Source organism: Papaver somniferum, unplaced genomic scaffold (assembly GCF_003573695.1).
Source record: "Papaver somniferum cultivar HN1 unplaced genomic scaffold, ASM357369v1 unplaced-scaffold_132, whole genome shotgun sequence".
NCBI lineage: Eukaryota > Viridiplantae > Streptophyta > Magnoliopsida > Ranunculales > Papaveraceae > Papaver > Papaver somniferum.
The window spans coordinates 6,923,367-6,995,455 of NW_020622381.1; the positions used below are offsets into that span (position 1 = coordinate 6,923,367).

Consider the following 72,089-nt stretch of genomic DNA (forward strand, 5'->3'; position numbering starts at 1 on the left):
ATTAAGTTCAATTCCTATGAGCATTAAGTTTTGGAAATAGGCTAATCAATGCAATTGTCATACATTGCGCATGACAACTCGGACAATGATCAAACTCTACATATGATGACGAGAGTGTATCACTACAAACCATAATCATATCATGCTACTTGTATTCGGGATTATCGCTTGATGAAAAACCCTAAAATAGCTATGGAAAAGGATGCAAGTTCAATTAATTGGTCACTTAACTAAACAAACACCTGAATCCTATCAAATTACATCAATCATGTGATTATTAAAAATAGTAGAGATTTGAACGATAATCAAGAGAGAAAACCAATGCATTAATCAATCACAAGTTTTAGAAATAGGACTACATCCTTAACCAATAATGAATAAATTATCTACTCATAGCTATGGAGTTCATCCTAATCAATAATCAAATGAAGAAGATGAAAAATAAATATGAAAGCAAACCCTAGTTGCGTAAAAAAAAGCGGCTTTCTCCTTAGCTCCAAGAATAATACGTCACCCTAAAAGTTGTAGAAGTCTTCTCTTTTATAGCTCCTCTTGTTCCAAAATTAGGTTTAGTCTTCAAAGTCCATTAGATGAAAATCCACGTGGCCCAAAAGTGAGAAAAACCCATACAGAAACTTTGCCAAATCGCCACCGGAAATGGCCGGAAGTTGGCCGAAAAAATTGCCGGAAAACTATCTCAGGTGACCGGCAAAGTCCGCCCGGTCACCGGTCAAATCTCAGGTCAACTGAGTTAACTCGGGTCAAGCACCGAGTCAAACTGAGTCAGCTGAGTCAAGTCAGAGTCAGCTATCCAGATAAGCTAACTGTGCTGACTCGGTTGAGTTTCCATGGCATAAGCCGTTTGCACTGGCCATGACTAATGTTGCGCCATCATTGCTTCCTTGGGCCAATTCTGTTCCAGCCAACACAATTCTTCATTGCAACTCAACACTAGCTGGAATGTAACATTGAACTGCAGCTTCAATTCAGCTGCAATATCCATGGCCAACAACTACCACCATAATCTGCAACCACCACACTTTTTTCTCTCATACACTGGAAGCAAACAACACCCTGCAATCTTCTCAGCAACAACTGCATCTGTAATTCCAAATCAGCTTCATAATCTCCGCTAACATCTGCGCAAGTCATTTCAGACCCATTATCACTGCAACATGAATTACCTAGCATCATCTCCATAAACCATGCTCAACTGCAATCCTAGCATTCATCTAATTCCAACCCAGCAACACACAACAACATCACCATCTCCAACTGTGCTTCATAACCATTCACTACCATCATTTCTTGAGTCTTGCAACATCTGTAACTGCACTCTTCCTTGAAGTTCACACCTACACTTCACAACTGCGACTCCATCTCATTCAGTCTACCTGCAATCACTTAACTCAGCTGCAAGCAGCTAAACCACCAACAAAGCTTCATCACTTCAATCACTGTGAACTGCAATCACCAGCAACATGCTTCCCGTTCCTGCAAGCCTGTGACCCCATGAAACTCAACAGCAGTAACCAATTAAGCCACCGCCAGTTCGATCTCTGAATGCACCTATTTTTGTTACATGGAAACACTCATCTGCAGTTTCGCAGTTTCAGTTCTCATCAAGAACCAACATCAAATCCACCACAAGTAAGCATATCCAGCTCTCATGGCCACCTGCAATTTCACTTCCACCAACACAACAATCCATCAGCAACACAGACTCCTTGTAAACATCCACCAGATTTGACCCTTGTAATCTCAGCATATTCTGCAACACAGCCATTGTTGCACCTGCAACACCCCATACAGCATCACTATCATCTTAGGCCATAGATACAACTGAAGCAGCAACCTATTCAAGCACCAACAACTCCATTCCTTGTCAACCACTCTGCAGCTTCAATCCTACGCATACATCTGAAGATAACTCATTCTCTCCATTTGAGCTGTAACTGCAACAACAAACTCATTTGGTTCAACTACACACTTCATGCAGCAACAACAACATCTGCAACATCTCCATTTCGATCTCAAATTCCCATTCAATCAAACCCTAATTCATCTCAAAAACACATTGGTGGACCCGGGAAAGCGTATAAAATTGAAGTGAAATGAAAACGGGCCTACAGTAATACCGCAAGTGCACGGTCGTCAGTTGTAGCTCGTGCAAGTACGGGTCGATCCACAGAGACTGGGTGTGTTTGGGAGTTTCTAGCTATTTGGGCTCTAAATTTGCTATTGGGCTTCTAATTGTGCTTTGGGCTTAGTGGGTTTGTTTGTAATGGTGAAGTGCTTTAGGCCTTGGGCCTTTGAATGATGTTGGAATGAACTGTGAACTTGGCTTTGGATTCAGTCAAGGATCTGGGCCTTTGGAAATGTAATGAATTTGGGTTCAAGTGAACTGAACTGAGCCTTGAACTCAGTTGGCTTGTAAACCAAACAGTGGCTGGATTTGGGCTTTTGGGCTTTGTTCCTGGGATTAGCTTTTGACCTGAGAGTAACTAGGCCTTTGGAGTTAACTGTGGACTGAACTGGGCTTGTGCTGTGAGCCAAGCTCAGTTGCAGCAGCAGTGGTGGCTGGCACAACAGGAGCAGGTGCACAGCAAGGGAAAGGAAAGAAAGCAGCAATGGTGACAGTGCAAGCCAAGTAATAACAAAACAGAGATAGTTGCAAACCAAGGCTACAAGCCAAGGGCAGGAGTGTGGAGATAAGCTGACAATGAAGTAAAAAAAGGAAAAAAAAAAAAGCAAAGCCAAGGCAATGGCTTTAGGCATTCATCTAGAGTGGGAAGAGAACCAGCTTGCTCACAGTCACTAGTGAGCACTAGTTTCTCCCCACTGCTCAATCAACTCAATGCTCTAAGGCTCTAACCTAGCATTGACACACAACAGTAAACTAATCCTAACATTTGAGAAGCTAACAGTTGACAAAACAAGAGATTCAAAACAGTGACAAAACAGGAAACAAAACCAAAGAAACCAAGGCTGTGAGCCAAGGGCAGGGAGGAGAAGAAGTAACAAAACAGTTAAGTTGCAAGTGACTGTGAAAACAAAATGTGGGTTAAGCTAAGGCTTTGAACCCACCTTGTGTCCTAGCTAAACAATGCAATTCTAGATTTGAAAACTTAGGCATCCAACTAGAATGGGAAGAAAATCAGCTTGCTCACTGATTTGCCCCCACAGGCATATCAGAGCACCAACTACTTCCCATTACTCAAGCAAAACAGGCCTTCCTAGCAATTCATCATTCATTAGTGCACTAAGGTTTCATCTGAGCCTCAGCAGTGACTCATAACATAATTAACACTACAATGGAACTAAACATGATCAAGTTTTAAACAGGAAATTAAACTAACTAACATGTGAGAAACAAAAATTGAAAGATGGAATTAAACAGCAAGAACAAACATGAACAGAAATTGAAGAACCCTAAATATTAAATTGAAAATTAAAACTAAAATTAAACAGTGATTAACCCAAATTTGGGGGTATCTCGGCTAACCAAGAACACCCTTTAACATCCTACATCACTTCCCTTTTATAGCTTACAACAAAATACAAAACCCTAATTCGAAACCCTAATTTTTTGGGGAAAATCAAATTCGACATACCCATGTGTGAATTCTGCTCGACCCATGCCCTGTTGATGTTCTACTGCTCCTCCTCTAGCTCTTGTTGCGCTGTTGGCCTAGCCCTAGATTTCTGTGAACCCTAGCTTCTCTCACTGTCGAGTTTGCAGCATCAGGACTCGATGCTACAGACGAGAAAGGGAGAGACAAGGGTGGTGATTGACTCCTGAGTTTGTCGGGGGAAGGTGGTAGTGGTGGTGTTCGAGGTGGAGATGGAAGAGATGGTGGTGATGGATTTGCAGAGCTCTGCAAATTTTTGGGAAGAAGGGGAAAAACTCGATGGAAATGGGATTAGGGTCTGTTTTTTTGGGGTGTAGGTGTTCGGTTGCTAGGGTGTGAAACAGGTGCAGCGGAGTTTGATGATCTGCGACAAGGAGCGATGGATGGGAAGATGGTAGGTGGATCCAACGGCGATACGGAGGTAAGCGTGGAGCGACCGTCGGATGAAGGGATGTAGCAAAACGGACGACCCAAGATGGAGATGGGCGTTGCGATGTAAAGCGGGGGCTTCGGAGTTTGATGTGCGATGATGGAGCGACCGTAGGATGCTGAAATGCTTCGATCTGACGGCTGAAATCCGAGACGGGCTTGGATAGTGGAAATGTGTTTGAGTAAGGGTTTTGGGCCTTGGGTATGCCAAGCCCATATCTTCTTTAAGGACAATTCTTCTTCTTCAAGCCCACTTCTAGCCTTTTGGTCTTGTGCACAACATTCTTCGCGGCTTCCTTGTGTAATTCCTCCCGGCTTTTCACTACTTTTCTGCTCTTTTCCGCTCTGCTATTCATCCAAACTTTATTTATTACCTAAAAATGCAAAATTAAGTAAGAAAAATATTTATTCTTGAAAACAATGAAAATACAGAATATGGGATAAAATGTAGAATTAATGCACAAAAGATGAGTTAAATGCCAAGAAAAATATATAGAAATATGCACTTTTTAGCACTCATGAAATACCCCCAAACCTGAATTTTACTTGTCCTCAAGTAAAACAAAACTAAGGAAATCCTACCTATACCACTGTCGCTGGTCTCTCGAATGCATTTAGCGTATGCACTAAGCCTTTTAAACCACTAAGTGTCCCTAGTGGACGAGTTGAAGTCTCGTGAAGGTTTGCTTAGAACGTACCTACAAAGTTCTAGGTCAAAATATAAGCTCAGATTCCATCAAATGTGACATGTGCAAGTCAGTTAAGCTCACAGCAAAATGGAGATGTCAATCTAGCTATCGAAGGCACAATCCTAGCACTGATAACAAATAAGGACATGTGATAAGAGTGTAAAGTGTATCTACACATGTGTAAAGAAAGATCGGATGTTATGACTACTAATCACCAAGAGATAGTTTCTCAGGCTAAGAACCAAGGTCGAAATCTAGCTAGCTGTCCGGACTTTACGAGAATTGTGAATGAGTTGGAGGTATTTCACAATTACTCGCGTTGTACATCAATGGCATACACCCTTCCTTGCTTATTACAATGAAACAACAAAATGACTCTTTACATGACTCTTATTTACATTGACTACTCTCTTTTATTTTTGGAACAAGAGAAGATGGAATTGATAAATACTTGATTGATTTTTTCATTTTTTTTTTCATTCTTTTTTTTTTTTTTTTTTTGATGATTTTTTTTTCTGAATATATACATCATTTTTTTTTTTTTTTATTTTTTTTTTTTAAAAGGAAACACTTTTGATACATATACAAAAGGAAACAAAATTACATGACACTTTGCAAGAGGTAGCCCTTTTTGATGCACCCAGTTAAATTCGATGGTTGTCTTTCTTAATGTAACCTCCACCTTCTATCCCAACCAACCAAAGAACAAGCTAGTCAAGTTTCGTTCAGTATTCTAAAGTGATTGGCAATCGTGACTTCCTATCAAACACCTTGAAGATCGAGGCCATACATGTATTGGTAGATCGTGCGCGTGCAAATTTCTTATCACTATGTGAATTGTGCTAGAATCAGGGTGCCTAAATATCTAGACTAAGACTCCTAATAATTACATATTTGCACAAGAGTCAACATTTCAAGGTAAATGAGCTCCATTTTTATGTTTTTTTTTTTTTCAATTTTTAATTTTTTTTTTTTTTTTTTTTTCATTTTTTTTTTTTTCAAAAAGAAGGAGTTCTTGTTTTCAATTATGGCATATTATCAAAGTATCTACTTTTCACCCCCAAACCTAAACTAAACATTGTCCTCAATGTTTCAAAATATGAACAAAATTATAATACAACATATGAAGAGGATCATGTTGAGTAGAGAAAAAGGAAAGAGAATACCCGATTTCGGCGAAAGCAATATTAGAACTCCGTTATTCAAGGCAAGAATCCAACATATGTCAGCCGAGATCATATTGGATTAGCAAAATATACAAAAGGAACAAAAGGTTTTAAGAAATTTTATCTACTGGATTATATACAAAAATTCACCATACACTAACAATCTAAAGAGTTGAGGATCAACCCAAAAGACAAAGTGTAGAGGTTTCAACAGCTTCACACAATAATAATATGGTAGGCATGCAAGTGAAGCTGTGAAACAAAATGAGCTACCCCCAAACCTGGATTTTACAGAAGATATAATTTTGAAAACAAAATCGCGCAGTTTCGGGGGTTCATCATGCACAAGGTCTAACTCAAAGTGAACTGTGCTAGGGACGGGCAAACATGCTAATTCCAACTGTGGTTCCTCAAATGTATTATACTTAGAAGCAAAATAGTCCAAGAGGACTTGGGAAGCACACAGTTCCAAACCTAGATTAGGGACTCTCAGAAAAGTCGGTTTGACAATATGGGTACAAACCAAATCTAGGTTGGGTGGAAGGCCATCAGATTGTGACTTATGTAGGACGATAGGCACATCATTACTAATCACATCAACATCTCCTAAGTCTTCTACAAGTGTCATAACATGCTCACAATCATCAAACAAATTGGCAAGATCACAATCAGAGTCATCAACATCATCAACAAATTTATTCTCATGCATCGGCAAATCAGGAGAAATATCACAATGTGACCTAGGTAGAGAATCAGACACATCAAATATATTTTCATGCATATTAGTGTCTACAGAAGATTCAACTATTCCTATGTCATGCTCATCTTCACAGAATAATTGTACGAATCCCATGTCAATATCAAAATCATATGAATTACAATGAGTATTAGAAAGAACAACATGCATGAAGGTCGAGGGCGAGAAGCCATATGTTTTTGAACCAACAGGTTCCACAATATTTTCATGTTCTTCTAACATATCATCATAATCATCATAATCATCATCATGGTAGCATGCATATTGGTCCTCATTAACAGTGGTGGTGTCATAGTCGATTCATGTTCCTCTAAATTAGGTTCATATTCACATTATTTACATGATGGGACTAGACACTTCATTAGGGACAACATACATCTCCTCATGAATTTCCTCCTTTGTAGGTGAAGCAAAATCTGATCTATATATGCATGAATTCGTGATGTAGATCTATCATAGTCTTGCTTGCAGAGTCTTAAAGATTCTGTGGTGGAGTCTAAATTCATGGGAGTACCAAATTCTTCATGTTCAAATTGTGGTGAATGGTACATGTGTGCATGGTCATTAGGGTTTACAAAATATTGATCGCAACCCTCAAAGGATTGATTATGGTCCCAATGACTACCATTCTCACAATTTATGGGCATTTCATACCTTGGATTTTCTCTAGATTGCCTAAAATTATGCAAAATATGACAATTCTCACAGGGGGTCTAAACTACCACATGCGGGACATGCATAGATTTCAGGTTGCCTAAGAAAATTAGATGTGACAGATTCCTCATGTGATTGCATTCTAAAGCTGTGATTCGAGCTTCTATTTGATCCATAAGTGACGATTGTGTGAGTGAGGCTCTAGCAGAATGTTCATTTTCACGTTGCGATGAATGCATGTATGAATAGTCATTAGGGTTCATGTATTGCGGCTCGGGACTTTGAAAATGTCCATAATAATTCCTATGACTATTGACATCATGGTCCGTGGAAGGTTCATAACGTGAAGTTTGTCCATATGCAAGTTCTCTAAGGGATTTGTTGTACTCCCCAACTGTAGAAAAAGATCTATTCATGATTGGCTCAAAACCTAAGTAAAGAATGTACAAAGCTCAGAATTTGGTTTTTAAAGGGTTTGGATTTTTGGGAAAAATTTGGTTTTGGTGGGAGACATTTTTTGGTTTTTTAGAATTTGGGAGCAAGTTTGGTTTTAATGGGTTAAAGAAGAAAAAATTTGGTTGTTAAAATGGGAGCAAGTAAAATTTGGTTTTTTTTTTTTTTTTTTTAAAAAGAAAATAAAATTTGGTTTTTGAATGGGAGCAAGCCCACTGTTGGTTTTGTGTTTGCTTTGGCTCAACTGGTTTGAAAACGTTTGGTGAAACTGAGTCCAAAATCCCGGCCTAGAATTTGGGTACTCGGCCCACTAACGAGTTAACCTAGCGTGATCGGTTACAAGCTCAGCTGGGTTTAAAAACCCAGAATACAAAATACCAGTCCAAATTAAACAAGCTCACAAAAATTAAAAACAAGCCCACAAATTAAACAAACAAGCCCACAAAAATTAATTACAAACCCAACAGAAAATAAAAAGCCCAAAAATTGACTTTAATATTACAAGCCCACAATTCGGGTTCTCTTAAATGGGTTACCTTTTAAGCACAGCCCAGCTGCTCTGATATTGTTGCAAAAACCCAGTTGGGCTTTGGTTCTTTTCCTTGGTGGCGTCCCAGCAGAGGAAAAACTAGTTCAGAACAGCAGGTCCAACAGCAAATGAAGTGAAGCAGATGCAGATGCAAATGCTATGCAGTGAAATGCAAAAATAGCTAATAAAACTACTAGAGAAACAAAGCACCAATCCCCGGCAGCGGCGCCAAAAACTTGGTGGACCCGGGAAAGCGTATAAAATTGAAGTGAAATGAAAACAGGCCTACAGTAATACCGCAAGTGCACGGTCGTCAGTTGTAGATCGTGCAAGTACGGGTCGATCCACAGAGACTGGGTGTGTTTGGGAGTTTCTAGCTATTTGGGCTCTAAATTTGCTATTGGGCTTCTAATTGTGCTTTGGGCTTAGTGGGTTTGTTTGTAATGGTGAAGTGCTTTAGGCCTTGGGCCTTTTAATGATGTTGGAATGAACTGTGAACTTGGCTTTGGATTCAGTCAAGGATCTGGGCCTTTGGAAATGTAATGAATTTGGGTTCAAGTGAACTGAACTGAGCCTTGAACTCAGTTGGCTTGTAAACCAAACAGTGGCTGGATTTGGGCTTTTGGGCTTTGTTCCTGGGCTTAGCTTTTGACCTGAGAGTAACTAGGCCTTTGGAGTTAACTGTGGACTGAACTGGGCTTGTGATGTGAGCCAAGCTCAGTTGCAGCAGCAGCAGTGGAAACCAGGTTGCAGCAGCAGTGGTGGCTGGCACAGCAGGAGCAGGTGCACAGCAAGGGAAAGGAAAGAAAGCAACAATGGTGACAGTGCAAGTCAAGTAATAACAAAACAGAGATAGTTGCAAACCAAGGCTACAAGCCAAGGGCAGGAGTGTGGAGATAAGCTGACAATGAAGGAAAAAAAGGAAAAAAAAAAAGCAAAGCCAAGGCAATGGCTTTAGGCATTCATCTAGAGTGGGAAGAGAACCAGCTTGCTCACAGTCACTAGTGAGCACTAGTTTCTCCCCACTGCTCAATCAACTCAATGCTCTAAGGCTCTAACCTAGCATTGACACACAACAGTAAACTAATCCTAACATTTGAGAAGCTAACAGTTGACAAAACAAGAGATTCAAAACAGTGACAAAACAGGAAACAAAACCAAAGAAACCAAGGCTGTGAGCCAAGGGCAGGGAGGAGAAGAAGTAACAAAACAATTAAGTTGCAAGTGACTGTGAAAACAAAATGTGGGTTAAGCTAAGGCTTTGAATCCACCTTGTGTCCTAGCTAAACAATGCAATTCTAGATTTGAAAACTTAGGCATCCAACTAGAATGGGAAGAAAATCAGCTTGCTCACTGATTTGCCCCCACAGGCATATCAGAGCACCAACTACTTCTCATTACTCAAGCAAAACAGGCCTTCCTAGCAATTCATCATTCATTAGTGCACTAAGGTTTCATCTGAGCCTCAGCAGTGACTCAGAACATAATTAACACTACAATGGAACTAAACATGATCAAGTTATAAACAGGAAATTAAACTAACTAACATGTGAGAAACAAAAATTGAAAGATGGAATTAAACAGCAAGAACAAACATGAACAGAAATTGAAGAACCCTAAATATTAAATTGAAAATTAAAACTAAAATTAAACAGTGATTAACCCAATTAGGGGGTGTCTCGGCTAACCAAGAACAAAATTTAACATCCTACATCACTTCCCTTTTATAGCTTACAACAAAATACAAAACCCTAATTCGAAACCCTAATTTTTTGGGGAAAATCAAATTCGACATACCCATGTGTGAATTCTGCTCGACCCATGCCCTGTTGATGTTCTACTGCTCCTCCTCTAGCTCTTGTTGCGTTGTTGGCCTAGCCCTAGACTTCTGTGAACCCTAGCTTCTCTCACTGTCGAGTTTGCAGCATCAGGACTCGATGCTACAGACGAGAAAGGGAGAGACAAGGGTGGTGATTGACTCCTGAGTTTGTCGGGGGAAGGTGGTAGTGGTGGTGTTCGAGGTGGAGATGGAAGAGATGGTGGTGATGGATTTGCAGAGCTCTGCAAATTTTTGGGAAGAAGGGGAAGAACTCGATGGAAATGGGATTAGGGTCTGTTTGTTTGGGGTGTAGGTGTTCGGTTGCTAGGGTGTGAAACAGGTGCAGCGGAGTTTGATGATCTGCGACAAGGAGCGATGGATGGGAAGATGGTAGGTGGATCCAACGGCGATACGGAGGTAAGCGTGGAGCGACCGTCGGATGAAGGGATGTAGCAAAACGGACGACCCAAGATGGAGATGGGCGTTGCGATGTAAAGCGGGGGCTTCGGAGTTTGATGTGCGATGATGGAGCGACCGTAGGATGCTGAAATGCTTCGATCTGACGGCTGAAATCCGAGACGGGCTTGGATAGTGGAAATGTGTTTGAGTAAGGGTTTTGGGCCTTGGGTATGCCAAGCCCATATATTCTTTAAGGAGAATTCTTCTTCTTCAAGCCCACTTCTAGCCTTTTGGTCTTGTGCACAACATTCTTCGCGGCTTCCTTGTGTAATTCCTCCCGGCTTTTCACTACTTTTCTGCTCTTTTCCGCTCTGCTATTCATCCAAACTTTATTTATTACCTAAAAATGCAAAATTAAGTAAGAAAAATATTTATTCTTGAAAACAATGAAAATACAGAATATGGGATAAAATGTAGAATTAATGCACAAAAGATGAGTTAAATGCCAAGAAAAAATATATAGAAATATGCACTTTTTAGCACTCATCACACATCAACAGACTCCATCAAATTGCCACCAAAATTGAGTTCATCTCAAACCCTGACTTCATTTCTTCTCTCAGTTCTTCACAATCATTATCTCGACCAATTCTAGTAAACCCATATCAATTCTGCCATCAAATCCTTTTTCTCAGATTCAATTCTTCGATCTCCTTCTATTATTTCATTTCAAAATCACCACAGAAACCCTAGTTTATAGATCAGAAGTATCTCTGTCTCTCTAGTTTCCGTTCATCTTCATCATCGATTTCTCCTCTCAATCTCTGAAACTCTCTTCCTCTCCATTAACACCTGAACTACTCTCGAAATTCAGCCGCCACTGTTTCTCTCGAATTGGAAACTGATAATGATTGAGAATTCATTTTCTCTGAATTCCAGGGCTTGTGTAGGAGTAGAAAAAGACACAGGAACCCACATGGATACGGGCCACCTGATGGAAGCCCATTGGCTCTCCTTTGAACCAAAGCTAGCAGCCCCTTATCGTTGACTTGACTCCGCATAGCACTTGCCGTTGAAATCTTTCGCCCTCCTTGCTCCAAATGAATGCTTTCGCCCAACAACAGCCACCTTTTATTTCTCAAGTTTACTTTTTCTCTTCAATGTCTCTTCATCACTAAAGCTGTCATGCTTTTCAGACAGAATTCGCATCACTAAAGCCGACATACTTTTCAGACAGAGATGAAGAAATAAAAGCAACTAATGCAAAATAATCTGCCTCCAACAACATTTGCACATTTTCGCCTTTTAAGCAACGTTTCCTCTTCTTTTGTTCTAAATGACTCCGAAGTACCTAAATACTCAAAAACAAACATAAGATACATAATTTACAAGAAAACTTAGCAAAGAAAGCATAAATAATAGATAAATATATAGGTGTTTTAGACACCTATCAAATTCCACCACACTTAGACTTTGCTAGTCCTCGAGCAAACAAAACAAATTCTAAAACGTAAATACAACTCTGTTTCGCTGAGGATACGATTACTCTTAGCATGAATAACAGGCCTTTGAACCCCTTGGTGTCCCTAATGGACGAGTTATAGTCTCGTGAAGGTTTACAAGAGGTCTACCTACAAAATCTTTTCTTCCAAATTCCAACTACCTGTGAAAAGTCTATAAGTGACACTAAACATTTTGTACTTAGCATACTATCAATGATCACAAGAGGAAGTACCTACTTTCAAATCCAATTCATAAATTAGTAGTAAAGCTTTATCAGAAATTTAACACAACCACAATACTCGGAATCGAATCAACCACAATCACATGAAAAGATTAAGAAGATGGATATAGAAAGTAGACGGTGGCGAACTGTTGACTAAGGTGAACAGTGTTTCCCATATCTGTCTGAAGGTCACTGCCAAAACAAACCTAAAAATCCTATTGGATTGAGCTACTGGTCTGAATTCTAATATCAACACAGCTGGCATATACAAGGGAACCAGAGGTCAACAAACTTAATTCTAGATCAATTCACTGGCATATACAAGGGAACCAGCGATCGATTTTATTCAACACAATAATAATATTTATTTTCTTTTCTTTTCCTTTTTTTTTTTGACATCATGATTGGATCTTGTGGATCCAAGCGCATGTTTCTTGTCAGCAGATTACATGATAGTTCCCTTGGATCCTGCATTCCACGCTTGCTTAGGCGACGGAGACAGGGAGAACACACACATATTGCTTTATCCAAGTGTCATATTTATTCCTTTTGGTCAATTGGTCGGTCTTTTTTTTTTTTCGTAGTAACTCAATCACACTATTTCATCCTAGCAGTGATAACAATTCGATGTTCGTGCCCCACCAATTCACTTAGAGAAACAATAGATAAATATGGAAAAATAAAAATAGAACGTGATATGGTGACGACTCCGAGATATGGTGACAACTAACATATTATGTATTCTTATATTTTGTTCGTTTTCATATGAATAGACTCTACTAATGGGTTCCTCAACTCCTACAACCACGATGTTTCCATTAGTGTAAGGCACAAGTTGCTAGACTTTGGAGTTTATCATCTTTTTTTTTCTTTTCTATATATATATATAATTTTTTTTCTAACTTTTTTCACTAAAGGCATCAAATCAACTAACTATACAAATATATAAATGCTCCCCCACACTTAAACTTTACACTGTCCTCAATGTAAACTAAGTCATTCAAAGTAAAGTTCAAGGTGGGAACTTCCGCAAATGATATGCAAAAACAAAGATAAAATGCTTAAAAATAAAAAGATAAAGATACAAAACCGGTGGGTTGCCTCCCACTTAGCGCTTGGTTTAAAGTCGTCAGCCCGACTTGCAACTCCAATCACTTCTCCAGAGGGAGTACTTCCACAAGGTTAACTCCTTCCACAACTTCCGAAGAGAAGTTCTCATAATATGGTTTCAGCCGGTGCCCATTCACTTTAAGCTCATTTCCTGTAGCTAAACTACGAATTTCCACTGCACCATGAGAAAACACATTAGTCACAAAAAGGTCAAATCCAACGTGACCTTAATTTACCCGGAAATAATTGCAAACCAGAATTAAACAAAAGCACTTTCTGCGCAATGCAAAATTGTTTCTTTGTAATCATACTATCATGAAATGCTTTAGTCTTTTCCTTGTAAATCCGTGAACTTTCGAATGCATCATTGCGAATCTCCTCTAACTCTTGGAGTTGCAACTTCCTTTGCCTTGCAGCACCATCCAACTCCATATTGCATTGCTTAATATCCCAAAATGCCTTATGCTCAATTTCTACGGGTAAGTGACAAGGTTTACCATACACAAGCCTAAAGGGAGACATCCTGATAGGTGTCTTGTATGCGGTTCTATACGCCCACAAAGCATCATTAAGTCGCATGATCCAATCTTTCCTTGTTGGATTCACCGTCTTCTCAAGAATGGATTTCACCTCCCGGTTGGAAACCTCGGCTTGTCCATTTGTTTGTGGATGGTAGGGTGTTGCAATCCTATGCGACACATTGTACTTCCTTAACAAGTTTTGCAAGAACCTGTTTTTGAAGTGTGAGCCTCCATCGCTAATTATAGATTTTGGAATTCCAAACCTTGCAAATATATTCGCTTGCACAAAATCTGAAACAACTTTAGAATCATTAGTTGGGGTGGCCTTAGCTTCTACCTATTTCGATACATAATCCACAACAAGCATGATATAATAATTCCCATTAGAATTAAAAAAGGGGCCCATAAAATCAATTACCCATACATCAAAAACCTCAACAAATTCAATAATAGTTTGTGGCATTTGATTTCGAGCACCTATATTGCCTGTTATTTGGCACCTATCACATGTGATAAAAAATGCATGTGCATCCTTAAATAAAGTTGGCCAATAGAAACCACATTCTAGTACCTTGAGAATGGTTCTCTTGCTCCCAAAGTGTCTTCCACAAGCATGTGAGTGGAAAAAAGACAAGATAGAATTAAATTCTGATTCGGGAACGCACCTTCTTATTACTTGGTCACTATAATGTTTCCATAAGTATGGATCATCCCATATGTATTGGTTTCCTAACTTCTTAAGTTTTTCCCTCTCAGCACGAGACAAGTTCTTTGGGATTTGTTTAGATACTAAGTAATTAACAATATCAGCGTACCATGGTTCTCCAAAGGCAATTGATAATAGTTGCTCATCCGGGAAACTTTCACACAATGGGATAGCTTCCTTGTCCACAACAAGACGGCTCAAGTGATCCGCAACGGTGTTCTCAATTCCTTTCTTGTCTTTAATCTCTATATCAAATTCTTGCAAGAGCAAAATCCATCGTATGAGCCTCGGTTTCGCCTTTTTCTTTGTAAGCAAGTACCTAAGTGTTGCATGATCATAAAAGACAACAACTTTTGTACCGATTAGATAAGAGCGAAACTTTTCTAAAGCAAAAACAATAGCTAATAACTCCTTTTCAGTGGTTGTGTAGTTTTGTTGGGCTTCATTGAGTGTCCTAGAAGCATAATAAATGGCATGAGGTATCTTCCCCACACGCTGCCCAAGCACCGCACCAACCGCATAATCACTTGCATCACACATGAGCTCAAAAAGCTTGCTCCAATCCGGTGGTTTAATGATAGGGGTTGAAATCAAAAGTTCTTTCAAACGATTAAATGTCACCACACACTTATCATCAAAGTTAAAAACCACATCTTGTTGCAATAAATTGCAAAGTGGTGATGCTATCTTGAAAAATTCCTTGATGAGTCTACGATAAAAACCTGCATGACCAAGAAAAGAGCATATCTCCCTCACAGTAGTAGGAGGGTTTAGAGCACGAATAAGGTTTATCTTAGATTTATTGACTTCCAAGCCTTTAGAAGATATTATATGACCTAAAACTATGCCATGAGTTACCATGAAATGGCACTTCTCCCAAGCCTTTAGAAAAACCCATGTAGAAACTTTGCCAAATCGCCCCCGGAAATGGCCGGAAGTTGACCGAAAAAATTGTCGGAAAACTATCTCAGGTGACCGGCAAAGTCCGCCCGGTCATCGGTCAAATCTCAGGTCAACTGAGTTAACTCGGGTCAAGCACCGAGTCAAACCAAGTCAGCTGAGTCAAGTCAGAGTCAGCTATCCAGATAAGCTAACTGGGCTGACTCGGTCGAGTTGCCATGGCATAAGCCATTTGCGCTGGCCATGACTAATGTTGCGCCATCATTGCTTCTTGGGCCAATTCTTTCCAGCCAACACACTTCTTCATTGCATCCAGCCAGCATCAACTCAACACCAGCTGCAATGTAACATCGAACTGCAGCTTCGATTCAGCTGCAATATCCATGGCCAACAACTACCACCATGATTTTCAACCACTACACTTTCTTCTCTCATACACTGGAAGCAAACAACACCCTGCAATCTTCTCAGCAACAACTGCATATGTAATTCCAAATCAGCTTCACAATCTCCGCTAACATCTGCGCAAGCCATTTCAGACCCATTCTCACTGCAACATGAATTACCTAGCATCATCTCCATAAACCATGTTCAACTGCAACCCTAGCATTCATCTAATTCCAACCCAGCAACACACAACAACATCACCATCTCCAACTGTGCTTCATAACCATTCACTTCCATCATCTCTTGAGTCTTGCAACATCTGTAACTGCAGTCTTCCTTGAAGTTCACCTACACTTCACAACTGCGACTCCATCTCAGTCAGTCCACCTGCAATCACTTAACTCAGCTGCAAGCAGCTAAATCACCAACAAAGCTTCATCACTTCAATCACTGTGAACTGCAATCACCAGCAACATGCTTCCCATTCCTGCAAGCCTGTGACCCCATGAAACTCAACAGCAGTAACCAATTAAGCCACCACCAGTTCGATATACGAATGCACCTATTTCAGTTACATGGAAACACTCATCTGCAGTTTCGCAGTTTCAGTTCTCATCAAGAACCAACATCAAATCCACCACAAGTAAGCATATCCAGCTCTCATGGCCACCTGCAATTTCACTTCCACCAACACAACAATCCATCAGCAACACAGACTCCTTGTAAACATCCACCAGATTTGACCCTTGTAATCTCAGCATATTCTGCAACATCAGTTCTGTAACACATCCATTGTTGCACCTGCAACACCCCATACAACATCACTATCATCTTAGGCCATAGATACAACTGAAGCAGCAACCTCTTCAAGCACCAACAACTCCATTCCTTGTCAACCACTCTGCAGCTTCAATCCTAGGAATACATCTGAACATAACTCATTCTCTCCATTTGAGCTGTAACTGCAACAACAAACTCATTTGGTTCAACTACACACTTCATGCAGCAACAACAACATCTGCATCATCTCCATTTCGATCTCAAATTCCCATTCAATCAAACCCTAATTCATCTCAGAAACACATCAACAGACTTCATCAAATTGCCACCAAAATTGAGTTCATCTCAAACCCTGACTTCATTTCTTCTCTCAGTTCTTCACAATCATTATCTCGACCAATTCTAGCAAAACCATATCAATTCTGCCATCAAATCCCTTTTCTCAGATTCAATTCTTCGATCTCCTTCTATTATTTCATTTCAAAATCACCGCAGAAACCCTAGTTTATAGATCAGAAGTATCTCTGTCTCTCTAGTTTCCGTTCATCTTCATCATCGATTTCTTCTCTCAATCTCTGAAACTCTCTTCCTCTCCATTAACACCTGAACTACTCTCGAAATTCAGCCGCCACTGTTTCTATCGAATTGGAAACTGATAATGATTCAGAATTCATTTTCTCTGAATTCCAGGGCTTGTGTAGGAGTAGAAAAAGACACAGGAACCCACATGGATACGGGCCACCTGATGGAAGCCCATTGGCTCTCCTTTGAACCAAAGCTAGCAGCCCCTTATCGTTGACTTGACTCCGCATAGCACTCGCCGTTGAACTCTTTCGCCCTCCTTGCTCCAAATGAATGCTTTCACCCAACAACAGCCATCTTTTATTTCTCAAGTTTACTTTTTCTCTTCAATGTCTCTTCATCACTAAAGCTGTCATGCTTTTCAGACAGAATTCGCATCACTAAAGCCGACATACTTTTCAGACAGAGATGAAGAAATAAAAGCAACTAATGAGAAATAATCCGCCTCCAACAACATTTACACCTTTTCGCCTTTTTAGCAAAGTTTCTTATTCTTTTATTCCAAATGACTCTGAAGTACCTAAATACTCTAAAACAAACATAAGATACATAATTTACAAGAAAACTTAGCAAAGAAAGCATAAACAATAGATAAATATTAAGGTGTTTTAGAAACCTATCACTCCGCTTCTGCCAGTTATGTAGGGGCCTACTAAAACGATAGGATACTCCAACCATCGAGTATCATTTGACTTACGAGCGGTGTTATTCGTAGAGTCATGGAAATCAACATCTCGCATAGTTCTTTCATTCTCCGAGAGACCATCCTTTCTTGTCAAACGAATACCCCACTTAGATGACTCATTCTTCATAATAACAACATCGTAGTTCTTGAAAAGATTCTCAATGGTATAATCCGCAGGGTTGATTTCCTTATGGGCATATTTTGACTTTCTTACTTCTATTGGGTAAATAGATTCCAACCCTGCCGCACGAGTGAACTCCATGACTATCCCGATACAGTCACCACTTAATTGAAATATTCTGCGCGAAAATCTTGCATCAGAAAGAATCTCATAGATAACAAGGGTTTGAGGATTTTAAAGGGAAACAGGAAGACCAGCGAGAAGTTGTCCCACTGAAATGATGATCTTCTGATCATTCCATTCTTCGAGCCAAAACCATTCAGGTCCGAGCGTAGACGAAGGTTTTGATCCAAGAGGGACGGATAGTGAGAAGCCTCTCTGACCAAATTCGGTTTTTAATCTTTTAATTTCTCTTTCGTTCTTCCAACCAGCTTGAGGCATTTTTAGTATAGGAATGAGGGATAATGAAAAAATAATCAAAGATGATCAAGATAATCAAAGATCAGGATGATCAAGATCCGAAAGTAAGAAATAAAGTGCGAAAATGAAGAAAGAAAAGATAAAAAAGTGATGAGAACGATGAAACAAGAAAAGATGATAATCAACTCAAAGGTTTGGTCAAATCGGAAGAGCAGCAGCAGAAGAAAATTCGAGTTGAAGGGAAAAAGAAGAGAGTTACAAGAAGGAAGAAGAAGACGATGGAAAGTAAATAAGAGATTTACTCCCGATTCCCAAGAGATTTTTTCCATTAATGCGATGATTAAAATTGAACGGATAGGAAGATGCGGTTACAAAAGACGTGTCAGATTACGATTGGTTGAAAGGACACGCGTACGTTGTCATGCCTAAATCAGGGGAGTATGTCGGCATAGAAGAATACAAAAAGGTGAACGGGTGCGGCAGAATAAATTGGATTTTCTCATATCGCTCCCTTTATCAAAAGAACGGTATGAGAAGAGGCAAAATATGGATACAAAATACCGCACACCAAGTAAGCATGCGAAATAATGATCATCAAGACCGAGCGAGGACAACCGCGTAAAGCTTATCCAGAGTGACGCATCAGATGACGCCAGCTTAATCACGAGTAAAGTGTGAAGAGTCGTGCGATGGCAAAGAAGTCATGCGTCAATGATAAAGTTCATGCGACATCGACACACGTCAGATCCGAAATTATGGGTTTTATTAGCTGTCATCCATTATGTAAACTCCTATATAAGGAACCGAGTGATCCTGTATTGGGAGAGAGCTTTTTGAGAGTTTAGACAAGATATTTAAGAGAGAGAAAGATTATTTGTAGAGCAAGTTAGGGTTTCCTCATTATATTGTATCCAATTTGAAGATCTTAATGAATGTTCTTATGATTCTCATGGAGTTTACTTATATTGTTCTATACATTCTATTAAGGGTGTGGTTGTGAGATTTCTCACAACCACAGAGTTCTTCGAATGTAAACCTGGGATATCCATATCCTGTGTAGACTTGGTCAGATACTATATAACCAGCACTTAAGTCCACAACAATTTCATGGATTAAGTCTCGAGATTGAACCACAACCTTGGCTCTGCGTGGAAGAGGAGATAACTTGTTGCATTTTGTTGACAACGACCATTGAATTACATCGGATTTCTCCATTTCTTCGAGATCAACATAATGAAAATATATGTTAGAAGAAGATTGTCCTAGGTGAGAGTTATGGATTATGTGTTTTATCTGTGTTATTTCAGAGGGTGTTGGCACGCCGACTTGAATTTTTCGTTTTAATTCCTAACCATTGTTGAATAAGTTGCAAAACTGTTTCATCGCTTAATAATCCAGGATGAGTTTCCCTTACTCCTACTCTTTCAGTAGCTATAAACCAATCACCCTGTATGAAATGAAGAAGAAAAACTTAGGGGCAGGGGATTTGATGAAAACTAAAGAGGACTTGAGGAATGAAATGGACTGCATATCGAAACAATTAGGCTTGCAGAAAATAATATCACCTAGGCTGATTCCAATGGGACAGTCCCGTCTCCATTCACAAAAGAATACTTGGGCTGGAAAAGAAGCAGGGAAGTCAGGAAGAATCCAATGACACAAAATTTAGATGCGAAGTAGTAGAATGTAACATGAATCACTTATCAAACACAAATGAAATTTTAAATCTGTCTACTGAAAATGAAGAAGCAACAAAAATGAATTTCTACGAGTTTATAACTTCACGGTGTACTTACCATTGTGTTGCATATTTGGGGCATATCCTCAATAGGTGAAACTTTTGTTCCATAGCTGCATTGATGAAAAAGAAAAAAATATTATCGTACCAAAGAGATGTTTCAGTATGAGTATTTACCAATTGCAGCTGTGCATCCCAATATGAGTGTGGATTCATAGGAATTTCAAGATTACAGCAAAAAAAGGTCTACTAATTGGCTTTAATGGTCTTAAGTATTCGCATCCATTTGGACCGAGAGGGAAGAAGATTCATGGAGTATTCAGCTGTGCATCCCAATATGAGTGTGGGTTATTTTTAAGTTCTTCCCTTTTTTGCTCAGTTTTGGTCCTTGAATGAGTTTAACGTCCAATGAAGGTACAAGCAGAAATACAAGTTTTTTCCATGCCTTCTGCAAAGAACTATATTTTATAGTTCAAATGGTATTTTTGGGATCTCTAACCTCCAAGTTTGAATATATGTGCCTGGTCTTCTCTTCTAGAAAGATAATAGCTGACTGGGATATAATCATCCTTCCCCATTTTTTACCAAAGGTATCAATACTGGGTAGAATTATTGGGCTGGGGAACTTGGGCCCATATACCAAACTATATGGTACAAACACTTGCCAAATTCATACAAAACAAAACAAAACAAATTTCACTGTCGAATCCACATTGTTGGTAATTTCAATGAAATTTGATAACATATGTAGCATCAACCAGAATCATTGGCCAATTACTCGAACTCATTTACTATAATATTTAATCAAATACTCTACATTTTGCTTTTTATTGATTGAATTTGGACAAGTCCAAATATTGTCACCACTTTAGAACTAAAAATTCAACATTATACATATGAGTGGCAATGAACATAGAATAAACGTTTAACTAGTTGTTTTCGGAGGAGGAGGACGAAAAGTACATGGATGTATCATCTTGTCGAGGAGATGACGACAATTGGTAGATCTTCCCATCTAGCTGCACAACCAAGAACAAAGAAACCAACAACAAGTAAGAAACTGAATTAAGATTATGAGCATTGAACAATAAATTTCAACTGTAACTGAATTCATATAAGGGGACGCTTTTTGTATTGATGATGAAATACCTCAATGATTTTCTTAAAAACCTATTACGCGGTAGATTAACCTATTTTCTCTATTTTTCTTCTCACTTCTCTATTAATGATCTTCGTCAGACGCCTAAGGATCAACAACATGCATTGACATGTAGAGAAGCGAGAAGAAAAATAGAGACCAGTCTAAAAACACAAACCAAGTCTAGCTAGCAAAAAATTTTAAAAATGGCTTACAAAAACCATTAGACAACTTACAAGAAAGAAACAGTACTCTTACCCATCCATGTCATTTCGTTCACTAGCCTGGCAGAATTCATAACAAGCTAGCGTGATTTGGTAAGATCCAACACTGCAACACCAATATAATGCTTAAAACATGGACAATATGCCTAACAGCTAAAACTAAAGATTGTTTGATGCCTCGAACCGTCTCAATTACTATATTGTGCTAAATATACAACGTCAGATTATGCAATTAGAATGTGTGTCATGGTACCTCACGCTACGTCCTTTAAGATGGTGACCATAGTATTCAACTTTTGGGATTAAGTTCTTCTAACCTGCGGAAACATAAATAAGCTACGAATTCTTGCAGCAACTAAAACAAGAAATTTATTACCAGAGTCATAATGTTAATAATAAAATATGCACTTATTTTATTGGGTTTATATTGTATAATATTTGTTTTTCAATTTCATCAATGAACAACTGCAGCATTCTGCGAAAACCCTGGGTTATCAGCTTCTTGTATTCTCTGAAGCTGTTCAAATTGTGTATCCAAAATTTTCTGCAAAGAAAACACATACAATACCCCATCACAAACTCCCTAATTAATGATAGCAAGAAATCATATCAAATGCAATCTAAAGTTAAGAGTATCACATTCAGGCAGTATATATAGTATAATCAAGAAGAAAAAAAAAATTGTACCTCCTCGTATTTCTTAGCCAAGTAACGATCTAAGTCTTGTTTAACGGCCAAAGCTGCCGTAACTCTTATATATCTTAGAAAGAAAATGAATATTTGTACAAGCGATAATCTATAAGAGAACTCTCAAATTTAGAAGAAGAAAAAATATGATACTATGAAAAAGAATTTGGAGCAAGAAAATATTGTAAAGATTTATAACCATATAACAAGAAAGTATTGACACTCATGATAATATCCCTAGTAATTAATATCTAAGATCTTGTATAATTAAGACCTAATGTTATCTAATTAAGGAAGTAACTAGATTTTGTGCCCGTGCTACGCACCGGGCGGACCCGAAAACCATCCATTATCATTTTTTTCTTCTTTTAACCATATTTTTGATATGGTGTGATGTGGTTTCGTCTTGCCCCGTTGTGCGTTTTTGATTTGCTGTCCCGTCACGATGCATTTTTGATTTGGTGTGATATGGTACGCCTCGCCCGTCATTTATGATTTTTTATTTGGTGTGGTTTTTCTTCGTCTCGGCCCGTCCAGATGTATTCTTAGGATTTTTGATTTGGAGTGGCGATGCATTTTTGATTTGGTGTGATATGGCTACGCCTCGCCCCCATCGTTTAGGATTTTTATTTGGCCCGTCCAGATATATTCGGTTTCGCTTCGCCCCGATGCTTTTTTGTTTTGGTGTTGCGTTGCTTTATCCCGTCTCATCACGATGCATTTTTGATTTTGTGTGGCGAGAGAACTTAAGATTTTTGATTTGTTGTGCAGGATCTCCTCGAATTCTAATCCTCTAAATCTACACAAACTCCTAAACTCTTAATCTATGCAATGTTTTAAATTTTTACAGTTATAAATAGAGAACTTGGGCCCAGCCTAGTAGCCAATATTCACGGTGAAAGAACTATAAAGAAGCTCGAGAGATCTTGTAAATATGGTGAGCATTTGATCCGTAATCCGCGGATTTAACCGGGACCAACCGTTTATTTGCGGATGGATGCCCGGACCATTAGTTAATGGTTGGATGCGAATGGAAATTTTTGAAATCCAACGGATTACGGATCGGACCCGAATACAATTTTGAAAATCCGTTGGACATCCATATCCGTCAAATTATCAAATTAAGTACATTTATATAGTTCTAAAAAAATACTATGGATCATTTAGGAATTCTTAAGGTGTTGTATATGGAATTTTTATCTTCCTATACATATATAGGATATGTAGGTTCTATGAGGAGTCATTTGTGTTAGCTTTATTTTCCTTATTATAAATTTTAACTAAAACAAATCCATTGGATTATCCGTATCCAATCCGTCCATCCGTGTATCCATTGGATGCAAATCCGTTGGATGTGGATCGGATGCGAATACCAAATTTAAAATCCGTAATGTATTGGATTGGATGCGGATGGGGTGAAAACCGATCCATACCGGCCCATGCTCTCCCCTACTTGTAAATCATAAATCATAAATAACTGATGCACAAAAATTAGTTAAGAACCAAAGAACAAAAGGAAAAATGAAGATAGACCTGCAACAGCCACCAGACAGTATATACACCTCAAGGAAGATAAAAACATAAAATACACATAAACTTGTATCACCAGTAACACAACCAAGCTACTTGCCAGGTTATAACTTCTAAAAATAACAAATAGAGTAGGTGTCCCGGCAACTACTTCCACTACTTTAGATTACAAAAATACCTTGATGCTATAAATGCTTAATTTTTCCACCTGCATTACATCAACCAGTTCCGCCCACTTTACCACTAAATACTTTCCATTATCCTCTGCAAAAATTAAAGCATTCAAATAGTACCCACAAACTCTCAGCTTTGTAAGGTCTTCCTTAGAGTAAAAACCTCAGCTGCACCTCGAGCATGTTATTGTGCCGTAGCAAGGATTATGAATGAATAAATCCCAGATGACAAATTGAAACAACAACATATGAAACAATTTTTCCCCTGATCTATCTATAGATTAGAGAGCAAAAAAAAAAAAAAAAGAGCAAACCCTATTCTCTGTATGATCGGATTTGATAACCCACACAATGCACTCTTCTTCCGTAAGCTAGTAGAAAGAAGAAACAAATTGACAATAAAGTTGCCAATCAAGTGTACCGAATCTATAGTTTTCAAAATTAACCAACACTAATTGGAGACGGTGTGAACATTTAGTGTGTATATATGGTATGCTGGGCATGGGATACAATCTTTCCATAACTTATATACAGCCATGAAATACAATGCTTCTTCCTTAACCTATATCAGATTGAGCTAAACATAAGCTACCAAAATTTACAAAAACCAATATACGACAGATGATTGCGAGCTTGATAAAAAGAACAAATTGACAGTAAATAAGTGGATCTTAGTACATGTTGTGTGCATAATAGAACCTATTGGCTATTGCTGCCAAGGCAGTACTTGCTTTTCCATTATTCATTCATCTGTACCTTTAATAGTAGAGTACTAGGGAATAAGTTAACATGAAAAAATTAGTGGAATAAATATTTGACAACCCTATTAACGGATGGTTTCTTAGGAAGTCATGTGTCGGAGTTACTATCTAACACAGACATTTGTTTTAGTATTGTCTTATCCTACAGATTTCATCCATTTGAAATCTATTGATACAATGCAAACTCATTCTTTCTTCCGGCAATGCTTATATACTAATAGACACTTTTATAAAATTTTATTAAAAATATTTAACACTATTCTGAGTAGCAAATATTTAGTTTTCCTGCTTATCATCTAGAGTAATGTTTTTCGCAAAACGGTCACGAATCCTTCAAATCTAATAAATGAGATGAAATACAAAATAGCCAAAACAAAGAAGCTCACCGCTGTTATCATGAACCAAGAGTGGACCCAAGAGTTCTACGCAGTGGAAACCTAATTGTACTATAGTAATTGTAGAAATGTGTCACATCTTGGCTGAGCATTTAAATAAGCACATCTGCACACAAAAATAAAAATAATTAGGAATAACAAATATTTTTTACAAAAGACTAAAAGCATAACCCACAGACCGGTTTGTTGAGAATTTTGATTTGGTATGGCGGAGCTTTGGCCCGGCCTGTCATGATGCAATATACCTTCAAGTCCTAGAGTATATACATGGTGAAGGAGTGTGCATTGTGATTGAAACGAAAATGTTGTTCAGTGGGTTGCTAAACTGATCTGCAAATGTGCATTTATCCGCCTAATTCCGATTATGACCCGATCCTGCAAATGTGGAATAAAATCAGATAGATCATATGCAGGTGTGTAAAAGCATTAACTTATAATCAACCGAAGCGGCATCCAGGATTTCAAACTGGCAGCTAAGCCATAACTATACATACATTTTTTTTACATTTTCACATTGAGTAGGAGATTCAGGGAAATTAAATAAAGCGTCAGGAGACAGTTTCAGAGACCTCAGTGCTGCATATGGCACAAACCTACAACACATAATTTTGTAGATTAACCAAGGAGAATAAAAATGAAGTTTGAACAACCACATAAGGCCATGAGGACAGCGAGGTTAAAAGTTTATGAGTGCAGTTTGCTCCCTTCAATTTGAAGTTATGTAATTATACATTGCGAATGGTACATGCGGTCACATGGAAATGTCATTACATTTTCTCTTTTTCTTCATACTCGGTTTGGCAGATTACACACCTTCCAAGTCCATGTTTATAGTTAAAAAAAAAAAAAAAAAAAACATTTACACAGGCAGTTGACTAATAAAAAAAAAATCAATAGTTGTGTCTGGGTTCTCATTATTCATCCAGAATAGATACTTTCAATTAAAAATTGTACTCAAGAATTACAATGCTAGTAACTAGACATTAGTCGAGTTTTACTTTAGCGACAAAGACTTACTAATCATCACCATATTTGCGCTCCAGTTGTGATTTATATGTATAAAGGAATTTTGCAACATTTGATTTTATCTGTCGATAGTCCTTTGAACAAAGAAAATGATCTAATCTGTTTAGATGGACAGGAAAAGAAAATGTAGGAGTGATCATTTGTAAGAAGCAAAAGTCCAGCAATGAAAACAGAACTAAAAACCACAAAACAAAACACACTTGTAAAATGCTCAACCTCTACAGACTCCAACATGCTATTGGATCAGATAATAACAAATAAATAATACCTTGCACATTGCAATTTATGTTTTGTAGTCTCGATCTCTGCCTAAGTACATGTATCGGTTGCAATTATGAAATATAAAATCATGTCAATAGAATTCCTACACCAATTATTCAATTTAGGAAGTTATGTGGAAATGCAGACGCATATATAACCGGGAAAAGTGATACCGGCACAACCATGATAATTACATTTACCTCATTGCAGCATGTAAGCGTGACTTCTTTGAGAGGAATTGAGCAGCTGCAAATCAAAAGAACTATATTACTCAACTGGTTATTTATGTTCATCCTTGAATTGCACCAAATAATCTAAATTATGCAAACAAAACCATAAAATGGTACAAAGAAAAATGGTCTAAATTATTGTGACTTTAAGCATCCCTATTGAATGCATCATAATCTTCTGGTTTTAAACCTCATTTACTTTTGTTTCTATCATCCATGTCCAGTAAACGGATTCCATTCTGAATTCTGAAAAGCCTACTAAACCCTTTTAAAAAGAAATCAAAAGAAAAACCTATTAAACCCAGTTCACAGATAGGAGTTTTAGACAAAAATAGATCCGAAATGGAAAAAAAATAACAACAAACAAATGAGTATGAACATAAACTAAATAAGGTCCTTACCAATTTTGTAATTAGACTTGCCGCTTCTCCAATCGGATTCTCCATTGTAAATCAGGTTTCATGAATCTACAAAATCAAAAACTAAATTCATGTTTATACTTGAGAAATACGAAATCAAATATCAAAATAATATATACTGAACAACAAATCATAGAAAACTATATCCAAGAATTCAAAAGAGAAGAAATCCAAACTTCCAGCTTAGACTTAACAATCATGGGAAAGCAGGAAGAGAAAAAAAAGGATTAGACTTAACAATCATGTAAATAAACCTTTTCCAGCTTCAGCCGAAATCGCACCTCCAATTAAACAGGACAAACAATAATTAGGGCTAGGAAACAAATAAGAATCAGTCTCAGCTGCTCTTCCCAAAACCTAACCATAGTTTCTGTTCAATTCTCTTCAATAACCCTTATCTCGACAAACCCATATCAATTTCAGCTCCGATTCCCTTTTCAGTTTCATCTGCAATTTCTTCTTAAACCCTAAATCACCAAACACCGATCGAAACATCATCTATAAGACCATAATAGAACACCATCGAGATCATCAGAATTTCTGATTCACTCTTAATCTCTCTCTTTAATCTCTCAATCTCTGCCTATTTCTCGATCTGAATCAGCAGCAGCCGCTGCTTTGTTAATTTTCTTTTCTTCTCGTCTCAGGGGAATGGGAGATCGAGGGGAAATCTCATCGAGTTTTGACGGCGAAACAACACAAATCATCGAGTTTAGGTTTGTGTAGTGATTTGGGTTAGCTTTTCACGGGAGTTATGTCCACCTTGACGGTGTTACTTAACATCCAGTTAATTATTTTATGTAAACTGAGTGTAACAAATTAATTAGGTGTAACTCTAATAAAAATATTGTCTACCCACCTTTTCACAAACATAACGTCCGGTTTACTATAATATTTAATCAAATATTATATATTTTGCTTTCTATTGAACAAGGCCATAAATTGTCACCATTTTAGAACTAAAAAAATTCAACATTATACATATGAGTGGCAATGAACATAGAATAAATGTTTAACTAATTGTTTCCCGAGGAGGGGATGCAAAATACATTGATGTATCATCTTGTCGAGGAGACGAAGACAATTGGTAGATCTTCCCCTCTAGCTGCACAACCAAGAACAAACAAACTAACAACAAGTAAGAAACTGAATTAAGATTATGAGCATTGAACAATGAATTTTAACTGTAACTGAATTCATATAAACGGACGCTTTTTGTACTGATGATGAAAAACCTCAATGATTCTACAAGATGAGGTTTTTCATCATTAGTTTGTTTGTTCTTGGTTGTGCATCTAGAGGGGAAGATTTACCAATTGTAAGAAACTGAATTAAGATTATGAGCATTGAACAATGAATTTTAACTGTAACTGAATTCATATAAACGGACGCTTTTTGTACTGATGATGAAAAACCTCAATGATTTTCTTAAAAACCTCTTTTACGCGGTAGAACTCATTAACGATCTTCGTCAACGCCTTTTGCCCTCATCCAATGGCTCCGGATGGATGATGGCTCCGATTCATTTAAAAGTTCAAGAAAATGCAAAATACAAATCGTGGGGCAGAATGCACCCTCTTTTTACGCCTCACTCAACGGCCCAGATTCAATTTCTTGCCCTCAAATTTCTATGCGTTACCCACATCAAAGGTAAAATCTGCGAATCTCCCCATTCATTTCCGCTCATTTCAATTGACAAAAATAAATTTTCCATTTATGGTTTCGTTGCACATTCTCCTCCCTTCAATTTTCGTACGTTACGCACATCAGTGGTGGAGTTACCAAAACTAGTACTATCTGTACCATTCAATCACGTCTATTTTAATTGAGTTCTCCTTCAACCTAATCTCCTTTAATCGAAATAGAAAAAGAAAAATTAACAGCTCCACGATTTCTGCAGGTCAATCCCGGGAGAAGACGACTGATGGGGTTTTTGATTTGTTAGTTTTTCGGAATTTTTTTTTATTTGTTCGACAGGTTTTGCTAATTTTTGGATGTATTGTTCCAGATTTTGTTTGTAGAGGGCATATTGAGAAAAGCGATAGCATCCATCTCAGGTATTCATTTAAATCAACACTGGAATACCCATGTTTGATCTTTGTGTTTGGCCTGTGATTGTTGTATAGTGATGATAAGAGTGTAACTAGACTAGGTATATGTGTATACTGAACACTGACTAAAACAATCTAAATGATTTTGTGCCAGAAATTTTGTTAAGAGATCCAATATGAAACACTTTTGAGTTCTTGATTGCCACTTTTGAGTTCTTGATAGCATCCCATTTAATAGGTTCTTCAAATGGATTCCCAGATTCGCACCAACCCTTTCAAAACTCTTGCGGTAAGCATGAAGCGCCTACAAAACCTTTCAATTACAAATTTACAAATGTGAAGAAGGCAAACCAAATGTAATCAGTGAAATCCTCATCTTAGAGGTACTGCTGGTCCCCATCTATGTAATCAGTGAAATCCTTAATTAATTTGCATCAATCAAAGCCTTCATCTTAACCTAAACAAAATCTCCAGCCATCAATCAAAATCCCCTTGCACCCATATGGCCATATCTCAAATCTTCCGTTCTTAACCAACAATGGTGTTGGTTACTGATAAATCCCTTGCACCCATCTCTCAAATTTGCAGTTCTTAATCAACAATGGTGTCGGTTACTAATAAATTCCTTGCACCCATCTCACACACATTCAGTTCTTAACCAACAATGGTGTTGGTTACTGAATAAACTTCCAATCTTCATCTTCAGATGTTAATCGGCAAAAAGGCTGGTTCCTGATGATCGCTTTGTTGTGGTCAGGGAGATTGGCGGCGGCTAGATTGGTAACGATGATATTGATTAGGGTTTGTATCTGTTCTCATGGGCTCCCTGACTTAATGGGCATTTCCAAATGTCATTTGGTTATCTCACAGTTTCAGTTAGTACTTTGTAATGGGCTCTCTGAACTCTTTGAGGTTGTGTTGTAAAGCTCCTTAGTCTCTCAATAAGTCCATTGAGACTTGAGAGTTGTCTTGTCTTTGTTTTTCATTATTGGGTCCGGTTGTAATCTATTCTTATTTCTCCAATATAATCCTCCTTTCACGATCAAAAAAAAAGAAAAAAGAAGGCAAACCAAATCTCTCAAAAGTGGAACAAATTAGACTTGCTGGGGCCTAATGATGTGACCAGCTTGGATGTGTTCATGATCGATAACAATGTAAGTTACCGCCAACCCTTTAAGAAGTGATATAGATTTCATGTTGAGTTCAGCTTATTGTAGAGACTATTTGAACCCAAGCGACCATATCTGACTACATTATGTACACAATACAGCTATCGAGTCTGGCGCAGGGTGATGAACTGCATGGGGTTGTCCCAAAGAACCTAATCTGGAAATTCGAAGCTTTTATAAGAATTGGTCACGTGTATTCCCTAAACATATTAACGATTCTTGGCGAGATTTCGCATTGACTGCCTCTTCTTCAAGTGGGGTACAGAAATGAAGCCACTCTGCGGCATTTATGTGGAAATTACTCATCACGGGATCGACTTTAGCCAGTATGAAGATCTGGAATCGCGGGAAACCAACACTTATCTAACCGGTACTGTTTTGGTCGTCATTTATTAAACGCTCTGCCCCATTTTCCCCTACTTTAGCTGAATTATTTGTGGTTTTGTTTCTGCAACAGATGTTATGGATGCATTAATCAGTTTTACAAATTTTCAAGAAATGAGAACGGCCGACGGTAACCTTGAAAGACTGGATTTTATTCTTCAGAACTTTAGATATGCATATATAAAATTGCAAGAACTGTATTCCGTATTCTTTGATACCTGTACCATTGTTTATCCACCGGCAACAATGTGAAGATAACCTTATGGGGTGAGTCAGCGAACGAGATAAGCCGTAATACAGAAACGCATGGAATAGAGGAAACACCTGTGGTTGTTTCGGTCTCATCGTCCTATGTAAGAAAAATGTCAAGGTAAATCATTTAAAATACTTTTTGTGTGCTCCAATTAAATTGCTTGAGTTTAACCAGTGTTGTTATTCATGTTACCCTATTTCTGACCTGGGAAGTACTCTTTGTCCTTCGCGAATGCCACTAAGGTATTCTTCAGTCTTAACATTCCTGAGGTTCATGGAAATGAAACACTTGCAAAGGGGACTATGAGTAGACCTTAAAAATTAGAAAATTAGGATTAAGAGTACTTAAGAAAATCAGCTATGGGTTACTTAAAATACAGTTTTCAGAACTATTAACAGAATGTAATAGCTTGAAATCCGAAAGGTTGTGTTTTTTCCATGAAGGACTTCGTAATAGATAAATGTCGACGGCAACGGATTTCTAGCTGGACCACATCATTGTCATGTTCAACCTCCTTTTTGATGACACATGATTAGAAAATTAATATCAAGGTTCCTATGAGTGAATCAGATAATCCAATGTTATTATGAGTGAATCAGTAAGTACATTTCTAACTATCTAGAAATGTTGCATATCTGTATATAGTCACCTATATGTGAATTGCTTACATCACAGATTGCTAATCAATTGTCATAAGCAGTACTCTATCGAATTATTGATAAAGCGGTGAAACTCAAATGTTGGGTGCCACCGGCTGGTACTATTTGGGTTGCAACAAGTGCACGACTAAAGTGGTTGGTGAACTCGGGGACTATGGATGCACCAAATCTCAAAACAAGGTTGAGGAACCTGTGCCATGGTGCGTTATTAATGGTTATAATTTGAATCTCCATAGTTTCACTACAAAATTTCCCTACCCCACTTTTGATGGTATAAACAAATATTAACCGGATGCAGGTATCTTCTTCTTTTTGAGGTTACAGACCATACCATCCGCACCATATTTACTGCACTAGATAGTGAAATTTAACGGATTATCCGCGCAACTGCCTCGGACGTAGTGATGATGGGGGAGGTACACAACCATTCGTTTCTCTTTACTAAATTAGGCATCGTTAAGTGAGTCAAACAATTCCGACTGTGGACCCTTTTAAGTTTCAAAGTACCCATGTTTAAATGGGCACTAAGAAGAAGGAAAATCTTAGTACGTTGGTTGCAGTTTTTGGAGAGATCCTGAATGTTGAAATGAACTAGCAAATAGCATTTATGAGTAATTGAATATTGACTTCGGGTGACTATGATGGTGTCAGTGTCATCAAGAGTGAACTTCGGTGACTGCCGTGGTGTCAGCAAGCATATGAATAACATTGATGGGTCGTTGCTCTTTGTTTTTGTTGTTTTCGTAGTATTTTGTTTCATCAGTTTATGTTTGTAGGTTAGCAGTTGCAGTGTGGCTGTAATCTTAAAGCTATAAGTTGTTCTCTTAACTTGGATGTTCAGAATACTGTATTCCTGTGTCTACAAGATATTCTCCTCACTCCTTTTAGCATTTGGTCAACCCTATAGGTCTTTACAGCACATATTTTGAGATTTAATATACGCGATTTTTTAAATGATACAGTGTGTATTTACTCTTTAACTCTGCAATAATTTCAGTTACTTGGACGCTATTATTCCATGGGATATATATGACCATAGTCAAAGGTGACTAAATTTTGTAGTATGGTTTACATAAACCATTCTTGAAGGCGAGTAAATATTTTTCATGTAATTCAATAGATGTTGGGTAGAAAATTGTTTTCTGGAATTGTAGCCTGTAAACGAAAAAAGATGAGATATTGACTTCGACGATGGACATCACTTTTCTTTCTTTAATTAGAACTAATAGTTGAATTACTACCCAGTCATTGCAATGGATCAATTGACCGTTTACTACCCAGTCATTGCAATGGATTAATTGACCTTTTATTATCACTGTTTTTAAATATTTCAATGAGAAGTATTATGGATTTGGATAGGAGTCGTAACTGAAATACACACATTTACTAGGTGGGTTCTTTTTCCTAACCTCTAAATCTCTCCCCCTTTTAGCGAGAGCAACGAAAAATCGAAACTCTTACCGAATTCTCCAATGGTGGTTGTGTGTGTGTTTTCTAGGTGGCCAATGATGATTGTGTGTGTTTCCTAGGTGGTAACATAAGTAAGACATCCTCGTTCCAATTTTTCCTTAAGTTTAGGGAGAAAAAATAGTTCATCTCCAATGGTGGTGTTTGTGATTTTTTATGGATTAAATGTAAATTTTATTTTTAGTAGTTTTTAGATTTTATTAGAGCTAAAAATGGTTATTCAATATATTGGAATTAATTTAGGTAAGCAAAAGCTTACTAGGATAGTTTGACATTGTCAAGGTGAATGTCTAAAACTTGACATTCACCTTGACAATGTCTAACAAAAATGAAGTCATGTCATCTTCACATTGATTTAAGAAGTTGGAGTTAGAGAAGAATTTTAGGAAAAATGAATGTCTATCTTTTGTGGACTTAGACATTTATCTTCACATACATTCCATTGGAGAAGCTCTTAGATCTCCTGAATACAAAACTCATCCGTTAGATCTCATTAATTCGTTTCCGTCTGAACTATTAATCGCACCCACTGGATTGTCTGACTTTCAACGTTTTGATATGATTAAAACCGTTGAAATGATAAGTATTTCGTTGCAATATGATACCTATCTTGGAGGTTTTAATTAATATAACAAAAATTTTAAGGGACTTAAATCCAAACATTATAATAAGATTGAATTTCACCAGAAAGCGAAGACAATAAAGGCGATGAAAATTTAGTGTGCAACCAAAATTTCCTGAGATTTCATTGGTAATTATTTTTAATAAGGCTCATATCTCTTATAATCAGTTTTTAATCCATCAGATTAAACCCTAATTTACAACCAAATTTGTTCCTAAATTTCAATTTAATTTTAATAAACAGAGATTGATTTGAGAACAAAGATTGAGTCGCAGTAGAAAAATTGCTAGGGATTTTGATAATAATCGTCAGAATTAAGTGTGTGACTAGCCAACTTCCACTTTTAATCGAAAGCGTACGCTACGCATTTAAAACGACTTGTTTGGTTGATGAGAAAGAGGGGCCAGCAGGCAGTAATATGGGGCGTGAACGGTTTGCCACGGGCAGCGCCTGTTAGGCCAAATTGGTCGGCCAATTGATGTGGTCGCGCCTCTTTTTGCTGCTGCCTCTATTTTCCGCAGTTTCTCTTTGTTTCTTGTTTTCTACTTTTGGTAGGATTTTGCTCCTACTAATCCATGGCGGATCAATTCCTAGCTTTCCTAGGTTTAGTTTCGACCAATGGGGTTCGAGATATTGTGCAGGCCGCAAAAGACCTACTTTTTGTAAATTAATAAAATTAGGTTAGAAAGATCGAATTTTGTGGGCTGACACAAAATCAATCAATTTTTGGTAAATTTTGTGCGTTCATACGAAATCGCTAATTATGTTTCAAACAGCAGCATAACTTTGCATGCCTCCAATTGAGTACTTCTATGCATATCTCAATCCCGACACTTCGGGAAATTCATGCTACTCAACTGCGAGCGAACATTAATTGTCATGTGATCGCTGTCGTAGGCGTTAAAAATAATTACACTTTCTTACTGCTCAAAATATATAATGAAGCAAGGGCAAGAAAGGATCGTTCCCACGGAGAGGACTAAGGTTGTCAAGTTGTTTCGGTTTCCTATAATAACAATGGGGGGTTTTCTAATTTTAATATAATAAACTAAATAAAAGCAACAATAAAGGTAAACAAATCAAATCAAAGATGAGAAAGTATTGGTCACGGATTTCATCTTCATTCACAAACATGTTTTCTACACAATAACTAGAATTGATATTTTAATCTCAACGTTTACCAAAGGCCCTAGGATACCTTGATCGCAAGAATATCCCGCTAAATTCCTCTTATCATCAACAAACACATTAAAAGATGCGAATATGAATTCTACCTAAGAGAACAACCTAACGTGTAAAAGCACTAATCAAGTTTAATTCCCTAGATGCATTAAGTTTTATGAAATCAGGCCAATCAAAGCAATCGAACGTGTAAAAGCACTAATCCGATTTAACAAAGGTATGACTCACATGTGACTACTAGGATGTATCACTACAAGCAATAATCACAATTATGCTACTTGTAATCAGGAATCTATCACTTTTGCGTATAATAAATCCTAATCTAGCAATGGAGATGAACACAAAATCAACCGATTCGTGACTCGATCAAACAAGTATTCAAATCATAAGACAATATCAATAGTGAATCATAAACGATAAAGCATGGAGACAAAACTAATTTATCATGTCAAAAAGCATATTATGTGAAATCCAATTATTCCATAACCAATAATAATACTCTAGCTCATGTTCATGGAGTTCATAACAAGAAGAAAAAGAAAGGTTTTCATATTTTCTAAACCCTAGAACAAAAGTAGAAGTGAAGATAAGATCAAGATAATAGAATCGAACCCCTCCTTTTATACATCTCTGCCTTGATTTCTAAATATCAACCATCTCCCACCGCATAGGCTAATGTTGCTTCTGCTACATAAGAGCCCAAATATCAGAGCTCAAGTCCATATGAGTAACAGTTACTGGATCTGTGAGTCAACTCGGCTGACTCCGATTCATCCAGAGTTCTGTCTGTTTCCAGGCCAAATCCTGGCCTTTATTTGAGTCCTTCTCTGCACACTCCTAGCATACATCTATAACATTCACTTAATTCATTCCTTGCTCTTCACAGCCTTGCCAACACTTCCTTACCACTTCCCTGTAGTGCATTCTTCTCTTGCATTAGTTTTCTTTGCATCAATCAGCTTCTCTTGGAGTCTCGCTGTTAAACTCAAATATTGGTAGAGGCTTCTTGTTCTTCCCATCTGACCCATAGCTGCAGCACACATTTCAGTGTAAAACTCATTTGTGCATCACTTACATACTACCATCCCTGCCTGTAACACAACATCCATTCCATGACTCATGTATACAACTCCAATGCTGCAATGGAACATGCCCGCAAAGCCAATTCCTCATGAATCTGCAAGACCTCAATTCATCCAGAGACCACAACTGCAATCACCTGCATCTCATTGCATTCAACAATCCATATCACTGTAGGATCAGAATCTCGCAACAATTATGTCTCAGCGAAATTATCAATGGTACAGCACAATAGCGTAGCAAAATAATTTCAGAAACGACGTCAGCAAGGATCATGAGAAAGATGTGATAGTCTTGCGAAGATTGGAGAGCTTGCGAAATTAACATTTGTAAGGTTGCGAGAATGTCGCAAACCATATCCGAAAATAAAGGACAAATTAGCTGTCATCCACTATGTATTTCCTTATAAATAGTCATTCGAGTTGTAAAGGAAGGAGAGATCTTTTTTGAGTAAGAAACAAGTAAATAGGAGAGAGAAAGTTCAGAGCAGATATCATTCTTAACTTCTTTATCTTTCTTGTAAGAACATTCAGAAATTAATCAATAAATTAAGAGTGTAAACCTAAAAATGAGTTGATCAACAATGAAATCATATGAGGGGTGTAGTGTAGGATTTCCTGCAACTATGTAATGGCGCTAGAAACAGGGAATTGAAGATCGAAAGTTGAAGATTGTTGATTAAGATTATTCAAATCAAGAAAGTGATTAAATAAATCAGTGAATCAGTTAGATGAAATATGAGTAGAATTAATGAAAATGGCAAAAGATTGGAGTGTAATATGATAACAAAAAGCTTGATCAATGAATTCCATGAAAACATCAAAGGAAGAATACATAAACGAAATTTTAAAGGAAAGAAAGTTATAGCGGTAGAAAAAACTTCACCCTTGAAAGATTGGGAAAAGCAAAAAATTGCATTCATGTCGGAAGAAATACCAAAAGAAAATTTGAACCATACATCTCCGTTGGTCATCACAGTGCCTATTACACGAAAAGAGAAGGATACAACAATAAAATCCACATGAGAATGGATGTTGAACAAAACTTTAATCGATACAGGAAGTTCAGTTGATATAATATTTTATCATGCATTCCGGGGAATGGGATTTAAAGATGAAGAAATGTCCAGTTCAGCATATTTTGTTCACGGCTTTGGAAAATCCACAACAAAACCTAAAGGAGAAATAGTGGTATTTCCACTTGGAGAAATCGAAACATATGTAACATTGTGCGTGGTGGATATGGAATCGCCATATAATATGTTATTAGGAAGATCATGGATACATGCGATAAAAGTTGTGGTATCAACGTTGCATCAATGTATTAAATTCTCCACTCCAAATGGAATAGGTGAAATTAGAGGAGATGTTGACAATGCGAAATTATGTCATCAAATTGAAGTAAAACATTATGAAGAACAAGCAAAAAAGTAACAATTTCGCAGAAAATTGGCAAATGAAGCAAAGAAGGAAGAAGAATTTAGAGTATATATGATAAGGGCAAAAGAAGGAAAAGGAATACCCAGCGAAATTTCGGAAGAAGGGGAAGGACCCATAAAAGCAATAAAAGAACCAACACCAATGGAAGAACCTAAACCCAATTACATTGCCGCAGAACCAACAAAAGAAATAAATGTTGGGACTATAGAGGAGCCTCTAATGTTGAGAATTGGAACCAAAATGGATATAGAAGAAGAAGAAAGAACTGTTAACTTGTTGCGAGAATATAAAGATATTTTCGCAGGAAACATGGATGAGATACCAGGAATAGATCCATCAATTGCTTGCCACAAATTGGAGATTAACAAAAATGTGAGACCATTTAAACAGAGAATAAGAAAAATTGCAACAACTTACTGATAGACGCATTTATGTGTCTATTTTGTTCTCAATATTCTGTATTGTTAGACTCGATTAAGTACTTATTGTGTTATTTTGTGTTTTTGTAGATGTTTTTAGAGAAATAAGCCCTTGCGGCGAAATGGGCTCAAAAAGTGGTGTTTTACACCCCGGAGAAAATTACTAAAGGCACCCCAGAAATGCACCGGAAACGCCCCAGAAATGTGCTTGAGGAACCCAGAAAAATTACTATTTCCACCCCAATTGATATTCGCACCCCATCTCTGGTTAAGGGGCACCCTTCTTCTCAAATTCAAAAATAAATTTTGGCGGGAAATTTTCTTTATACACTGGTAGATTTTCCAATCGATTTTTGAAGGTGTTATAAGGAGATTAAATCGCTGAAACTTAATGGGTATATGTGATATGGATATAAGAAGATATTGTGGTGGTTGGGATCGATCAAATTTTGCCAGATAATCGATTCTCGATTAAAGCAGGAAAGAAGATATATCGGTTAAACTTGGAAAGAAAATTACGTAAAGATGCTGCATGGGTTGTGGAAGTTAAGTGCAGATATTCTCCTAGGTTGCATATCAACAGATTTTGGAAATTATCAAGACAATTAACGCATGCAGAGAAATAAAATAAGAAATTATTCCCAATAATAATTTTCCTTTACTGTGAAAATTTTGAGGAATTAATGGCGAGATTTGATGCGCCTGGAATGTATAAATAGGAGATACATGAGTCCTAGAAGGGTTGTAGAGAGTTTGGGGTCGAGAGAAGGTCCAGAGAAGCAGAAATCAAGAGTTGATGAAACTCTGTTGCTGCTGCTGCTGATGATGAAGAACACCAAGAACACGAAGAACGGACTCGCAAGGACAGTCGTTTATTTACAGTGTCTAAGACGCACATCCGTGGGTCCCAGCGCATTCTAAACAGCAGCAACACTTGTCTTTTATCGTTCATTCTGTGACGCTTTTTGTGCGTCGCAGATTACAGTTTTACACCATTTTCTCTTCTTCTCATCATTTGTAAACCATTTTTGAGCCATAATAAATTATTTTGAGAGCATTTTTATTATGATGAGTTAAACCCCAACACTGGGACGACGGAGGAGGCCGAGCTTCATACATGGGTAATTTTATTAATTCTTTTTAAGACTTTTGCATTAAAAATTAATTGAAATATGATTTGATTAAATTGGGTGTTATTTGATTAGATGGGTCATGCTTAGCTTAGGTGATTTGATGTTCCATGCTTAACATTTACAATCAATGTTTTGAGAATCTACTTTGGCAAAAGAGTCCATATATGTTTTGAACGATTATTGTTGAGAATAAATCATTGAGCCCTATGTTATGAAGATTGGCCGAATCATTAGTCCCAGTACCTCTCTACCAATTTGTCAATATTTTTGTATATAATTTTTATAAATCTAAAAATCCTTCACCTTCACAAGTCTTAGAGTTCGAACCTTCATTACTATAACCACGAAAAAGTCTTTAATCATTTTGGCGCCGCCGACGCGGATTTGTGTTTAGGTAGAATTTTTAGGTTTTTATTTATTTTTTTTACTATTATTTGTTCCTTTTTACATTTCTTTTTGTGTCTTTGATTTACAGGTTCGAAGTGGAATACTAAGGACTTGGAACAAAAAGCTTAAACCTAAAAGCTAAAAGAGAAGAAAAAAAAAGACATAATTTTTTTTTTAGGATTTGTAAATAGGCTTTATCTTTCATAATTTTTGTAATTTTTGGACTTTTTATTTGGACTTTATTCTGGACAATTGGACTTTATTCTTTTTTTAACCCTACGGAAGGGTATTATTATTAAAAAAAATATTATATAAACTGTGTGCAGGGAAGGACGACGATTACTATATCGTCTCGGCCCCTCGGGTTCGTACACGGCATAGGAGTCGTGGCCCGAATCGACGACAACGGTTCATCCCCCGTCTGGTACGGGAGGTAAGTCCAATCGAAACGCTCGCGAATCCCCTGCAAGCGAGTTATTGTATGCCTTAAGGTGATAATTGTTTGAGGACGAATCAGACTGTCTTTATTTTCCTAGTAAAGGGCAAGGCCTGGCCTAAACGAGATAAGGGTTCGGATTTCATCACCGTTCCCTTCTTGCCCGTTTTAGGAAAACAAAACCTACGCGAACCCAAGCTTTAAAATCTGATTATAAAGAGACCTATAGGGTATCGAGCTTGTTAGGAAAAAATTTCGAAGGATATTGGTTACCTTTTAAGCAACTTCAAAGTTCATGGTGACTTCTGGGAGTTGAAACAAGCCGCCTTGTAACGCCGGTGAGGCCTTGGGTATCAAATCTCCATTGAGCTTCCCTCGCCTCAGTTTCATCTCACATTAGCTCGGATTGATCCAGAGGGGTTGCTCAAACTGTAACGAATTCCCCTTCGAGAGATAGAAGCTGGTCTAGAAACAATCTAAGTGGAGTCATCATGCTTTTTGTTTGCTAGAAATCTTTAGGTTTGCTTTGGTGGAGTCGAGTCGGCCTTGTTTGTGATTGTATAGAATCCCTCTGTAGTTTATATTTCTTCGGTGATGAATCCTTTTGAGGAGACGCCACCTGCGATGACGTTGCGAGAATATATGTCTAGAAATTCTCGTTATCAAGAGACGTCTTCGGAAATGACTCTTGGTGAATATATGCGTGGGCAGCGATATATGGATACTCCAACTTTTATTGAGGAATCACCTCTAACGATCTATGAGAAATATTATAAACATAGACCATGTAGTTGGGAACAAAGCTTGAGAATTCGTGAATATCAAAAATTATATTGTGATGATGATGAGGAGGAGGATGGTGATGATGATTATAATTATATTTCTAGTTCAAATCCAAATAATTTTAATAATTATTTACCTATTCAAACGGACGAGGATTTGACTAGAAATACCCCCGTTTTAGACGATGATTACGAAACCGATGATGGTTTAGAGGAACCAGTTTATCTTGAGAGTACTGTTTTCGAGTCAAACGATTTAGAAACAATAGTCTTAGAAGAACTCGTAGAGATTAGCGGGGATGAACCTGACTTAGAAAAATCAATCGCCCACTTTCAGGAATCTGATGACCTAGAAATTAGGGATATTATGACCAGTCTACCTAGAGACGCCGAAAAATCTAAGTTTGGGGGTGATTATCATTCTCCATGTTCTTTAACTCTTAAAAATATCCATCACTTGGGACTTGACATCAATGCCTCACCCATCTTACGAGACTATCTTCGTACTCGTTTTCCCGAACTTAATAATATTCAACACGAGTCTCAACTGTTAGAAACACATCCTCTGGTTGATGAGGTTAGCTCAGGCAATATACCAAGATTGACTTTGTTTTCCCACCAAAAACGTTTCTACCAATTGTGGGAACTTTTGATTTTAAGATGTGTCGGTTATTAAGTTTTGAGACTAAACCTAATCACTTTAGGATATTAGGGTCGACACATTTTATTAAGGAAGACCACCTCTTTCATTGTGGTCAGCTGTGTGAGTCAAATATGATTGACTTAGAGGATCCCCAATTATTCAGGTTGTTGTTATGTGCTTATAAGTTCTTAGTTGAGTTTTTCCAGACTCTAATACCTGAACCGGATCTTAACTTTGAGGAAATCCAACCGATGAAAACCTTTTATTTAGACCCTTTTATAGAGCATGAACCTGAACCACAACTAGATGTAGTTGTCTTAAGCAAGGGTATGTTCGGTATCTTCTTGGTCTGTTGTAGTTTCCTCTTCTTGTGGGTAACACTTTTTGATCCAGATGACCCACAGTTATTCCGGCTACTACTATATGATTCTACGTGGTGACTAATCCTTGCTTAGTCTGGCTGAAGACTTTAAACTTAGCACTTCTTGGGAGGTAACCCAATATTCATGCGACATGGTAATATCTTTCCTTATCTCTTTTGCTTCATTGGTAACAGTTTCTCCTTGTTCATGCTTTTAATTTTATCTTTAGAACATCGAGGACAATGTTAGATTTAAGTTTGGGGGTATGGGAGAAACATTTTAGTCGCATTTTTGAAACTTCTAGCATCACATAATACCCGGTTAGCTAAGTTTACATACTGTTTCTCACCGAAAAGATAGAAATTGGAATGCTAGAGATAACAACCTATTGAGACATTAGAGAAAAAGACATTGAGATCCTTGAAATTCAGGAGAGAACTTGTTCCTTTTAGAGGTAACCGTGATGGACCTAACCATACATGATGGAAAGGCAAGTAGGTCAGAAGGAAATGACAGAAAGACAGAGCAACCTCACAATGTAGTCTTAGTTACTGGATTACGACTCTCTCTCAGTAGAAACTTATCATCATCAACAAGCGGAGTGACATCAAAATTTATGAAAAAGTTGAAGACGTTTAAGGTTTAGAAGCAACAATAAAAAAGAATAATTCAAAAATCAAAGTTGAAGACTTAGTTACAAGAAGTTAGAAGAGCAGATGATATAAGTTGTTGAAGTTCATGATACCAAGACATCACAAGTTTTGAAGATCCAAGTTCTAAAGTCCTTCTCTCATGGCCATGTAAATTTTTGTCTTGTAAAAAAAAAAAAAAAAACATCATTACGTTCTTTTTGTTCAATAAGGCCATAGGGAAGAAGAAATTTATAAGTCAAGCAAGAAATCGAAGAGAAGAGTTAATTGTCAAGGTTCTATGAGGTTCGAGAGTTTATCATCAACAGTTAAAGACCGAAGAAGACGTTATTTCTACTGAGCACTGTGAGAGAGTCGAAGAAAGATGCATTTTGGTTGCTTTGTTAGTCTGCTTTCAATCTGGCACAAGATATTTCTAGCACTGGTTTAACTCATCACACGTAATTAGTCCAGTTGTGTAGCAGATGTCCCTCTCATCTTTATCTCTCTCCTAATCTTATCCAGCTGTAAAGCAGCGGACGCATCCGAGATTAACTCGGTTTTATTTTTTAGTTTTGCTCGAGGACTAGCAAATAATAAGTTTGGGGGTATTTGATAGACGCATTTATGTGTCTATTTTGTTCTCAATATTCTGTATTTTTAGACTCGATTAAGTACTTATTGTGTTATTTTGTGTTTTTGTAGATGTTTTTAGAGAAATAAGCCCTTGCGGCGAAATGGGCTCAAAAAGTGGTGTTTTACACCCCGGAGAAAATTACTAAAGGCACCCCAGAAATGCACCGGAAACGCCCAGAAATGTGCTTGAGGAACCCAGAAAAATTACTATTTCCACCCCAATTGATATTTGCACCCCATCTCTGGTTAAGGGGCACCCTTCTTCTCAAATTCAAAAATAAATTTTGGCGGGAAATTTTCTTTATACACTGGTAGATTTTCCAATCGATTTTTGAAGGTGTTATAAGGAGATTAAATCGCTGAAACTTAATGGGTATATGTGATATGGATATAAGAAGATATTGTGGTGGTTGGGATCGATCAAATTTTTCCAGATAATCGATTCTCGATTAAAGCAGGAAAGAAGAGATATTGGTTAAACTTGGAAAGAAAATTACGTAAAGATGCTGCATGGGTTGTGGAAGTTAAGTGCAGATATTTTCCTAGGTTGCATATCAACAGATTTTGGAAATTATCAAGACAATTAACGCATGCAGAGAAAGAAAATAAGAAATTATTCCCAAGAATAATTTTCTTTTACTGTGAAAATTTTGAGGAATTAATGGCGAGATTTGATGCGCCTGGAATGTATAAATAGGAGATACATGAGTCCTAGAAGGGTTGTAGAGAGTTTGGGGTCGAGAGGAGGTCCAGAGAAGCAGAAATCAAGAGTTGATGAAACTCTGTTGCTGCTGCTGATGAAGAACACCAAGAAAACGAAGAACGGACTCGCAAGGACAGTCGTTTATGAACAGTGTCTAAGACGCACAGCCGTGGGTCGCAGCGCAGTCTAAACAGCAGCAGCACTTGTCTTTTATCGTTCATTCTGTGACGCTTTTTGTGCGTCGCAGATTACAGTTTTACACCATTTTCTCTTCTTATCATCATTTGTAAACCATTTTTGAGCCATAATAAATTATTTTGAGAGCATTTTTACTATGATGAGTTAAACCCCAACACTGGGACAACGGAGGAGGCCGAGCTTCATACATGGGTAATTTTATTAATTCTTTTTAAGAATTTTGCATTAAAAATTAACTGAAATATGATTTGATTAAATTGGGTGTTATTTGATTAGATGGGTCATGCTTAGCTTAGGTGATTTGATGTTCCATGCTTAACATTTACAATCAATGTTTTGAGAATCTACTTTGGAAAAATAAGAGTCCATATATGTTTTGAACGATTATTGTTGAGAATAAATCATTGAGCCATATGTTATGAAGATTGGCCGAATCATTAGTCCCAGTACCTCTCTACCAATTTGTCAATATTTTTGTATATAATTTTTATAAATCTAAAAATCCTTCACCTTCACAAGTCTTAGAGTTCGAACCTTCATTACTATAACCGCGAAAAAATCTTTAATCACTTACCATTCCCAAATAGAAGAAGAATTACAAAAAATGCTTGAGGCTGGAATTATAAGAGAAGCTAAATACCCAGAATGGATAGCGAATATGGTCATTGTCCCAAAGAAAAACAAGGGAATCAGGATTTGCATAGATTTCACTGATTTGAACAAAGCTTGCCCCAAAGATAGTTTTTCGTTACCAGATATTCCTCAAATGGTGGAATCCGCAGCGGGAAATGATAGGGTATCATCTTTAGATGGGTACAAAGGGTATAACCAAATTCCTCTCGCTGAAGAAGATCAAGAACATACTGCTTTCTTTGCCCCTAGAGGTTTATATTGTTACACGAAAATGCCATTTGGTTTGCGAAATGCGGGAGCGACATATCAAAGAATGGTAGAGAAGGTGTTCGCAAAATGGATACATAAAACATTAGAAGTATACGTGGACGACATGTTAGTAAAGAGTAAAGAAGCTAAAGACCATGTACAAGACTTGAGGGAGATTTTTGAACAAATGCGGCAGTATAACATTAAATTGAATCCTGAGAAGTGTACTATTGGAGTTGCATCGGGAAAATTTTTAGGATACATTGTATCAAAGGAAAGAATACAGGTTGATCCAGAAAAAGTGCAAGCAGTTCGTGACATGCCAACACCAGCAACAATAAAATATGTACAAAAGTTGAATGGGCTTCTAGCTTCGCTGGGGAGATTCATTTCGCGATTATCAGACAAATGCAAATATTTTTGGCCAGACCAATTAGACCAAACAGATCAAAAAAAAATCAGTGAATAAAGTCGATCACTGGTTCCCTTGTATATGCCAGTTGTGTTGAACTAGAATTAGGATTATCGATCAATGGTTCCCTTGTATATGCCAGTTGTGTTGATATTAGTCAGATCAGTATCTCAATCCATTAGGATAGGTTCATTTTGGCGGAGGCCTTCAGACAGATATGGGAAACACCGTTCACTTAGTAAACATCAAAACCATCTACGTTTTTCTATATCCATCTCTTAATCTATCCATGTGATTGGTTTGACTCCGAATATTGATGTCCATAGTGCAACTCTCTGAGTAGAGCTTTGTCACTTTACATGAATTTTAGTATGCTTGAGTGCAAACTCGTGTACAGCAATTGGAATTTCGCATCAGGATATTTCTTCCTGTAGTCAATAAGTATGCCAACCAAGGAGATTTTTTAGTGCTTTCCAAGGTTCTGCGTAGATAGTTAGGGTCTGGAGTATAAAGGTTTTGTGGGTATACCTCTGGTAAGCCATCCCGAGACTATAACTCGGCCACTAGGGCCACCTAGGGGTTTAAAGGCTTATTGCATACGCTAAATGCAATCGACGATGTCTGCGTCAGTGAGTTAGGATTTTATCTTTGCTCGAGGACTAGAAAATAATAAGTTTGGGGGTATTTGATAGACACATTTTTGTGTCTAATTTGTCTCGATTCTATAATTGATAGTGCTCATTTTTGTACTTATTACGGTGTTTTATGTGTGTGTAGGTATTTTTGGCCAATAAACATTTTTGGAAAAATCGGCTCGAAAAGTTGTGCGGGGCACCACCGGAGGACATTTGTTATTCGGACTCTCACCATGGATAAGGGGCATCCCTGCAGAGCATCTACTATTCGCACCCCCACTCTGGATATGGGGAGACCACTTTCTTCTCAAAATTCAAAAGAAAAAATTGGCGGGAAAAAAACCAGTTTGCATACCAGAGTTAGGGTTGGATTTCTAGGCTGTTTTAGGGAGATTCAATCGCGGGAATTTGTTGGGCTGGACGTGATTTAGCATAACAGGCTTGGTATGAGCGTTGGAATGGATTAAATTGGGCTAGAACTCGAGTTGGAGCAAAACAGAGGTGAAGTTACACACGGGTCTCTGCTGGCCTGATTTTTGAAGTTTCAGGGAGATTAAACCGGAGAAAATCTTTCCGGAGATAGCTACTTACCTAATAGAGAGTTTGGGTTGATTTGGAAAGCTCGGAAACACGTAAACAAGTCGGCAGAGAAGATTATTTCCGTGACTTGCACGAAAAGAAAGAGAGAATTTTTATCGGAATTTTTAGGTTTCTGTGCAGTATAAAAGGAGTTCGGATAAGTCATAGAAGGGTTACGAACAGTTTGGGGGTAGTTTAGAGAACCAGAGGAGACAAAAATCACGAGTTGCAGGAAAGCTGTTCTGCTGGTGCTGCTGAAGAACACGAAGAACATCAACCCACGCCCAACTGTCGCAGAACACTGTCGTTGTTCTACAGCACTTCGCTTCTATCGTTACTGTAGCAGTCTTATTCCTTCTGTTTCTCTTGTAACAGTCGATCTGCAACACATATAAACGTTGCGATTGAACTGTTTTACTCCCTTTGAGTCTCTTCACCTTTGAAAACACCTTTTGAGAAATGGAAAAATATTTTGAACCTGTTTTTGATATGAGGAGCTAAACCCCATTGCTGAGGCGATAAAGGAAGCTATTTTTCCAATAAAGAGTGGTATTTTCTATTTATCTTATTTATTACAATTATTCATATGATTATTTGCCTTGTTTGAGAATTGTTTTAATGATTTTTATTCAACAATTGTGATTTCCATTGATGGTATATGCTTGGACTTAGGTTTTTGATATCCCATGCTTTTGATTTACACTTGTTATTTTAAAAATCTACTTGTTGCAACATCTTAGAATCAAATTAAACGAAAAAATTGAATAAATATAAATATTGGATTTAAATCACTTTGAACTTGGAAAATAGTGAAATCTTAGCCTCAGTGTTCTTTTAATATTGATAACAACATCATCTTTGTTTGAGTTTTCTATTTTTGTTTTAGAATTTAAGTCTATATTTTATCCTTCGCAAGTCTGAGAATCGAACCACTTTTACCACTATCTATAAAATACATCACTACCACGATTTCTTGTTGCAAAACCTGCATAGTTTGAGAATCAAGCATCTCTAATGACGGAAATCGAGAAACAAAGTCATTCAACAATATTCTCGAAGCACATACATTCAAACCAATAAGAGGTAAAGGAGAAGAAACAATATGCAAAGGGTTAGACAAACCTTGCACAATCTCTTGTATCACATAATCCTCTTCATCCTTGAAAAACTCAAGTGAATTACTCACCTCTTTTATATCATGGTCCTCTATCAAACCTTGCAACTATTCTTCGTCCGTTTCTGCCTTAACCAAAGTCTCGACATCAACATCATCATTACAGTCCTTTGCAAGTTCAATTTGGTCTTCCACAATATGGATCAAATCGGTCTCATTCTCAACATACTCATCTTTTTTGTAAGGCACATACTCTTTTGCGGATGCAATTCTGTCCATAAGGAATTTCTTTAGAACACTCATTGCATCATCCTCAAGATCTACCTTTTGAATAGGTTCTTGATCATTATAAAGATCAAGGCTTGAGTAAGCTACACTAGTGTCATCATATTCCTCTTCGTCTTCATATTGATCCCAAAAAGATTCCGTTGTACACCTTTGGGTTATGTCACCATGAGTTGCTTCAAGCAATGTATCTTCATAATCATTGTCACTTTCATAGTTAACATAACATGGGTTGTTGCTGAATTTAATGTTGCTAATCTCAAACTCATCCTTTTGAACAAGCGAATGATCATTATTAATATCAAGAGTTGAGTTAGCTACACAATTATCAACAAAAGTCCCCAAAGGTTGGCCTTTTTCAACATTAGCATCAATCAAATATTCATTACAAACCACAGGCACATTAGAATAGTTATTGCTTTGAAAAAAAAATTCTTCTTCATACCTTTCTTCCTTGTATTCATCAATGCTTCTTTGTAAGATAGCCATACCTTCACGAAGTTCTTGGAGTTGCTCGTCTGTAGCATCTTTATCTTTTTGAAATTCTTGTCGTATAAAGTTGGAAAAGTTGTCTAACAAGTTAGAGACTTGTTGTTCACGAGCATAAGAATCCTCCAATCGTTGTGGTTTTCACACACATCCCCGCCGTAAAGTTGTTGATACATATGAGGACCACAAAGTTCCATGGAATATTAATCATAACCAATGAATTGGTTTTGACTGTACCCCTGAGATGGTTGGTAATTGTCATATTGTTGAGGTTGGAATCCGTATCCATTGTTCTAATATGCTCCGTCTATTAAAATTGGTACCTGAAACACGATTCTCAAAACAAGGTTAAAAACCCAAAAAAAAAAAAAAAAACAAAAACAAGTGACAACCGCTGCCTCCCCGGCAGCGGCGCCAAAATTTGATCGTTGTCGTAGGCGTCAAAAATAATTACACTTTCTTACTACTCAAAATATATAATGAAGCAAGTGCAAGAAAGGATCGTTTCCACAGAGAGGACTAAGGTTGTCAAGTTGTTTCGGTTTCCTATAATAACAATGGGGGGTTTTCTGATTTTAATACAATAAGCTAAATAAAAGCAAACAATAAAGGTAAACAAATCAAATCAAGGATGAGAAAGTATTGGTCACGGATTTCATCTTCATTCACAAACATGTTTTCTACACAATAACTAGAATTGATATTTTAATCTCAACTTTTACCAAAGGCCCTAGGATACCTTGATCTCAAGAATATCCTGCTAAATTCCTCTTATCATCAACAAACACATTAAAAGATGCGAATATGAATTCTACCTAAGAGAACAACCTAACGTGTAAAAGCACTAATCAAGTTTAATTCCCTAGATGCATTAAGTTTTATGAAATCAGGCCAATCAAAGCAATCAAAGCAATCAAACGTGTAAAAGCATTAATCCGATTTAACAAAGGTTATGACTCACATGTGACTACTAGGATGTATCACTACAAGCAATAATCATAATTATGCTACTTTTAATCAGGAATCTATCACTTTTGCGTATAATAAATCCTAATCTAGCAATGGAGATGAACACAAAATAAACCGATTCGCGACTCGATCAAACAAGTATTCAAATCATAAGACAATATCAATAGTGAATCATAAGCGATAAAGCATGGAGACAAAACTAATTTATCATGTCAAAAAGCATATTATGTGAAATTCAATTATTCCATAACCAATAATAATACTCTAGCTCATGTTCATGGAGTTCATAACAAGAAAAAAAAGAAAGGTTTTCATGTTTTCTAAACCTTAGAACAAAAGTAGAAGTAAAGATAAGATTAAGATAATAGAATCGAACCCCTCCTTTTATACATCTCTGCCTTGATTTCTAAATATCATCCATCTCCCACCGCATAGGCTAATGTTGCTTCTGCTACATAAGAGCCCAAATATCAGATCACAAGTCCATATGAGTAACAGTTAATGGATCGGTGATCAACTCGGCTGACTCCGATTCATCCAGAGTTCTGTCTGTTTCCAGGCCAAATCCTGGCCTTTCTTTGAGTCCTTCTCTGCACACTCCTGGCATACATCTATAGCATTCACTTCATTCATTCCTTGCTCTTCATAGCCTTTCCAACACTTCCTCACCACTTCCCTGTAGTGCATTCTTCTCTTGCATTAGCTTTCTTTGCATCAATCAGCTTCTCTTGGCGTCTCGCTGTTAAACTCAAATACTGGTAGCGGCTTCTTGTTTTTCTCATCTGACCCATAGCTGCAGCACAAATTTCAGTGTAAAACTCATTGCTGCATCACTTACATACTACCATCCCTGCCTGTAACACAACATCCATTCCATGACTCATGTATACAACTCCAATGCTGCAATGGAACATGCCCGCAAAGCCAATTCCTCATGAATCTGCAAGACCTCAATTCATCCAGAGACCACAACTGCAATCACCTGCAACTCATTGCATTCAACAGTCCATATCACATTCCCTTAAAGCATCTTCATACCTCCTTTACATTGCAGCTGAAACATCTGCTACATATTCATGCCTTCACTGCACAACACAATCGAGCACCAATCCAACTGTTATCTATCATCCTGCCAGAACTCCATTTCAGCACAGCTCAATCATCCATCAGTTCTCCGACCCATTTAATCAACACACCAGACCTGAGATTCCTACCAATTCATATCGCCACTTCCCTGACTAGCCACCAGTTAGCTTCATTGCTTGCTTGTATCTCAGGCCAACCAACAACATCCAACTGAGCTTGAACTCTAAGCACCAAACACTGAGAAACCCATTTTCTACGGCACTACCCTGTGACAAACCACAGTATCCACGCAGATTAACTCCAGCTAAATTCTTCCCTTCTATTGACCACCAGCAACATGGCTAACTGACTGCACAAGACCAAGGCTTAGCAACCATAACAAGTTCAGCTCACTCATCTCACTGTTGCTTTCACATCCCAGCTATCCCCATCATCGCAACTTCCGTCTTGCATCATCTGTAATAATAGCAGCTCAAACTTCATTCACCTGCAACACTTCAGTTGAACTCTTCAGCAGCTACTGCATTCACCACCTGAACTGCATCCATACTGCGACTTCAGTTGCACAAAAAGACAACCAGACCCTTGGAAATCATCAAAAACCTTCTGCTGCAGCTCCATCTTCATCTCGAGTTCAGTTCTTGCCAAGCCATTCATTCCACCATCACTGCTCCCTATTAATCAGCTCTGTAAGCCATTCCACCACTGCATTGCCACCAGCAGCAGCATTAGTTCTTCCACTTCCGTCTCATTCACCTGCATCCATCCATACTCTCAGTAACACACCATATCAATCTCCAACTCATGCCCATTGCATCTGCAATCCATTGTCTTCCCTGCAACATAGCCGCAACTCAGCTACACAACCTGCAACTGCCATCTCACTCCTAACATTCATCTATATCATTCAAGCATCATCTGCAGTATCTTAACTCAGACCACCCACACTTCAGTTCAACCACCAGTCTGCAATTCATCTAAAGTTGCACCATATCTGGCAGCAACTCAGATCCACCATCTTCATTTTCATCACTTAATCAGCCAACATCACTCCAGCATTCTCTTCTAGGCCACCTGCAATTCAATATCTTCTTAGCACTAATTTCAGAACCCTCTTCTTCTAATACTCACTGTAAACTAGAAATGGGTAAGAACCCATCGATCTATCACCAATTTCTCCATTCCTCATGAACCCAGAAAACCAATTCAAACCCTAATTCATCAAATCTGTTGTTCAAGCCTCATCTGATCCAAATCCCCGTTTAATTCTTCGATTGCAAAGCCTAGATGTCAGCAAAAACACCCATCTCTAGCTTTTTCTTCTCTATTGATTCTTTATCAAACATCAAACAACATCTCGATCATCATCTTCCACAACTCCAATTTCTCGATCTCTCTGAAATACGACTCCACCATTTTCTCTCGTTTCTGAATTTCAGGTGGCTGTCTTAATGAAGACCATTCTCGGTTTTAGGATTGAGTAATACATGATAAGATTTATCTTGACACCCATAAATAGGATAAGGGATGCCAAGTTAATTTGTGGTCTGTCGGTTTCAGAGAACCCACTGCTTATTTGCTTCCTGGCTCAACTGTCAGTTGCGGGGATCTGACAGTTCATTCTTGTGCAAACTCCAAGTATAGCTCGTCTGTGAATTGACCTTTTTCACTTTACGCTCCAAATGGACGTTTTATTCCTCTTTCGCTCTGAATGACTCCAAAGTACCTAAATAACTCAAAAGCAAACATAAGATACATATTTTACAGAAAAATCGCAAAAAAGCGTAAACAATAGATATAAATCTAGGTGTTTTAAACACCTATCATCATGCCATGTCAACATCAAGAGTTCGGCTGGGGAACATAACATAGAATAAATACTCGACGTGCCATGCATTAGTGAGTAATGCATGAGGGAGATAAAATTTATAGAATATTTAGGATTTTAGCTGCACGCACCATTCTAGATAAATTTTATATATAAATTTACTGAAGTGCTCAATACATATGTGAGTAAAGAGGCCATTACTTTTAAGTGGCTCAGTTTCTTTGCAAAATGGCGGCACATTAAATAGAATGTTTCACAATTTTAGCCTGAACTAAAAACCACCATCAACAGGTATGTAAACTCATCTCATCTTCGAAGAAGTTAGTTTCCAAAGAAAGGACTAGACCACTAGAGAGAAGGGTACGGTCTAAAGTGTCTGATAAACATGGTTCTAGGAATTCCTTTCAAAAAAGTTATGGTGGACAGATTATTGTTCACCCAGCACAACTTGATTGTGTTGATTGGTGCATCTTGTCTCATTTGCATGTTCTTTTTTTTTTAAAGAAAACTTAGGCAAAGCCTAAGATAATAGATTGACAGCAATGCTAGTGGTGTCATTGTTTTGAAAAACATCAGACCCACTGCTAAGGTTCTTACAAGTAATAGCCAAGTTTAGAGCTTGGAGATTTTGGGTTTTATGAAGAAGTTCAAGACCCATTAAAACAAAAGATACATGTTTACATTTAAGACTGTTGCTTCATTCAATGTTTGTTTTTCCTTATGATAGTTCCTGCTGAATCTTCCCTTTATAGCTTTGAGATAGAGAGCATTGAAGTGTTCCAGAATTTCATTGGTTTCAGCTTGTATTTCAATGTTCATGTGTTGCTTTTTGTATGCCCACTCAAACGCTAAGTCTGCTCCTCCTTCTCCCCATTGACCTGTGTGTCCTCTGCTATCAACATAGTTTCCTGCGAAATCAATGATAGTTAGTACTGAGAAGAACTGATAAGTGTTAGGATCCTGAATAGTGCAGATTTTGATTAAGAAACCAAAAGTCTGCTTTTGAGGAGGGATCCCAACATAATTTCCTGTTGTTGTTATATGGGAATCGGTATCATAAGTATGCCCCTGAGTATTCAGAGCATGGTAGGGCAAAGTGTGGATTCTGTTATGATCACATAGATGTTGTTGTATACTGAGAGTTGTATTCTTAGCAATTTGGAGTAATGTTTTGGAATACTAAATCACATCTAGCCTTCCATATGAACCAGCAAGTGGTTGCATAAGTGCAGGTATTGTCACTGCAGGTAGCATTTTGAAACCAACTATTGAACCAATCCACGAAAAGAGTTTGGTGATCAAAAAGACCACGATTTCCACCTAACATGTGCTTCCAAACCTCAGTGGCAGCAGGGCAGTTGAGGAACATATGTGTCATTGTCTCCTCCCCACTATTGCATATTTTGCATATGGGATCAATATAGTGGAGAATGCTAGCAGTTTTAGCATTAGTTGGGAGGATTTCATGAGCGCATTTCCAGAGAAAGAATTTAATGGTTGGTGCCACTTCCAAGTTCCATATAGCTCCCCAGTTTCTTGTTGTATGATCATTTCTATACAGCTTCTCTATTTTGGCTTTGTACAAAGCTTTAACAGAGAATTTTCATGTGATGTTGAGCTTCCAGTGCATGTTGTCTTCTTCTCTAGAGTGGATAACAAGATCACTAATGAATTGAGAAGTACCAGGACTGAAAATTTGCTGAATGAGTTGGAAATTCCATTCCTTTTGATCTGTCATTAAATGAGCAAGCAGTTGTATATGAGTGGGGCCGTTTGCAGGCTTTGTGAGTTTGTCAGTTGAGTCAGGTATCCAAAGGTCCTCCCAGATTTTGATTTTGTTACCATTGCCTATTCTCCAGATACAGTGGTGTTGTATATTCTGAATTCCTTCAAGAACCCCTTTCCAAATCCATGAGTCTCCATCTTTGGCTTTGGTATTCATGTTTAGAACATTTCTCCCCAATAAGTATTTGGCATCCATCAATTTGTACCGGAGAGAGTCCTTATCATGTTCCAGCCTCCATCCTATTTTTGTTATCATGGCACTATTGAAGAGTTCCATATTCATGAACCCTAATCTACCAAGATCCTTTGGTTTGCATATAGTTGTCCAAGCTTTTGGGTAAAACCCAGTGGGGTGTTCCAGATTTTTCCCCCAAAAGAAATCTCTTTGTAAGTTGTTCATATCTTGACAAGTTTGCTTAGGTATTCTGAAGCAGTTCATTTGATAAATGTTGGCTGTAGAGGTGACAAATTTTATTATAACTTCTCTTCCAGCTTGATTTAGAGGGGAATTCTTCCAACTTGACAGATTTATCTTCATATTATCCACTCCTGGTTTCAAAGATTGGATTTTGCTTCTATGAGTAAACAGAGGAGAGCCTAAATATTTGTCATTTAGGGGGAGAGCTTGAACTCCTAGCAGATTGCAGATATGAGGCATTAGAGCTGGGTCAGTGTCCTTGCTGAAGAAGACACCAGATTTGCTGAAGTTGATGAGTTGACCAGAAGTATCTCCAAAGATGTTGAGGATGTCCTTGAGGTTTTGGGCTTCAGTAGGATTTGCTTTGCAGAATACCATACAGTCATCAGCAAAAAGAAGATGGTTTATAGATGGAGCATTCTTGCAGATTTTTACTCCAGAGATGATGCCCAAGTCTTCAGCATGAGATAAAGTTCTGGACAAAGCTTCCATGCAGAAAAGAAATAAGTATGAGGATAGAGGATACCCTTGTCTGAGACCTCTAGAGGGATTAAAGAATTTATCAGGGGAGCCATTTATCAAGACATCTGAAGAGGTAGTGGAGATGCACTGCATAATTTTGTTACACCATTCAGAGTCAAAGCCAATTTTAGTCATAATGGTATGAAGAAATTTCCAATCCACTCTATCAAAAGCTTTAGCCATATCAATCTTGATCCCCATGGTTCCTTTATTGCCTTTGAGACCTCCTCTGTTTCTCATGTAGTGAATAATTTCATGGGCTATATCTATATTATCAGCAATTTGTCTTCCAGGTATAAAGGCAGACTGGTAGGGAGATATGATTTTGTTGAGAAGAGGTTTCATTCTTTGAGCTAGAAGTTTTGATATTATTCTGTAGGTGGTGTTGCAGAGACTAATGGGTCTGAAGTGGCTGGGGCAAGTTGGGTTTTCAATTTTTGGTATCAGGGATATAAAAGTGGAATTCATTTCTTTGATAAGATGCCCAGACTTGAAGAAATGTTGTACCATTTTAACTAAGTATTCTCCTACAATATCCCAGTTGGCTTGGAAGAAGTTTGGTGGAAAACCATCTGGACCTGGATCTTTATCTTTGGCCATGCTAAAAAGAATAGCTTTGACCTCATGATTTTCAGGAATTCTGTTGAGAATGTTGTTATCAACATTGGTAACAATTATAGGGATGAGGTTAATGATTTCAGGGTTCATGTCAGGAGATTCAGCAGTAGCCATTTTAGAAAGATGGTTGGTGAAACATTATTTTATTTCTTGGTAATCCTCAATCCAATTTCCAGTATTGTCTTGTATAGAATCTATCTTGTTTCTTCTTAATCTGCATTTTGTATTTCTATGGAAATAACTTGTATTTTTTCCCCCAATTTGATGAATTGATCTCTGCTTTTTGTCTTCCATAATTTTTCTTCAATGTCTTGCCATTCTCTGAGAACTTGATTTGCAGTTTTTAAAGCTTCACCTCTGTTGTGCTTGAAGTAGTTTTCTTGTAGCCAATGTAGATGTTGCTTACTTTCTTCAATATTTGACTTTATGTTTCCATACACTTCTTTGTTCCAAACTTTAAGTTTCAGCTTAATGTCTTTGAGATTTCTAGCAATGAGGAAAGCACTAGAACCAGACAGATTTTTTTGCCAGCATTCCAGAACAATATCCTTACAATCCTTATGGTCCAACCAGGGACCAAAGAACTTGAAAGGAATTTTACCAGTACACCAATGAGGATTAGTGTTAAGAAGAATGGGGTGGTGATCAGATCCAATTGCTAGAAGATTAGTGATAGTGGAGTTTGGATATAAGAGAAGCCAGGATTCAGTGGCAAGACCTCTATCCAATCTCTGCTCAGTGAGAGCAGGACCACTTCTCTTATTGGACTAAGTGAAAGGGTAGCCTGTACTGCCTAAGTCAATTAGATCCAAGTCCACAATTTTTTTACTAAATATATTAGCTTCTACACTGTCCAATGGTTGAGTACTGTATTTTTCATTATCATGCAAGATGAAATTGAAATCCCCAATGACCAACCAAGAGAGCGAGTGATTGGTAGCAGTTGTTTCCAAGGCTTTCCAAGAGTGAAGTTTACTTGGAGTATCATAAGGGCTGCCATAAAAACCAGTAAAAAGCCAAGAGGGGCCACTGGTATGCTTGATTGTAGCATTGATATGGTGAATGAAATAGTCCATAATTTCAACATCAAGATTTCTCTTCCATATCATTACTAGTCCTCCAGCAGTACCACTAGCCCCTCCAGGATTGACATGCCAATAATTCTGAATATTAAGCCGTTGCATGGAATTTAAAAGTTTTCCATGTTTCTGCTTTGTTTCAGAGATGAAACAGATATCAGGGTTGAATTTGGTCAACATATCATTTAGGTATTTCTTGGTATGTCTTTTTCCTAGCCCTTGACAGTTCCAGGCTATGGAGATAAAAAATTGCCAAAAGTAGGATACATGAGGATATTTTGAGGTTGGTCTCCTAGCTATAGGATCATAAAAGAATATAATGCAACAATATAAGTGCACATGGTAATGGTGCAAGTGATTTATACTAAGATAAAGAATAAAGAGATGTACCTCAGAGGTTGATGTTGATGAGCCAGAAGCACCATTAGTCAATTGGGGAATGCTTGAGTCCAGAGGTTCAGCTTAGTTGTCAGAATAGTCCTTGAATCTTTTGATGTTATCAGCTTCACTAGTTTCCATGGGTATTGCAATATGTGTGGATTGTTTCCTCTTTGGCATGGTTTTTTGCTTGTCAGAATCTTTAAGAGAAGGGGGATCAGTTGGTGAGTTTTCTTCAGCGAAGGCATGAAGTGTCTTTCTATCCTTCCAGGCCTTCTTTTTGAATTGTTCAGATTCAGCATCCATCCTTTCTTTGATTTGAGAAAGGGTTGGTAAATTTTGGGTGGGGATAGCTGGGAAGATACCAGTAGTGTCTTGAGCTTGATTGACATTGGTGTTTGTTGGGTTAGGATGTTTGGTTCTAGATTCTTCCTTGATCTTTAACTTAGCTTGATGGTTCTTGTAGTTGGTGGAGGTTTTCTTAGATAGCTCAAGTTTCCTATTCCTTATTTGGTTAGCAATTACATCTGGGTGTGGGAGTTGGGATCAACTCTAGTAGAAGCTCCAAAAGTGAGGTGTTGAGAGGATGAAGGAGCAATTTTTTCTATTGTCTTTTCAAGTTCCTTCTGTCTTGCATTTCTCATTTTCATTTCAAAGACTTCGGCTGCATCAGCATCAGTGTAACCTCTGTGAATGACATTTCTACCTTCTTGGACAGATTTTTGATAAACAGTTTGGGGTGGTGGTAGAGGTTGAGGAGTTGGCAAGTTTTTGTAGTTAGAATAGTGGGATTTTGAGGGTGTAGGTGGGATGGGGAAAGGTGGGGATGGGTGATCTAGAATTCTACAAACTTTACAGAATTTGATACAATTGAGAGCATAAGAAAATTCAAGCCAGTGAGAGATGGTTGGGGTTTCAAAGGCTTCAATACCAAACTTTAATGGCTTAGTAACATCAATGGTGAGCTTGACTTCTAAGTTTTTCTCAAAAATGTCCCTTCCATAAGGTTTCTTGGCTGTTTGATATTCTCCAATAAGTTGTAGAATGTTGTTGATATCTGGTATGATATGAGTTTGGATTTTTTTGATGAGAAGCCAAATCATAACCTTAGAGAATTGTTCTTCATGAATTAAGTCTATACCTCCCAAGGGTACACCAACTAGTACCATAAGTTTATCAAATACTCCTCTAGTTCTTCCATTCCTGAGTGTGGAATAATCTTCTTCATGGGTGAGTCTGAGAATAAAGTAGTTCCTTCTCCTGTTCCATATATCTAATTCAACTCTGCCATTGAATTCCCAGTTATTGTTGATGAAATTGCTGACTATTGATGTTTCAAAACATATGTTGTTGTAGAGTTTTCCAATAAAACACTATTTCCAGTCTAAGACTTGCTTGGTTCTGATGTTTTCAGGGTTTAAGAAAACCTTGGGATATAAGTCTGCTTCAGGCATTTTGAGGGTTTTGTTCATCTGAGCAACAAGGTTTTCAATGGATGGGTTGGGAGATTTTGATGAAGAAGCCATTTTTGGGTGGAAGAGGGGGTGGTAGACAGAAAGCAACCAGTAAGTGTATTGACCAATGTGTATTGTGGTGGGATAAGACCAGTAATGATGTTGAGGAGAATCAAACCAAACTTTAATTTGAAAAAGATGCTTGACCGTGTCGGTAATACAAGATTTTTGTAAGTAGTTGTGGGTTTTCCTCAAGCTAGGCCAATATGGTTTTGGTAGGTGCTGATCAAAGGATGAGAGCATCTCAATGTTTTTATACTTGTGATAGTTGTTGTTGATGTAGATGACTAATGGGATCTGGCTCAAGCACCTGCACACAGAAAATTTTATATTGTTATCTAAAGTGTTGAGAGTTTTACCTTGTCCTTCCCATTGGGGGTGGTAGATGTTATGTGCATAATCTTCAGAGAAGCTGAAAATGATGTGTCTAACTTTAATTTGAAGTTTTGGCACGGGTTGAGTCTGGTTTTTTTCATCTAGGAATGTGTTGATTTTGAAGTGGTCCTTGTACTCGCAGTTGTGGCGGATAGAGAAAGAGTTGTTGACTCTTGCCAGCAGTTTTAGAGGTACAGTTAACCAGGACCTGATCATAGCAATCCGAACCAGAAAGACCTTAGCTTGGGTTGTTGATATGGTTTCAGCTCCCCGGTAGGCCCTTTGTATTTTATGGGATCCTATAAGGAGAAAGATTGAAATCCACCAGACCTTAGTTGGCCTTTTGGGGTCTGACTGTGTTTGCATATGGGTGGTAGAAGTTATCTGAGTCAGATTGAGAAAATGAGTCAGCCCTGACAAACTGGGAGGTGTATCCGAGTCGGTTTTGGTGGGTATGCTCCGTATTCGTTCATTCGTGGGTTGACTCGATGCAGCATGGAGAAGGATCTTCTTGCCAAGTGTTGATTTTCGCTTCTCATGAGCCAATGGTGTCTCATTGCTTGTACTAGGCCAAATAATGATGCCAGTAGACTTGAATATACACATCAAATTGCAAGACCAATCTTTAATTTTGTGAGTTTGGTTGCCCCCATAAGATTTTGACGGTTGAGATTGTGCAACTGTTACTCTTTTTTGCCCGAATAAAACCGCTGAGAGAGTAAAACTTTTCAGTTTCTCAGTCATTCTCCTTGGAGAAGAGACAGTTGTTACTGAAAATTCCCCATGTCTAAAGAGATTTCCGTAAGAGAGTTTTCTTTGAGAGTTCAAGTTATGGAAAAAGGTCAGAATTCCCAAGAGCGTGTACAAGGTGAACCACAGAAGAAAGCCCGAGTCGTAGAATCCGTGGAACAGGTTAGTTTTTCTGTATTTCAAATTGGTGTTGAGTATGGTTTGATATTTAAAGTATGTGATCAATTTGGGGATGCTTGGAGATTTGACAATTGAAATTTGTAGGTTGCTACTGCAATTGTATGTGAAGGTTTTTCTGGGTATAATGAGAATCAATTGCACTCTCTTTCTGGTGCAATGCATGAAAGAGCAGGTTTTGGGGTTGAAAGAGCAAGCACTGGAGGTGGAAGAGGGTGTGCTGAGGGAATGGTTGTGCATGCATCCACCAGAGTTGGGATACCACCACAGAGGATTGATCAAGGCCGAATTGAGAATGGGGAGCTTGTGGGTGTAAAGGATGGGTGGGTTCTGTTTGTTGTTCATCCCACACAGGGCCGACGAGTAGTAAGGGAGGGGATTGTACTGGTGGATGATGAGAGAATCGTATGTGGTGGAACTTAGCAGGGATTCTTTGCAGCCCCACTCCCTGACAAAACCAAGGAGCAAATTCGAGTTAATGCTACTCGTCCTCCTACTCTTGGAAAGATATTTTTCCCAAGTTTGTTTATGCTTGCACCCACTCTTAGGCAGATGGCTCAAGATGTGGTCGAAATCTCCTAGACTGGAATTGGCGAAGTTACATATCCACTTGAAGTTCCTAGAGACGAACCTTTGATACCTGGTGTTGATTCTAGGGTTGTGGGACAGATGTACAGATGTGCAAAAGCCAGTGCAATACGAGGAGAAGAACCTCAACTCCCTGAAATGCCAGCTGAAGATACATTGCCACCAGGAGATGATGCAATGGTTGTAGCACAGGTGTACATAAATGTAATAGCTCGAGCTATAAGGGATGCTGCTAGTGCAACTGGAGGAGGAATCTAGCCAGGTAGTTTCCAAAGTGCTGCACATAGTGTAATTAGTAGTAACAAATAGACAATAATTTTCATTTTTTGTTTGAGACCAAGCTTCAAAAGTGGGAACCAAAGAAAGAATGGGTCTTTGAATATGTGTAATTGTGGTTATTTCAAAATGCATGTTTATACTTTTAATGCTTGAGATCAAAGTGCAGTGCAAATAATCTATATGAGTAGAATTGTAACATTCTGAGTGGTTTCCCCATAATGACAATGCCTGGTAGATAACAAGGTTCAAATTATAGTCATGGCTAGAAATAATAGCAGGACTAGCAAACCTTGAGGAAAGTAAGTACAAGAAAATGAGCGAAATGGAAATCAGATGACTAGGGTAGAAGAGATACATGCTTATAGGCCTAAAGGAGATTAGGTTTAAAGTCTTACCTTCAGGCAAAATAGCTAAATTAGAGACAAGAAACATACTAGAATTCAAGCTAGCAGGTTTCCAGCAGATGTTCAAAGCAACAAAGAAAGTTGGGTACCTTATCAGTTGAAATTGAGAGAAATAGTCTCGAATTGAGTCTGCACTTTTGCTTAAGATGCTTAGTTTGAGGTTTTTATTTGGTATTTTGTGGTAGCTTAGAATGTAGAAGAACTTATTCAAATCAACAACATTACAGGAAGAAAGTTTAGGATGAGAACATAACTCAGATAGAAAGAGAATCTCAGAGGAGGGGAATTTATTAATTGAATGGAAGATTGTGGTGATGTTTCCATTCGCAGAGCATGTTAATCCAGGTAAGATGTTATGGATTTGAGTATTACTTCCTGAGAATGTGATTTGTGTTACATGGGTGAATTTTTTGATTTGAGTGAGATGAGAGAGTCTTGAAATTTGTGTGTTTTGAGTGATTCATGTGATTTGATTAATGTAATTCCAGGTGCAGTCGTGATTCCTGTGAGTAGTATTCATGATTGGGTATTGAAATTGAAAGTAGAAATCATAAATCAGATAATGGATGAGTTAACTGGTGAGAATCAGATTGCCGGCGGCCAAAAGTAGTCGTTGCGAGAGACGTTGGGAGAGAAAGACAAAGAAGATACGGCCAGAACTAGCCGATAGAGGGAAGAGGTGAGAAATCAGGTGGAAAGGAGAGAGGAGAGAGGGGAGAGCTCCTCATCGTAGCTCCTCGTCGTGCTTAGTAATCTTTCATGTGCCTGTTCAAAGAGACAAGATTTTGCACACCTCAGGCATTGAGAAAAGAGAATTGGTTTAGTATGTTTTTCCTCTTTTTTGGTTTTACTATGTTTTTGCCATTTTGAAATTCCTCCAGTTTTCATATCTAATTGATATTGGAAGGGACTTTCCTGTTTAGTCAATAAAAGAGGGTTATTCTCGAAAATTCTACCCTCTTTAGGATTGAGAGTTGTGCGTGCGTGAACTTGTGTGTTTAAAGGTTCCCTAACCTACATTCCTTTTTCCTCCTCTTGAAACCTTTTTTTATCATAAGACTGCTTTTTGAGATTATCTCGTGATTTCCTCTCACAATTCCATACCTTTATGGATACTCCAAGCATTATGTTTTCTGATGGAAAAGATGTTAATATGATTGTTAAGCCATCAATCATGAAGGAAAAAGATAAATCTTTGTTACCTCCAACTTTGAAAAGAAAAAGAAGGAATGTGAGGAAGCCAAGAGATGTTCCTTCAGATTCTCTGAAGTTTTCTCGTGTTCTTGAAGAGTTGAAAGAAACAAGGAAGGAGATTCAGCAAATAAAGGCTATTGTGTTGAGAACTCTTGAAATTCAGAAGGCCCTGGTTCGGCATCAGCCTAGAATGTATGTTGGAATTGACTCCTTTCTTCATGAACCCTATGTTCCCATGGCTTTTGACGATAAGGAGTTCGGGGACGATAAAGAATTTTTCAGAGGTCTCAATGTCTAGGAAACTTCTTATGAGAATTTATTCTTGTGTTTTTAAGAAGGATAACTAGGGTTTGGAATAGACATTATTGTGAGTTCACATAGCTATTGCCAACGTTTTCATCTTGCAATGTTTTTAGATTTATTTATTTAAATTCTAAGTTATTTGGAATATGATTTTTGCAGTATTAATCTTTATGGTTTTATATACTGCAAATTGTTATGGGATATGTTGTTTACGTCCGCGAACCTTGACTATCCCATATATGCTCAAAAGTTAACTCTATTATATGTCAGTATGAAAATATTGATAAAAGATAGAATGAACTTTTGACTACAAAAGTTAAGCCTATTATGTCATTATGCAAATATTGATGGAAGATAGGATGAACTTTTGTTTATAAATATTAAGTCTATTATATGTCATTGTGCAAATAGTGATGAAAAATAGAATGAATCTTTGATTATTCCGCAGTATTAGTCTTTCCCGGATCCACATCTTTGTGTATGTACTGTGTGGCTCCGTAACTTCTCTTATGTTGAGCATGGGCTATTGAATTGATTATTTTCCTTGTGGTTAATTCAATTGATATTTTTGGATATAAATTCATGTTTCATGTGATTTGTTAAGGTCCAAAGAAATCCTTATTTTCTTGTAAAAGTAAGGTCACTCTTGTTGTTCTTTCGGGAATGACATTTTATGGGGGAGAGTTCTTAATTGAACTTGTGCTTAATTGCCAAATCTTTGTGGGGAGTGCGTCTGTGGAATATTTTAGGAGTTTTCTTGTATCTTTATAAACTCTTTGATGGATACACTAAGTTTCGACTATGTGAAATCATCGAAAGAAGTTGATACGTGTTCTCTTTTGGTCATGAAGTATCTCTATGAAAATTTCACGAGGATCCCACTAGTTTTCGTACCTTTGCCAATTTATATTGACAAAAATGGGGAGAGTTAATGTGTATTTCACACCACAAATACATATGGTTTACGGATCTTTATGTAAGGGGGAGTGGTTTTCATTGTGAGATGAAGTATTGACTAAGGGGGAGTAATACATATCACCATAGTATTATTGTCAAAGTTGTGATACAATTGGACTCTGATGCTGTGTAATAATACTATAACACTGTATAACAACGATTGAGAGCAACAATTTTCTCATTATTATTGCTATGGATCTTCAACAACTATGATGTTGAGTTGAACACATTTAGAATCATTTGAGAACTTAGAAGTGACGAAGATTTCGAGTAATGTTGATGAACCAAGGAGATCAATCATTTGGATGAAAAGTTACAAAGTTTATTTATTTTGTAATCCATATGTATTGATAGTTTTGTCACTAAAATTGACAAAGGGGTAGATTGTTAGAACACTGCTCGGTCAAACTCACAAGTGTTGCTATCTCAAGCTTGTTTGTCAATGTTAGTGATCAAAACTATAAGTCTTGATTTCTAGTCTACTTATAGCGATGTCTCGGACTAGGATATATTGTGTAGTTGAGCATTAGACTTCACGAAGTTCATCATTTGAAGACGAACAACTACTAAGGAGAGCTTGTGGAACTTCATAAACAAAAGGTATGTGGAGACTAAAACTCATCTATCACTTAAAAAGTCTATTTATACTCTATCTCCTATATTGACACAAAAGTCGTATTGTTATATAGTATTCGATTATGCACATTTGAGATTTCGAGCTGAGTTTAACTCGCTTACATATTTCTCGAAATATATGTTGATAAGCTTTCGCTTCAACCAAGTTCATCTTATATTCTTGACGAAAGTCAAAAGAAGATCATGTGAAAATCGCCGAGTAACATCTTACATGGTTTGTGTGATAAAATCATTAGGTGTAGAGTTGGAATGTTTCGTAATGATTATTTCAATAACTTGAAAATTACTTTGATGCTAATAGTTCGTGAAAACAGCTATTGTCATCCCCTAAGAATGTTTCAATGATTGACATAGAGTTTAGAACACTTAACCATCATTGGATTATAAACATAGTATGCGTTCTTGCATATATGTGATCCATGTCCGGAACTATAGTATGCATACCCGTATATGTACCTGTTAGTTGTGAAATTCCGAGTACCTAAGTATACATACCCGTACGCGTTCTGGCGTAAGGTTCGGGTCCGCGAATTTCAATTGTGTTTGGAAGTATGCGTACATTTGCATACTGGCGAATCCAAACTCAGACCGGCTACTTAAGTATGCCTACCCGTTTGCATACTTGAGTGGTTAAAGTTCTAAAATCGGTTTGTTCATGACCTAATACATTTATATAATAAGGAATGCATTCTATGCAAACCGCGACTATAATGTTCATGAATTGATTCGAGTGAATCAAACCGATTTTTCTTCAATTGTGTTCTTGTATACTTTTATGAGAATATAACAATTGAACAACTCTATAACTAGTTTTGTTTGAGTCATTTGAACTAGGTGTGGTTAAGATGAATAAGGTTGATAAGAGGGTATTCATATAGCTAACTTCGGTTAACTACTGTTGAGCCAACCTAGTGTACACGTTTAGGTACGGTTACTCAAACCTAAATGAAGGTACATTTCATTTGTGTATAACAATCTAAGTTCGATCTGACGGTTGGATGCTTTGTTACCAAGGTAACTTAGATTGCAAACCCTGATTTGAAAACTATATAAGGGAGAATTCTAGTAACTGGGAAACCTAATTAGCACACCTTATGTGTGATACTAGTTTCGACTAGAGTCGATTCTCCTTTAACCTTAGGTTTTTCACGAAACCCTGTAAGTTAACGACTTAAAGACTTCATTGGGATTGTGAAGCCAGACCCAACTATTTTCCGTGTAGTTGCGTGTTCTGATCTTACTTATACTATCGTGATTGATTATTATCTTTGCTAAGATTTGATTGAGATTTATCTCTGATAGGTAAGATTAAAAGAAGTCACAAACATCTTCGTCTCATTTTTTGTGATTCCACAATATCTTGTTTCACTTCCATATGATTAAGATTATTGTGAGGTGATTGATAATACTAGGCTGTTCTTTGGGAATATAAGTCTGGTTTATCAATTAGTTCATGTGCAAATTGATTTATCAAAAGAAGGAACAAAACTCATAGGTATTTTTGTGGGAGACAAATTTATCTATTTCAATAGACTTTTCTGTGTGAGACAGATTTGTTTATCAAGTCTTAGACTCTGGGTCGTACCAACTCTTGGTTGTGCGTGAGATCAGCTAAGGGAATCAAGTGCGTAGAATCCTGCTGGGGTTCAGAGATGTAAGGAGCGCAATTGTACCTTGATCAGTATGACATTGGTTAGGTCTCAACTACATTCCAGTCTGAAGTTCATTGGTAGTAGGCTAGTGTCTTTAGCGGCTTAATACAGTGTGATGCTCAAAGCTGGACTAGGTCCCCAGGTTTTTCTGCATTTGCGGTTTCCTCGTTAACAAAATTTCTGGTATCTGTGTTATTTATTTTCCACATTATATTTTGTTATATAATAGAAATATCACAGGTCGTGCGTTAAGTTCAATCAGTTCTTGAATCCAACCTTTGGTTTGTTTATTGAATTGATTGACACTTGGATACTGGTTTGTGATACCGTCCAACTTATTTCTCTTATTCAATCGGGCTCGAAAATTCCTATTTGTTTGATTGCAGATTGAATTGAAAAATTGAGATATAACTCTTTGATACTTTTCTATAGATTGAGCCTGACTGTCTAGTTGATTCTCTTGAAAGTATATTGGAGTTTGTCTATTCAGATTATCGAAAAAAATATTAGGTGTGGTTGTTAGACCCTCGCTTTTTCAGTTAGCAATAGCTTTGTGTACTCACAATAATTGCTTTTCCAAACCCTAGTTATCGTTCTTAAAACACAAGAATAACTTCTCATAAGAAGTTTCCTAGACAAAACCTAAGCAAGTAACAGAAAAATCATTTCACTTACTTTGAAGACTCTTCTCATATTCCCTATAATCATCAAGCTCGTCTTCGATTAGATCAATCCTGGATTCGAGATTATCTATCTTCTCCTCAAATCTCTTGGTTGAAGATTCGAGTTCACTCTTCAAAGCACGTACTTTTTCCAGGACAAGATACATAGTTTATGGGAGTTTCTCAAAATGAGAGACAGTAGGATTCTCCTCAGAAGATGAATCACATTTGTCTTGACACATCTCATTATTGGAGGAACCAAAAAAAACTTTCTTAGGGGGAAAAAGAACAGTCCAGACATCATCTTCTTCATTGGAAAGACTTGAAGATGACATGATGGTGAAAATGAAATGCTTGCTTAGAAAGAAAATTCCTCCACTCTTAAAAAGAAGAAGACATAATAAAAAAAGGAGCTCTATTAGGAAAACCGTTTAAGCACAGAAACGGTTCTTGGCCTCAAACACTACAGTTCCATAGAAAGGGGAAAAGAATAGAGACAAGAGAGAAAATAACAGAAATCAATTCACACCCTTCTTGAAGATTATAGTCCTTGTCCAAGGGAGAAAACAAGAACAATATCAGAACCTAATTACATATTGCAATTTCTCCCATCCAATAATGGATCTGGTGGATTTTTACGAGAAGAGGACGCTTTTGTTATTCATTGTTCCTAATATCTTTTTATAGGGAGACTATCACGATTAGACGTCTTCCTTTCTTGCAGTGTACTGAAAGCCATATTTATTAATTTTTGTAAACTATGAATGGTTCTGACAATCTCTTTCGAAAATGATGTAGGTTTCTTATGAAATTTTATTTTCTCCTTCTGATAACATGAATTATTGGAAGGAGACTTTTTAAGAACCTTTGTGCACAACGACTCTTGGTGATTCTAGTTTTTATACAAGGGACACAGTTGAATTGTTGTTCTATTGTATTTAATGTCTTACTCATTACATAATAGATTTGAGTCAGACACAATTTCAGGATTACTATGCTGATTTAATTTAAGAGAGTTTATCGAAGTTGATCGATTCTTCTTCTGGAAATCACGATTGCGAGATGTCGCTTTCTCTTGTATTAATTTCTTCAGTTGATTTTCTAGATTTTCAATCCTTTTAATCCATGCTTCTTTCTCCAGTTGAAACATACTCTTCATTGAGTATAAATCTTTGGTAAAAAGATCAATTTTGTTTTCTGGGAAAGGTAGATTGTTTATCATGGAAAAATTAGAGTTGTTCGAGGGACAAGCGTGACAATCAACAAAGTAAGTCAGAAAAAAATCGTGAGAATCTTCCTCATGACAATATTCAAGAGTTGCCATCCATGCTTTGGTTAATTCACTATCCTCCTTATTAGAAAAACCTGAGCTCATGGTACGAGTTCCATTATCCTAGTTTTTGTGAACTTTTCTATCCTTTTCATTGATTGGAGACAAATTGTTTTGAGACTTTCTTTTTCTCTGTCTTAGAGTTTTCTTTAACTGTTGTACAAACAGTGAAAGAGTTGAATTAAAGCAATTCTCATCATTTGTATCAATCAATTCAGGACAACATAATTTACTTCAGATGTAGTAAGATGATTATAAGACATGCGAAGTTTTTCTCTTTTACTCAATTCAAGATAAAAAATCTTTAGCTTTCCAACAAGAGTATTTATGGAAAGAATGTTAAGGTTATTTCCTTCAACGATGGCATGTTTCTTAGAATCGTATTTGGCTGGTAACGATCTGAGAATTTTCATCACAATGTCCTTTTCAGGAATAGTCTTACCCATGTTAACGCAAACGATGCATTAACAATTTCAGACACTTTGTGATTAAACTCATCAAATGAATCTTCATCATCCGTATGAAGGTTTTCCCAATCATAATTTAGGTTTTGAATCCTAGCTTCTTTCTCAGAGGAGTTTCCTTCGAATACCGTTTCTAAGATATCCCAGGCTTCTTTAGACTTAGTGCATGTGGTCACATGGTGCTGGAGCTCTAGGGTAATGGCATAGATGATGACATTTAATCCGTCAGAATTTTGCTTAGCAGCAAGAATCTCGAAAGCATCATATTTACCAATATCATTTGGAATAAGTACATCGCCTTCTGTAACTACCGGAGGATCATAGCCATTAACTACATGAACCCATGATTGAAAATAACATGCTTGAAGAAAGGCACGCATAGCAGTTTTCCACCATAAGTAATTTGAGCCATCGAAGACTGGCGGTACGTTTATAGAGATAGCACTTCTGTCCATAGAGTCAGATCGCTACAAATACATATTTATAAGGTCTTAAACGTGTTTGCCTGCTCATATACCAATTGAAAAAGCGAGGGTCTAACAACCTCACCCAATATTTCGTTTAGGCAATCTATATGGACTAATTCCAATAAAATTCTAAGAGCACCAACTAATAAAGTGAGCTCAATCAAGAAATATATCCAAGAGTTATCTCTCATTTTCTTAATGTAATCAACAAATCAAAAAGATAGAAATACGTGAGCCTGATTAATATAAGAAACCACTTGGACGGTATCAAAAACCAATATCCAACTGTCAATCAATTCAATCAACAACTTGAAAATTTCTTTGATGCTAATAGTGTGTGAAAACGGCTATTGTCATCCTCTAAAAAATTTCAATGATTGAAATAAGAATTTAGAACACTTAACCATTATTGGATATGTCATGTTGTGTACTCTTGCACATATGTAATCCATGTCTGGGAACCATAGTATGCGTACCCATACGCATACCTGTTGGCTTGAGAAATTCAGGAACCAAAGTATGCACCCGTTCGCGTACTGGCGTAAGGTTCATGTCCGAATATTTATGTTGGAATTGGAAGTTCGCGTACCCGTTTGAGTACTGGCGAAACCCAATTTTGGTCCGGGTATTTCAAGTATGCGTACCCGTTTGCATCCTTGAAGGTTAAAGTTCTAAAATCCATTATGTACATGAACATAAACATTTATATAATAAGGAATGCAATCTTTGCAAACCGTGGCTGTAATGTTCATGAATTGGTTAGAGTGAATCAAACCGATTTTGCTTCAATTGTGTTCTTGTATAATTCTATGAGAATATAGCAATTGAACAACTCTTTAACTAGTTTCATTTGAGTCATTTGAACTAGTTATGGTTAAGATGAACAAGGTCGATACGAGAGTATTCATATGGCTAACCTCGGTTAACTATTATTGAACCAACATGGTGTAACGTTTAGGTACGGTTACGTAAAACTAAATGAGGGCACATTTCAATTGTGTGTAACAAGCTAAGTTCGATCTAACGGTTGAAAGATATTAACTTAGTTGAATCAGGTTTTTCATTTAACAGTGAATATTGAATGCTTTGTTACCGAGGTAACTTATATTGCAAACCCTGATTTGGAAACTATATAAAGGAGAACTCTAGCAACTGGGAAACCTAACCCCCACACTTCTGTGTGTTACTAGTTGCATAACTAGAGTCGATTCTCCTTTAACCTTAGGTTTCTCTCGAGACCCTGTAGGTTAACGACTTGAAGACTTCATTGGGATTGTGAAGCCAGACCCAACTATTTTCTCTGTAGTTGCGTGATCTGATCTTGTTGTTTCTATCGTGTTGAGTATAATTGAAATAATTGACTCGAGATTAATATCTCCGATAGGCAAGATAAAAGTAATCACAAACATCTTCATCTCATCGTTTGTGATTCCACAATATCTTGTTTCGCTAGTCGATTAAGATTATTGTGAGGTGATTGATAATACTAGGCTGTTCTTCGGGAATATAAGACCGTTTTATCAATTGGTTCATGTTTATCTTGATTTATCAAAAGACAACACAAAACTCATAGGTATTTCTGTGGGAGACAGATTTATCTATACCAATAGACTTTTCTATGTGAGACAGATTTGTTTATCAAGTCTTCGACTTTGTGTCGTAGCAACTCTTGGTTATGGGTGAGATAAACTAAGGGAATCAAGTGTGTAGTATTCTGCTGGGATCAGAGACGTAAGAAACGCAACTGTACCTTGAAACAATGTGAGATTAATTAGGGTTCATTTATAGTCCAGTCCGAAGTTCATTGGTAGTAGGCTAGTGTCTGTAGCGGCTTAATACAGTGTGGTGTTCAAAGATGGACTGGTCCCGGGGTTTTTTTGCATTTGTGGTTTTCCTCGTTAACAAAATTCTGTTATTTCTTTTTCGCATTATATTTTTTATATAATTGAAACATCACAGGTTGTGCATTAAGATCAATCAATTGGATAATCCAACCTTTGGTTGTTGATTTAAATTGATTGACACTTGAACATTGGTCTTTGGTACCGTTCAAGTTGTTTCACATAATAATCAGGCTCGCGGATTGCTATCTGTTTGATTTGCTGATTACATTGTGAAACAGAGATATAAACTCTTGTATATACTTTTTTCTAGATTGAGTCTGGCTGTCTAGTTGATTCTCTAGAAAGTATATTGGAGTAAGTCCTCTCAGATTGCCAAACGAATTGTTGGGTGTGGTTGTTGTACCCCTGATTTTCAGTTACCTTGGTAACAAAGCATTCAATATTCATCGTTAGATGAAAACCTGATTAGACTCAAGCTAATATCTTTCAACCGTTAGATCGAACTTAGCTTATTACACAAAAATGAAAAATGACTTCATTTATATTTGGGTAACCGTACCTAAACGTGTATACCTTTGTTGGATCAACAATGGTTAACCGAAGTTAGCCATATGAACACTTTCATATCAACCTTATTCATCTTAACCATAACTAGTTCAAATAACTCAAATGAAACTAGTTCTAGAGTTGTTCAATTGTTTATATTTCATAGAAGTATACAAGACACAATTGAAGCAAAATCGATTTTGATTCACTTGAATCAATTCATGAACATTATAGCCACGGTATGCAAAAGATTGCATTCCTTATTATATAAATACATTAGTTCATGAACAAACCGATTTTACAACATAACCTACTCAAGTATGCAAACGGGTACGCATACCTAAATTGTCGGACTAAGTTTGGGTTCACCAGTATGCGAACGGGTACACATACCTCCAAACTCAGTTGAACTCTGGAACTTGAACTTACGCCAGTACCCATACGGGTATGCATTCTAAGTTCCTGAACTTTCATTAACCAACCAGTACGCATACGGGTATGCATACCATGGTTCCGGACTTGGAATAACTTGCAACAGCTAGCATACAAGTACGCATACTGTGGTATATCCAATCATGGTTAATTGTTCTATACTCTCATTTTAATCATTGAAACATTCTTAGATGACGGGAATAGCTGTCTCACATGAACTATTAACTTCAAAGCAATTTTCAAGTGATCGATAAATCAACACGAAACATTTCGAGTCTACATTCAATAACTGTCTCACACAAATCATGTAAGATGTTACCAAGCGATTTTCATATGATCATCTTTTGACTTTATAAGATGAACTTGGTTAAAGAGAAATCTTACCAACACATATTTCGAGAATATGTAAGCGAGTTAAACTCAGCTCGAAATATCAAGTGTGTATAATCAAAGTTTGTATAGCTATACGACTTTTGTCTCAAATAGGAGATAGAGTAGATATAATTTTGACTGGTAGATGAGTTCAAGTCTCCACATACCTTTTGATGATGAAGTTCCACAAGCTCCCCTTAGTAGTTCTTCATCTTCAATCGATGAACGCCTAAACTACACTTTCTGTCCTAATTCAAGACTTAGTTATAAGTAGACTAAAAATCAAGACTTATAGTTTTGGCAACTAAACTTTACAAACAAGCTTGAGATAGAAACGCTTACGAGTTCGACAAAGCAGTGCTCTAACAGTTCCAAAGATATCT

At 37.4% G+C, this 72,089-nt stretch overlaps 3 long non-coding RNA genes across 14 annotated transcripts; 1 reads left to right on the plus strand and 2 right to left on the minus strand.

The window, feature by feature from the left end:
• Positions 1 to 20,975: 20,975 nt before the first annotated feature.
• LOC113332693 lies at positions 20,976 to 23,086 on the minus strand. Its single transcript, XR_003351668.1, has 4 exons — positions 22,253 to 23,086; positions 21,819 to 22,109; positions 21,600 to 21,671; positions 20,976 to 21,222 (listed from the first exon to the last, which is right to left on the minus strand). It is a non-coding gene; the product is annotated as an uncharacterized LOC113332693 (long non-coding RNA).
• Positions 23,087 to 23,743: 657 nt separating this feature from the next.
• On the minus strand, positions 23,744 to 27,723 carry LOC113333292. Of its 7 annotated transcripts, none has more exons than XR_003351900.1 (7): positions 27,329 to 27,723; positions 27,030 to 27,095; positions 26,599 to 26,644; positions 26,129 to 26,236; positions 25,606 to 25,704; positions 25,357 to 25,486; positions 23,744 to 25,217 (listed from the first exon to the last, which is right to left on the minus strand). It is a non-coding gene; the product is annotated as an uncharacterized LOC113333292 (long non-coding RNA). The 7 variants fall into 7 exon arrangements; XR_003351898.1 differs by having other exon boundaries at positions 26,129 to 26,211; positions 27,302 to 27,723; XR_003351893.1 differs by having other exon boundaries at positions 27,302 to 27,723.
• Positions 27,724 to 28,714: 991 nt separating this feature from the next.
• Positions 28,715 to 32,520, plus strand: LOC113332685. 6 transcript variants are annotated; one of them, XR_003351662.1, is made up of 7 exons: positions 28,715 to 28,837; positions 28,948 to 29,104; positions 29,253 to 30,252; positions 30,369 to 30,637; positions 30,725 to 31,021; positions 31,605 to 31,763; positions 31,862 to 32,520. It is a non-coding gene; the product is annotated as an uncharacterized LOC113332685 (long non-coding RNA). The 6 variants fall into 6 exon arrangements; XR_003351661.1 differs by having other exon boundaries at positions 28,724 to 29,104; positions 30,725 to 31,502; XR_003351660.1 differs by having other exon boundaries at positions 28,724 to 29,104.
• Positions 32,521 to 72,089: the final 39,569 nt, after the last annotated feature.